Genomic DNA, 64,904 nt, shown 5'->3' with positions numbered 1-64,904 from the left:
AGAAATGCTTTCTCTGTGTTGTTTTACTATGCTTAAATTTTAATCCAGAACATGTCCCGGAGTTGAATATGATTTTTTCAACTGGATTGAGTCGTTTAACTTGTTTCTGCCGCTTATTTATACAGCGTGAAATCATTTTGAAGTGTACATGCTATTTAATTCTTGCGTTTATCAAAAGAATTTTTAGGGGATGTTGCAGGAAAAAATTTGAGAAAAATTGTGAATACTTTTTCCCGTTATAATCTAAGCGACCAAATGGAAAATTTCTCTTCCAGTTTTCCAGTATTTCTAATTTGTGGAAAAAATTTTTACGGCTAGGCGTAGCTTTGAATAAAAAGGGATCAAGGAAAACACTTGACATGGAGCTGCTATTTCAGTAATGTTTTTTGTGTTCGTTTTCGATATTTAGATAAAACATAAGAACATCACTTTTCAATAAAATTGTATCATTTGCAACCCAAATTGGCAATGTTTTGGACCAAAAAATTGTTCCTGAGAAACGTAGAGAGTTTGAAAAGAGCTGAAATTGAATCAGAAGCCGCCAATTTGACTTTGGAATTGCAAAAAAATCTTTTACTTCTCAAAAAGTTATGGATAAAAACTGATGACGCTCTGTCAAAGTCGTGTATAATGGAATAGAATTCAAACTTGAACTGGTCTTGTTTGTTTAAAACACGTTTTAGGAAATACTCCTTGTTAGTATTTATCATAATATAACTTTAACTTAGTTTTTCGTAAATAATTCCTCTGATACTGAAATTTTTTTCCGTGTTTTTTTGTTTTTCAATCTTCAGCTAACTACATTTAGAAAAACAATTTCTGGTGCTAGAAAAAAGGGTTTCTGAAATATCATTTGACATAATGATTTGATATATGTTGCGCTTTCAAATTCGAATGTGGGAGCATTCTGTGCCATGCAGAGAACAATCGAGCCATCCAGTTCACTTTATCGAGCCAACCCCCTCAAAAAAAGAAACATTTTGTTTGATGAAGTTGAACGAAATTCCCCCCTGAAACCCCGGTGCGAAGATTTGCTCACTCAGTTTTGATATTTACCATAACCCTGGTCTAAAGTCCTTACTGCGTTGAAAATTTGCAATTACTTTTGAATGGGGAAATCACCGGGCGTATCTGTACAAAGATTGAAGAAGAGAAAACTTTTTATTGTGCTGGCTACGAAAAAAAATTTTCATGATTTTATCGATCATTCACTTAACTGCGCAGACAAAAAACATTATAAAATGCTTTAGAAATGAGATAAGGCACATTTCATTCAGTATGATTAAGCACCTCAACGAATCTAAGTCCGAATTGCCCTGTATGAAATTTTTTAACTATATTCCTACACGCTTTATTTCTGACGTTGGGACACTGACTACCGAGGTCAGCATCCCATAGTCCCTGTTTTTTTCCAACAATTTAAAAGCTTTATAGATTGGTGTACAATCGACAACTCCATTATTTGCTGCAATTTTTGTTCAAATAGATCCAATGTAGAACTTCTAGTGTTTATCTTGACAGCCTTAGAAAAAGCACGTATGTTGTCTGTTGCATATTGTAGTAATTGCATCATGAATAGCTCATTGACAGTGAAAATGTTAGCCTTCTCAAACAAGGAAGTGGTGCGGAAGAATTTTTTAATTTTCGAAAATTATTCGAATTATACGTTTTTGTATGATGAAAATTGTTTGCAAGTTATTTTTGTTTGTAGGTTGGTAAACAAGGAGACCATAAGAAAAGATCTGAATTTACTTCAAATTCCACACAATTTTGCCAATTTTTTACATATTCGAGATATATGAGATTTGAAATTCAGTTGTGAATCTATGTCGACTCCTAAAAATTTGAGCACATCAGTATGTCTGACTGCACACTTACCAAACCATATGATTCGATTCCTACCATTTTTTCGTTTACCAAATTGAAGCAATAAAGTTTTTTTATATTTAGACTCTGCCTGTTGTAACGAAACCATTCAATCAATATTGCAACACTATGATTAGTATTGCTCCTAGCATCAATTTTGTTAGGGAAAACTAGTGTTTTCTCATCTGCATAAATCGTAATTGAACAGTTTTGTTCCAACCCAAAGTGGTAAATCATTTATGTATATGATGAAAAGTAATGGGCCTAATATTGAACCCCGAGTTGCAACCGTTTGAGTCTCCGTAGACATGGATCTCATAGTTCCCACTTGCACATATTGTTTTTGCGTTTTTGAGGATAACTCTCTCGTAATAACAATGCTATACATCGGATGCCCTAACTTTTCAATTTCTTTAACAATATTCCATGATCCACATTGTCGAAAGATTTGCTCACATCCAGGAACAGTCCCAAAAAACATTCATGTTCGAATCAAGTAGTCCTCTGATTCTTTACATTTTAAATATTTTAAACATTTTGAGTAGTCCTAAACATTTTCTTACTAATGCCTGGATTGTTGAATTTTTGGGTTGGAAACCAAACTCTTGCTCGGTTATTTGATTAGTTGTAATTAAAAAATCCATAATACGTTTCTGGAAAATTTTGTAGCCATGATAAAGTTGAATTTTCCAGAAATCATGTTTTCCCTGTAAACGATTAGCGTAAAATAAAGCACTACAGGATATGTCAGAATCATTCAAGTGTTGCAATGGTCTTCTTTGTACTACTTCATTAAAAACCTGATTGTTTTCCTACCATTGATCACTTATATCACATTTTTCAACAGATGCATCAGTAAACTTAAATTGGATGAAACTAAAGCATGGTCAATACAAGTGTTTCTTGTTTCTGTTACTCTTGTTGGACTATATCAAGTTGTTTCAAATCCAAAGTCTCAAACATATTTCTGAAATTTTCACATGCTTTATTCGAAACCAAAGTATCAATATTAAAATCACCCATGATCAAATGTTTCGCTCCTGTTCTTAATGAGTGCCTGAGTGTTTCAAAGTCTTCAAGAAATACATGTTTATTTTGCGCTGAAAACCATTTTTCTGATTTTCAATATTAACGTTATATTATGAAAGCACAAAGTCTGAATAATTTGTTCCCTGATAACAAGGATATCTTTTTAAACAAAAACAACTACTCCACTACATTTATTTTCCACTTTTTTGGAAAAACCCTTTATACCCTTCAATATCGTAAAAGAACGTATCATTATCCTGACACGTCTCCATAAGAACAATTTTTGAATAACAGGTATCATTGGATTCTAAGTAACATATTCAGTCATCGAAATTAGATCTGATGGATCGTATATTGAGGAGAAAAATCTGCATGAGTGGCGTTAGCTTAATTGAAGCTTTCCCACCGCCAAAAGTAAAAACGGCAAATTAGTTTTTGTATTGACCATCTTTCAGTTGATTGTGTTAGGCCAAGGAGTTTTATTTTCAGGCGTTACACCCGATTTGTCATCATTACGACGCTTGACTGTTTTTGAGCTCCTTCCAAAGGTCGACACTACTTTTGGGACATGTTTCACAGCTGTAGGATATCCAGATCGTCAAGAGTATGAATAGGGCGGAATAATGCTTTACCACTCTGACCCTCACAAATAACTTGCACTTCTGAATTATTAGTGACTACTTTCATACCTATATCCTTTGCAGCATTAAAGAGTTCCCTACACATTGGAGGCAGTCGTTCAGAAACATAGTAGTGCTTGTTATTTGAAGGGTTTTTCAGTCCTTCAAAATCTTTTTTGATCTCCAGATAAATTGCTTCTGTCCAAAACAAAGGAACTTGACTATTATCGCTGATTCTCCTTGTTTCCAAAAATATGTACGGCTTTGAGGTACTCTGGCTGCACACGTGCATAAAAAATTTTTTTGAAGACATCAATTGCAGTGTCCATGAGATTGCTCTCGTCACATACAGGTGGACTATTGATTATTATAGTATCCATTGAAATGTATATCTCCGTATACAGAATACGTTCCTTTAGATCAGTGATTTCATTTCTAACGTTTTGGAGATCTTCCTTAAATCCTTTTGATATATCGTTTAATTTTTTCCTCCAGGATTTCAATTTTCTTGTCTTTTTCTTTTAATTCAGAACGAAGAGGAGTTGGCTCACTTTGTATAGCCTGCAATAGGCTAACCGTTACATCGGGGTTGCTGGCTGTAGAGGATAATTCCATGTCCACGTTGTCCATTTGATTAGGTAATGAAAAAAATTTAAGTCAATATTAAACTTATTTGCACGTATAATAAAGTCAACGTTTTCAATGTTTTATTTTCTTAACGGTGCAAAAGAATCAAATTCACACACGACCGTTTTCGAACAATGACCTTTGTCTCTCTTGGGATCTTTTCCGTTTGTGCGCTTATTACGTTTTTTCGTAATAATTCAATATGTATTGACTCGTGCTCTCCCGGGTCGAATGTTTTCGCCCAAAAAGATGTAAGAGTGAGGCTGCAATGGAGTGGGAGGAGTTTTAGGAAAATGCAGCTCGAAACTCTTACATTTTGTTTGGCAGCCAAGTGGGGTAAAATGATGTAAGTGTGAGGGGGTAATGGAGAAAACAACTCCTACGTCATTTTACCCCGTTGACAGACCAAAAAGATGTAAGAGTGGGGGTTTAATTTAGTTAATTTATCTGTTACCCCCCTCCCCGCCCACTCTTACAACAAAAATGAGAGGACTTTAGGAAGGACATCCGACCCGAGCGGGGGGGGGGATGGACGAATTGAAAAGATCGGGTGGTTGAAAACTGTTGTCCAAACATGAAAAATGGAAAAGTTCGGCCATTGAGTAGAGCTCTGGTTTAAGAGTCGGGTAAAAATCAAATTCATTGTGGAACCATCAAAAACTATCTTGATAATTTTACGATTTGTGCTGACAGTTGCAACACTGAAACGAAACATGTGATACTGTCTTCTGTGAAATAAGCGACATCCCAGCTGTAGTTGTGGTTTTTTATTACGTAATATTAATATAAGTATAAAGCAATGTACTTTAAAATTTTCTATAGCTAAGCTTTCGTTATTTGTTTGCATGGCTAGTGATTTTTTTCACGTGCGCATTTAGTATTAAACCGAGTATATTTTTCATATCTGCAACAGAGTATTGTTTGTTGTTTTTATCTTGTTCACCTGTGATTAATGCTACAAAGCGACACAAGTGAAACGAAATTTCCATTATCTATCAACTTGTATCACTCTCACTCAGTCATTCTTTGAATTTCACAGTTATTTTTCAAGCTTTGGGACGTTTTTGTTAAACCACAGCCGGCGAAAGGAAGGTATAACCGAACTGTATCACCCCCGAAATAACAATTAATTACGGCTAAAGTGAATAAGTTTCACGGTTGTTTTCTATTCTGAAGTAAGTGTGAAGAATGTCCCATGCGTGTTACAACAAACAATGGCTGTTGGCCCAACAGGAGATCTCTGACCTGTTAGTGGAAGAGTGTCCCAGTGAGCCTCCTAAGCCAGAACAGGACAAACAGGTCGCCCTGCAGAATGTTGCCACTCTCTATGTTAGTTTAGTCCTTTTTACATCATAAAGGTTTAAAAACTTTAGTTAGGATAGAGCCGACCCACCCCCCCCCCCCCACCACCACCACCACACACCATTCGTATGTTCTATTTTAGTGCATAGTGACGTCCTATATAAAAGCACTAAGGGAATTGATCTGAAAAAATATGATGCTTAGGTTAAGGGTTCGACTTCGACTTATCCAAAGAACATGCTCAACTTAAATAGAGAACGAGGAGTGACTTCCGTGACAACCTGAACCTTAGCTATACAAAAGTGGGATTTATACCCCCCCCCCCCCCCCCCCCAAGCTAAGTGGCCATATAACTTTTACACCCCCAGGCGCCCGTGCTACTTTTTCACAGCAGTAGCGTGCTATACAACTTCATAAATTGTAACGGGGCATGAAAACACTGGGAGGAGGGAACGCGATAGATCATAAAAGTCTTACCTCGGACCCAAAATGTCACGCCATGTGACTGTTTTCATATTGCACTTAATTACCCTAGTCAAAATGAAAACTAATTTTGCCTAAATGTAGAAATGTTTTATTCAAAAGTGACTATAGCTTCCACTCTGTCTAAGCGTGGCATGCATTTCCAAACGATGGAAAATTTAAAAATGAAAATGTGGTTTTTATTTTCACTATTTCAAAGTTAATATTTACAATCAGCAGTGCAAAGTAACTTTCACAATTTGATGGTCACACCCACAATGGAAAACTATCAAACTTCCATACAGGGCACCACCAATTTCGGTTCTTTCCCATTATACCCCCCCCCACCGCTTAGTGGTCAGACAACCTATAGCCCCCCACCCCAATCATGGTAAATATACCATAATGGGGGACTATATTTTCATGGGGAGGGGGCTATAATGGGAAAGACCACCAATTTCTGCTGGTGATTAGTATGTTGGGGCTGTTTTTTTATGTATTCAAAAAATACAGCTAATAACTTGCAATAAAAGTGAAGTGTTGGTACCGGCAGATAATTGTAACGATGCTACATGTGCTTGGAGCAATTCTGGCATGCCGATAATTCCTTTTTTCTAAAATTTTGCAGGGGAGGATAATGTAGTTACCTGATTTTATTCTTAACATCAAATTTTATTTTCTTAACATCAACGTACGCCGCAATAAAATCGTGGCAGTGAAATTACACAAGCAAAAACTAAATCAGTTCCACTCAACAACGTAGCGCATCTACTACCACTAATTTAATCATAAAAATTCAAATTTCAAACATACATTTGCCAACAATCCGAATGTAGTTTGAATTGGGTTGACATATGTAAACCATTTTAGGCATTATTTGCTGATTTTCTGACATCCGCAGAAATAAACAAAAAAAGAACAACTGCCAAGATGTGATTTTGTTCCTTAAAAAGAAATACTCATGCAGAACAAAAGGCGTGAACAGCATGGAGAGATAAATGACCTGAAGTAACCATGCCACACTCATCAAAAACCCTTTGATTATCTTTAACGGTGACGCTGAGCGGTGTATTTATAACCAACATTTATCGCGCCCAGTTCGACTTTTAACGTCATCTCAGTATTTTTAGCTTTTTGCTTGTTTATCCAACCAAATTTGGGTATTTTTTGCAAGATTGTTTTGTGAAAAAATATTACAGCCGGCTCAAATCCCTTTTTCTTCGAGTTTTCTGCGTTACGACAAAAATTTGTATATTTACACACATTGACTAATTAATTAACATTCCTAAAATTTTAACACCATGGGAGATAAATGACCTGAAGTAAAATGAAGTGTAATAAGAGACTCCGGACGAGTCGTGCATATTTGTTTGCAACTTTTAAAGCTTGTTTTATTACAGCATCTTTCTCCATGCAATCCAAGTTGTTGAATTGGCACCCATTTTAACAATTTGCATGTCTAAGGAAAAATAATTAGTCATTTAGGTATTAAATACCATAGAGTCAAAAAATATAGGCATGCTTTCCTCTTTGCTCATGTGGTTCAACTGTCTCATGATTCTTTATTCTTAACCCGGGTTGAAATTGAATGGCTAACTTGTAAGAACTTGCAAGTTTCTTACAAGTTCTTACAAGCCGATGCATAGCCTTGGACATTTTTCTTCCAAAAACGTGCAATTTCCTACAAGTTAACCATTCAACTTACAATTTCCTACAAGTTAACAAATCAAACAAGTTACACGATATCACTTCGTCTGTGCCAATAATATATCTTTCTGATTCAGATGATGATTCTGATTCTTAATACAGTTGTTTAAAAAAAAGTAGACTCCGAAAAAGTGTGAAGTAAAATAAAGTAAACAAAAAGTGGTATAAAAGGATTGAAAGATAATTTAATTAATTAATGAAAGATGCTTATATATGAAAGTAAAAGTGGAAAAAGATAACTTGAGTTGAAACAGATTAGAAACAACCAATTTGTCAATTTAGATCACAATATGTATTACATACAAATTGAGCAACTAATTTCCCCGCGTCTTCTACAGTAAACGACAAAAAATTGAATTTAAACAACCAATTAGAGTTGAGCTTGACCCGAACAAACTTGCAAGAAACTTACAAGTTAACCTTCGACTTGCAAGTGCTTACATGTTAACCATCTTTTAATGGAAACTTGCATGTTCTTACAAGCTTTTCATCCGATCTCGACCCGGAAAACTACATGTGACAATCTTCCACTGGTGTGCATTTGTCTATTCTACATTTTGAAAAAATTTTAGATTATTTTAAAAAACTTGCGAGGGAACTTTGAGTTTTCGTTGAATAGCTTTGACTTTTTTCTTCTATTTTTTTTATTTAGTGAGCTGATAGTCTAGTTGAATTAACAAAAACCCGCCATTAATTAATATCAAATTGTTCAAAATCAAAAATTCAAAAATGAGCACAGTTTAGATAATTGTAATTCCTTTATTGAAATGGCAAAAAATGCGTATCTAGATGCTGACAGGCGCAATTTTTCTTTCAAATGTCGGCATTTTTCAAGTTGGCTAAATTTTTCAAACATTGGCATCTCAACTAAAAAAAACAAAAAGTTAGAAGTTCCTCGAAACATTGCTGTTTAAAACACCGCAATTCTTTTTGCCTAATGTTTCGACCCACTTGTGGAGCAGGAACTATATACTCCACTGGGTTTTTTGTTCAGTATATTCTGGTCGATTGATGTATTCATCGTAGAGAGTTGTAACTGTTATCATTAGAAAACCCGTCCAGCGTAGGTCGTGGAATTAAAAAAACTTTTTAGATTTTCCATTTTCTTCAGTGAAATTTTGAGTAACAAAATTTTGTTAATACCAGACGGTGTTCCGTTGTCTTTATTCACATTTTCGAATAATTTGTCAATTTGCTAAAATTATTTAAAATTTTTCACAACAATGTTATTAGTTTTAAGGATAGAGTGCTGCTGATCAGTGTCATCCGAGTCTTTAGGTTAACAATTTTGCTTTTCGAATTCCAGAATTTTTTCATCAAAAATTGCTCCAAATACGCTTTGTTGTCGAGTTCTAATTAAAGAAGCAGGAAGTAGATACCCAACTTCTGGGCTTTTGAACTTTCGCGTCCTATAGGAGTCTTCTGGTAATGATTTTTGCCGGCTTTTCGAAGAATTATCTCAATTATAAAAATTGCATCGTTTTTTTCTGGATTATAGAAGTATTTCATTCGTCAATTTTCCCATTTTGCAATTATTTGGAATATGTAGGTGCTTTTTAGACGCGCAGAAGAATCAGGGCTAGGTTTGGGCTCATCTTGAATTCTTAAAATCTATAGTTGTACGGATTATATTGGGGCGCTGTCTTTTTCAAAATAATTTTGCATTCTTGTTTTTTTTTGTTGATTACTGATGAGAATTTCAAAACAAGGACCAATTAATGATAGATCCCATATACAACAGAAAAGGCCCCATAATTATATTTTATGTCTTCAGAGGAAAGCTCAAAAATTTTGTGGCTTTTGCATTGTGCTCAGAAAACTTCAATTGATTTTTTTTGTGTTAACTTCATTTGTTATTCTTTCTGCAACCTGATGATTTCGACTTTTTATTCAAAGCTCTAATTGGGTTCTCTAGTAATTGTAAGTGAACATATGAACCTATAAACCTGTGAGTGCTTTTAGTTTTTATCTAATGCTTGTTATGAATTTGAATATATTTGTTTTAAGAAAATGTCAGTGATGTCTTGCAGTTTGCTTCATTTTACCTCATTTCTGTCTCCGAGTTTCAAAGTATACACGTCAAAATTGATTCGAAACAAAATTAAAGATCAGTCTTCATAGTTCTTTTATATTTAATTAATGATTTTTTGGCTTTCTTGCTACGAAATTTCATAAAATTTTATGCTTTTTGCAAATCTGCCTGTGTTTGAGCTGATTGTTTGTTACCTTTTCAAATAGTCCCATGGATGATAGGTCCAATTGGCATTAAAAGAATTCGAAAAAATTTAAAAAAATTTTTTTTTGTGAATAAATATTTTAACAGCTGCAAAACCGTTCTCTCAGAAAAATTAATTGAATTTTTCTGTTGTTGACATTAATTGACGTTCTTTTCTTTGACGTAAAGCATGTACCTGACAACCAAAGGACTTCGTTTCTTCCAATGGATGTTTAGATTTTTAGTCTCAGATTTGAGTTAACAGTTAACAGTTTTGAATTACCTAAAACATTCTTTTTCAAAAGAAAGTAAGCTTTGAACTTCCCAATGCTTGTTCTCATTGTCGCCCACAAAACACTTGTATTCATTACTGAAACGTTTGCCAACTTTCTGTTAATCTCAACAAAATTTTTGAAGTTGGTTATGTTTTGAATGAGGTCTTCGGGGCTTAGCGTATTCATAAGCATTTCGTGAGTATTCGATACTAGTCAATATTTGTCGTTCTTTTTGATGTCTTTTTCACAAACGCATGTTACGAAGAAGAGCCATTTAAATCAAAGCACACGTAAGCTATGATATCAAGTTTTTTGTCAATTAAAACACTCACAATTGCCTTTCTGAGCAGTTGCACGCTTTTCTGTTTTGTTAGGTTGAAACTTAATGGATTTTTTTAAAATATTTGTTTTAACGAAATTAATGGATTTGTCCTTTTTAGAGTATTTTTGCCAGCTTTTTCTCTGTAACGACAGATCGCATCTTTTTCCAGCAAACAAAATCTAACCTTTTTAACTATTTTAATTTCAGCTAACGGTTTCTTGGTTTTGATACTACGCATTTTCATAAGAGAGATATGATTTTTAAATATTTTCCCATTTTTTATTTTGTTTCCTTGACATAATATCACACTAATGGGGTAGCCTGTTTAGTGTAGAAATTGCGCTGTTGACGCTATTAAGAGACTTAGTGTTCTTCTTCAAAAGTCTACGGTTTTAGGACAACGGTTGCGAAATCGCTTTATTTTTAAATTTAATTGATGTTTTTCTTTCGCTTCGCCGTTCTCTTTATAATCGTGTTGAAGTATTATGGATAACAACAAATTTTAATTGTTTCCTATGAGGTATAAATTAGCCTTCCTAATGGGTTGAGTTTTTACGTTTTGGTTTTAATCAATTCGAAATTGGTTGTTTTCAATAATAAACGTATTTTTGGGCGTTGCCCTTCTTGCTCTTCTTTGTCGACCTGTTACCGTGTTTCATTATTTACAGGTCTCATATATTATTCAATGAATTAAAGGCAAAGTTTTTTTAGTTCGGATTTTATCTGATTCCAAAGTTTTTTTTATATATAGACATCGGGTTTCGGTCGCAATTAATGTTTGCTATTTTCTGATTTTTATGTTTGTCTCGTTCAGTACTCTCAGTAATGGCAGGTCTGATCGGCCCTCTATTTCAGCATTATTTTTTCATTTAGTTGTTTTTTGCACTATGTGAGGTTTTTTGAAAAGTTTCTACATCTTCATTTGGTAGACAATTAAATTGAATCTTGGATGAACGAGGTGGGAACTTTATGTGTGAGCGCACATTAACGATTCTTCTTGCTTTTGACAAAAATTGTAAAGGGTAATGGAGCTGAGTTTTCGTATTAGTTTGGTCATCATTAAGCAAAATTTGGCCAAAAACATAAAAGTGAATCCTCGAAACCTTGATCAATTTCGAAACCTTTCCAATTCAATAGATCTCTTTTTGATGGGTTTTGGAATACTGCCAATCGTGAGTAGTAGTAGGTGAGCAGAGCTGGGGGGGGGGGGGGTAAAAGGATGTACCTATGTATTAACATTAAGTATAGCCTATTTTCGTCCAATTTCCAAAGATGTACCTAAAAAGAGAGTGAGAACAATAGACCTGCCATCTTATCGTAATTACCCAGGGGTAATTATCTTAATTACCCCAGGGAAATGCATCCGCTCTAATGCACTTCAGCTAATCTTATCTACTTAATAAAATTCATCTGCGGAACTTTTACTTTCAAACTTTTCATTTACGCATAACTTTTTCGATTATCAATTTTTTTTAATTTTCGATTATTAATGAAGTTTTGTTTTCAATAATTTCAAATTATCGGAAGTTTTTCGCAAAAGCTTCTTAAAAGTTTTTTTGAAAATTTACATTTTTTTTTCAATTTTTTTTACTCATGATGTGAAAGCATGCAAGAAACCGATTTTTTTGGCATTTTCTTTTGGTAGTTTCTGTTTTTTTTCTCGGTAGTTTCAGTTTCAAAAACCCGAAACCGTTAAAAAAAATGTATATAAAGTTGTTCTAATAATCGGTTGAAATTTTTTCACACAGATTTCAATGAAAATTACTAAAACACAGAAAACCATCACTGAAAATTTTTTTGTTTTTTTTTCGTAGTTTCAGATTCTGAAACGTCAAACTAAAATTTTTTTTTTGGTCGAAAATGAGTACTACAGTACAACTTTAGAGGGTATTTTTTGAAGTGAAGTTCAATGGTTATAATTTCACGGTCAATTATAGATTATGGGTTTGGTTTTTTGTAGTTTTAGTTTCTCAAACCTCAAACTACAAAATAGTTTTATTGAGAATGGTATGCTATATCAACTCTCTATATGTTGTTTTTAAACAAAGCATTTGATAGTGACTTCTTTAACTCCTAGAAGTTACATTTTTTGGTTTTTTCTGAAGTTTCAGCTTCTGAAACCTGAAACCTCAAATTATTTTTTTTGGAACTGTTTGTTACAGTACATCTTTATAGCGTAATTTTTAACGCAGAATCCAATGGGCATAATTTAAAAGTCGTGAAAAGAGGACAAATTTGTTTTTTTCGAAGTTTTAGATTCTGAAACTTGAAACCAAAAAAAGTTTTTGGTAAAAAATACTCAATTCTTGTAAAAAATACCCTATTCTTGAAAAAATGAAAAAACCCATTTCATACCAAAAAATACCAAATTCTTGGCAAAAAATACCCAATTCTTGCCAAAAACACCCAATTTTTGTCCAAAAATAGCCAATCGTTGTCAAAAAATACCCAATTATTGCCACAAATTACCCAATTATTGCCGAAAAACGAAATTGGCAAAATTCCAAAATCTTGAAAAACAAACACTCCATTATTGTGAAAAATGCCCAACTATTGCCAACAGATCCCAGGTCTTGGTGAAAAACACCCAATTCATGGCTCAAAATATCCAATATTTGTCAAAAACACCCAAATGTTACCCAAAAAATATCAAATTGTTGCCAAAAAAAAACAATTCTAGCCCAGGAATATCTGTTTCTAGTCATGAGTTATACAATTCATAGCAAAAATACCCATTTATTACCAAAATCTACAAAATTTTTGCCAAAAATACCTAATTCTTGCGAAAAGGAATCCAGTTCTAGTAAAAATATCCCAATACTTGCCACACAGACACAAGTCTTGCCAAAAATACCCATTTTTACCACAAAATAGCGAAATCTTGTCAAAAAATACTCAAATTGTAACCAAAATATCAAAATTTTATCAAATATTTATCTAAAATATATCAAAAATTAGACAATCTTGCAATCATCCGTTTTTCTCTAATTTCTTATCAACAATCCAATTATTTAGTGACCTTAAAACATCAACTTTTGAGATCATTTTTTGTAAAGACGAATCTTCTCAGGTGATCGATATAGGTTTAATGAGAACAAATATGTCACGAATTTTTTTGCTATTGTACAGAATTAATCGTTAAAAGTTCTATGTCCTACTGACTTTTACGTCATACTATCTTCTCAATTAAGAACAATTACGTGATCATTTTTTGTAAGAGGGCCACTGACCTCTTTGGAACAAAATTTACTCCAGCTACGTCATATGATTGCTGCAATTAGGGATACCTATGTATTGTATGGGGTCACTGAACTCATGTGAACAAGAAATAATCCTTACTACTTACGATATTATTCCTATTTTATCAAAGCATGCACAGCTCACGTGCTTGAGGTCTTACTCATAGTATTGTAATAACTACGTCACTATTGCGTCATAATGATGTCATTTTTTATTGTAGTGCACAAAACAAAAATTCAACTCATTGCGCTTATTTTGGTTCTCTTCAACAACTTAGCTTTAGTTAGACTTTTTCATTTTTTTTCGGAGACAATTTTAATCTCCTTTTCCTAAAAACCTAAGTTTTCAGTTATAAACCTTTCAGTGGAGATTCATCTCTAGGGCATCTTCCTATTTCCCATTCCAGGTAAGTCACCTCTGTTATAGAATATGAAAACAGACCAAAAAAAAAGAATAATGGGCTATTATAATCATCGTACTCATTCGCAAATAGCATTTTATTTCTTCAGAGAGAAAGTTTTTTTCAATATCTGTATTTTCAATTTATTTAGGAGTTCAACCGTCGCCACCTAAAAAAGGCTGGAATAATGAATATCAAATCTGTGAAATTGAACAAAAATCTTAAGGCCCACTTGTTCTTCCCCGATTTCAGTGATGATGTAGCAATTATAAAGCAGAGGAAGACGTGCTTCGGCTGGGTAGCTGAACCTCCATTCTCCATTCCGAGGCAGCTTCTAGTCTTCATTATTGCAATCGAGATTTTGCCAGAAGTCTCTGTTCCATACAAACAGACAACTGTAGACTTCTACGAGAACCACATCGAAAACAAAACTTTACAAGTCTCAGACAACATGGAACTGAGCAGATCAGTCCGTGCACAATTTTGTGATTATGAGTTGTCCTATAGACCAATGTATGAAAATCAATTAGGACTTTTTGAGGAGGAGAGAGAACTTAAATTTCTCTGGTGTGTGTTTGACGAGTATGACAATTTGCAGGAGCAGAAACCTGATCGGGATTGTGACGAGTGGGAAAATGGGTCATTGACAGGGAGTATGATTGCAATTATAGAAGAAGAGAACGCACTTGATCCCAAGCTAGACATCAAAAAATCTGACCAGGCAGTCCCTTTTGCGTGTTTTTCTACAGACACTGGACAAGATGCATTGCAAGAAGTACAGGGAGCATCGAGTGTTGAAAATACTTCAATCAAGTCTGCCAGAACCATCCTTAGTACTGTACTCAATGATTATACAGATTACCAAGATCATATTTTATCTAATGAAGCAAGTGAAAAAACATCTGAAAAAACTTCCCTCAAATCTGAGCAACCAGCGTCTTGTACACAAAAGACTGTCAAGAGAAGGGCTCCTGCTGTCAATAACCCTGGAAGAGTGGGAAGTAAAAATTCAGATGATGATGAAAACGAAGACAGCATGTCCTCCATCGTGCAAATTGAGACGAGCTGTTGAGTTGTATAGTAACTAAAATAACAGGCTCAGAAGTTATTTCTTTGACTGATTATCTGTTTGTATTTCCGGTATAATTTCAGATCCAAAAACTATTATTTTCTGAGGTGACTAATTGACTGTTTAATTTGTAATATTCTCTTTTACACTCGGATTTTACACGCTGAATTTGATGTATGCTTTTGAATTGATACTTTGATAATATAATTTTTTTGAGTTTTACAAATGCATTTTCGAAATTAACTTTTATTTAAAGTTCAATTTTGAATTAAAATTTATGTCAAAAAATGCCTGTTTTTGTAATATCTGTTTTTTTTCTCAAAAATGGCGGTTAAAGACGAAAAAGGCTGGTTTTCATAATGTTTTTTCAAAAACGAGGGTTTTTTGGCTTCTGCAGATACTGGATGATGCAAAGCGATTACAGTGATAATTTCGAAGCAAACTCCAGCAGCAATTCTTCCCATCAGAATATTGCAATAAGCGTGCTGCCTTTGATAATAGATTACCAGGTCATTTAAAAGAAGAATTTTTGTCAGGAAATTTTAGAAATACTTACTCATACAAATCTTTAAGTATAGTATTTACAGTTTTTTTAAAAAAAAAAAGTTGAAAACCTTTTGCATAATTTTTACTGTTTTGAAAAAAATGTTCTTTTACTATCCCATTTTTATCAAAAAAGTTTTGAATTGAATCATTTTTTTAAATGAAAATCTTTTTTACTAAAATGATTTTTTTAAAAAAATTGTTGTGTTTTACACACTGTTTTTAAACAAAAATGTAAATCTTGATGTTTTTTTATCTTTTATTTTCCTTTTTTTCTGTTTTTTAATTTTTTTATGTAAAATTTTAAAATTTTTTTTTCGAAAAATTTTGTTTTATTAAAAAAAATTTCTTTCAAAGATGCCGTTTTTTACATAAGGTTTTTAACAAAAAATGCAACTTGTGTTGTTTTTTACTTTTTATTTTTCCTTTTTTTCTGTTTTTGAATTTTTTTATGTAAAATTTTAAAATTTTTTTTTCGAAAAATTTTGTTTTATTAAAAAAAATTTCTTTCAAAAATGCCGTTTTTTACATAAGGTTTTTAACAAAAAATGCAACTTGTGTTGTTTTTTGCTTTTTATTTTTCCTTTTTTCTGTTTTTCAACTTTTTTATGTAAAAATTTAAATTTAATTAATTTTTTTTTGAAAAAACAAAGTTTTACTAGAATAATTTTCCTTTCAAAAATGCCGTTTTTTACATAAGGTTTTAAACAAAAAATGCAACTTGTGTTGTTTTTTATTTTTTTATTTTTCGTTTTTTTCTGTTTTTGAATTTTTTTATGTAATATTTAAAAATTTTTTTTTCGAAAAATTTTGTTTTACTAAAAAAATTTCTTTCAAAAATACCGTTTTTTACATAAGGTTTTTAACAAAAAATGCAACTTGTGTTTTTTTTTAATTTTTCTATTTTTCCTTTTTTCTGTTTTTCAATTTTCTAATGTAAAATATGAAATTTAATTAATTTACTTTTTGAAAAAACAAGTTTTACTAGAATATTTTTTTTCTCAAAAAAGCCGTTTTTTACATAAGGTTTTTAACAAAAAATGCAACTTGTGTTGTTTTTTTATTTTTCTATTTTTCCTTTTTTTTCTGCTTTCGAATTTTTTTATGTAAAATTTAATTTTTTTTAAACAAACAAGTTTTACTAGAATAATTTTTCTTTCAAAAATGCCGTTTTTTACAGAAGGTTTTTGACAAAAAAAGCAATTTGTAATGTTTTTTGTTTTTCTATTTTTCCTTTTTTCTGTTTTTGAAGTTTTTTATGTAAAAAGTTTAATTTAAATAATTTATTTTTGCAAAAACAAGTTTTACTAGAATAATTTATCTTTCAAAAATGTCGTTTTTTACATAAAGTTTTTACCAAAAAATGCTATTTTTGATTTTTTCTTTTCTATTTTTTCAGTTTTTGAATTTTTTTAAAAATTTTTTATTGAATTATTTCTTTTTCTTAAAAAATGTTGTTTTCTAAAACATTATTTTTCAAAAATGACGTTTTTTACATTTTGTATTTAACAAAAAATGTGAATTTTGTTGTTTTTTACTTTTCTGTTTCTCCTTTTTTCAGTTTTAGAAGTTTTTTTTGTAAAATGTTTAATTTAAATTTTTTTTTTGAAAAAATATTGTTTTAGTAAAACAATTTTTTTCCAAATGTCGTTTTTCGCATAATATTTTCAACAAAAAATGTAAGTTTGATGTTTTTTCTTATTCTATTTTTCAATTTTTCACCTCTTGATGTTTTTTGCAATTTCTTTATCAAAGCAGAAAATTGTAAAAATCAATGTATTACAATTTTTACAAAAATCAATTATTTTTTACAATTATTTATTACAAAATAATACACTTATTAATAAAATTTGCACAAGTCTATAACAAATCAAGCTTTTGATGACAAGCATATTTGTTTTAATTTTTCATTTTAAACAATTACATTTATATTGATATCATGTTCTTCTTGAGAAATTCCGATTTGTTCATCGTCTCATGATAAACATACTTCAGAGTAAACCCCGGGGTACCGGTGTCGCGTGGTGACAATTACTGGCTTCAAGCATTCCTAGCGTGCATCTCTGGATGTTGTTCGGAAATAAAAGATCGTTGATCGCGGTTCTGCCGCGAGGCGCGCTCTGCGCGCCCAACGATCTTTTTTTTCCAAACAACATCCAGAGATGCACGCTAGGGATGCTTGAAGCCAGTAATTGTCACCACGCGACACTGGTACCCCGGGGTTTACTCTGAAGTATGTTTATCATGAGACGATGAATAAATCGGAATTTCTCAAAAAGAACATGATATCAATAAAAATGTAATTGTTTAAAATGAAAAATTAAAACAAATATGCTTGTCATCAAAAGCTTGATTTGTTATAGACTTCTGCAAATTTTATTAATAAGTGTATTAATTTGTAATAAATAATTGTAATAAATAATTGATTTTTGTAAAAATTGTAATACATTGATTTTTACAATTTTCTGCTTTGATAAAGAAATTGCAAAAAACATCAAGAGCTGAAAAATTGAAAAATAGAATAAGAAAAAACGTCAAACTTACATTTTTTGTTGAAAATATAATGCGAAAAACGACATTTTGAAAATAATTGTTTTACTAAAACAATATTTTTTCAAAAAAAAAATTTAAATTAAAAATTTTACAAAAAAAACTTCCAAAACTGAAAAAAGGAAAAACAGAAAAGTAAAAAACAACAAAATTCACATTTTTTGTTAAATACAAAATGTAAAAAACGTCATTTTTGAAAAAATAGTGTTTTAGAAAACAACTTTTTTTAAGAAAAAGAAATAATTCAATAAAAAATTTTTAAAAAAATTCAAAAGCTGAAAAAGTAGAAAAATAAAAAACAAAAATAGCATTTTTTGGTTAAAACTTTATGTAAAAAAAGACATTTTTGAAAGATAAATTATTCTAGTAATACTTGTTCTAGTAAAAATTCGAAAGCAGAAAAAAAAGGAAAGATAGAAAAATAAAAAAACAACACAAGTTGCATTTTTTGTTAAAAACCTTATGTAAAAGACGGCTTTTTTGAGAGAAAAATTATTCTAGTAAAACTTGTTTTTTTGCAAAAAGGAAATTAATTAAATTTCATTTTTTACATTAAAAAATTGAAAAACAGAAAAAAGTAAAAATAGAAAAATAAAAAAACAACACAAGTTGCATTTTTCTTAAAAACCTTATGTAAAAAACGGTATTTTTGAAAGAAATTTTTTTAGTAAAATAAAATTTTTCGAAAAAAAATTTTTTAAATATTACATAAAAAAATTCAAAAACAAAAAAAAAGGAAAAATAAAAAAAATAAAAAACAACACAAGTTGCATTTTTTGTTTAAAACCTTATGTAAAAAACGGCATTTTTGAAAGAAAAATTATTCTAGTAAAACTTTGCTTTTTCAAAAAAAAGTTACTTAAATTTAAATTTTTACAAAAAAAAATTCAAAAACAGAAAAAAAGTTAAAATAAAAAATAAAGAAACATCAAGATTTACATTTTTGTTTAAAAACTGTGTAAAACACAACAATTTTTAAAAAAATCATTATAGTAAAAAAGATTTTCATTTAAAAAAATGATTCAATTCAAAACTTCACATTAAAAAATTTAAAGAACTGACAAATGGAAAAATGGAAAGAGAAACCTTTTGTAAAAAAAAACGAATTTTTTCAAAACAGTAAAAATTATGCAAAAGGTTTTCAACTTTTTTTTAAAAAAAAACTGTAAATACTATACTTAAAGGTTTGTATGAGTAACTATTTCTAAAAATTCCTGACAAAACCTCTTCTTTTTAATGACCAGGTAATCTATTATCAAAGGCAGCACGCTTATTGCTATATTCTGATGGGAAGAATTGCTGCTGGAGTTTGCTTCGAAATTATCACTGTAATCGCTTTGCATCATCCAGTATCAGCTGCCGGGAGTTCATTGCAGAAGCCAAAAAAACCCGCGTTTTTGAGAAAACATTATGAAAACCAGCCCTTTTCGTCTTTAACCGCCATTTTTGAGAAAAAAAACAGATATTACAAAAACAGGCATTTTTTGACATAAATTTTAATTCAAAATTGAACTTTAAATAAAAGTTAATTTCGAAAATGCATTTGTAAAACTCAAATAAATTATATTATCAAAGTATCAATTCAAAAGCATACATCAAATTCAGCGTGTAAAATCCGAGTGTAAAAGAGAATATTACAAATTAAACAGTCAATTAGTCACCTCAGAAAATAATAGTTTTTGGATCTGAAATTATACCGGAATTACAAACAGATAATCAGTCAAAGAAATAACTTCTGAGCCTGTTATTTTAGTTACTATACAACTCAACAGCTCGTCTCAATTTGCACGATGGAGGACATGCTGTCTTCGTTTTCATCATCATCTGAATTTTTACTTCCCACTCTTCCAGGGTTATTGACAGCAGGAGCCCTTCTCTTGACAGTCTTTTGTGTACAAGACGCTGGTTGCTCAGATTTGAGGGAAGTTTTTTCAGATATTTTTTCACTTGCATCATTAGATAAAATATGATCTTGGTAATCTGTATAATCATTGAGTACAGTACTAAGGATGGTTCTGGCAGACTTGAGTGAAGTATTTTCAACACTCGATGCTCCCTGTACTTCTTTCAATGCATCTTGTCCAGTGTCTGTAGAAAAACACGCAAAAGGGACTGCCTGGTCAGATTTTTTGATGTCTAGCTTGGGATCAAGTGCGTTCTCTTCTTCTATAATTGCAATCATACTCCCTGTCAATGACCCATTTTCCCACTCGTCACAATCCCGATCAGGTTTCTGCTCCTGCAAATTGTCATACTCGTCAGACACACACCAGAGAAATTTAAGTTCTCTCTCCTCCTCAAAAAATCCTAATTGATTTTCATACATTGGTCTATAGGACAACTCATAATCACAAAATTGTGCACGGACTGATCTGCTCAGTTCCATGTTGTCTGAGACTTGTAAAGTTTTGTTTTCGATGTGGTTCTCGTAGAAGTCTACAGTTGTCTGTTTGTATGGAACAGAGACTTCTGGCAAAATCTCGATTGCAATAATGAAGACTAGAAGCTGCCTCGGAATGGAGAATGGAGGTTCAGCTACCCAGCCGAAGCACGTCTTCCTCTGCTTTATAATTGCTACATCATCATTGAAATCGGGGAAGAACAAGTGGGCCTTAAGATTTTTGTTCAATTTCACAGATTTGATATTCATTATTCCAGCCTTTTTTAGGTGGCGACGGTTGAACTCCTAAATAAATTGAAAATACAGATATTGAAAAAAACTTTCTCTCTGAAGAAATAAAATGCTATTTGCGAATGAGTACGATGATTATAATAGCCCATTATTCTTTTTTTTGGTCTGTTTTCATATTCTATAACAGAGGTGACTTACCTGGAATGGGAAATAGGAAGATGCCCTAGAGATGAATCTCCACTGAAAGGTTTATAACTGAAAACTTAGGTTTTTAGGAAAAGGAGATTAAAATTGTCTCCGAAAAAAAATGAAAAAGTCTAACTAAAGCTAAGTTGTTGAAGAGAACCAAAATAAGCGCAATGAGTTGAATTTTTGTTTTGTGCACTACAATAAAAAATGACATCATTATGACGCAATAGTGAGGTAATTATTACAATACTATGAGTAAGACCTCAAGCATGTGAGCTGTGCATGCTTTGACAAAATAGGAATAATATCGTAAGTAGTAAGGGTTATTTTTTGTTCACATGAGTTCAGTGACCCCATACAATACATAGGTATCCCTAATTGCAGCAATCATATGACGTAACTGGAGTAAATTTTGTTTCAAAGATGTCAGTGGCCCTCTTACAAAAAATGATCACGTAATTGTTCTTAATTGAGAAGATAGTATGACGTAAAACTCAGTAGGAAGTAGTACTTTTAACGATTAATTCTGTACAATAGCAAAAAAATTCGTGACAAATTTGTACTCATTAAACCTATATCGATCACCTGAGAAGATTCGTCTGTACAAAAGATGATCTCAAAAGTTGATGTTTTAAGGTCACTAAATAATTGGATTGTTGATAAGAAATTAGAGAAAAACGGATGATTGCAAGATTGTCTAATTTTTGATATATTTTAGATAAATATTTGATAAAATTTTGTTATTTTGGTTACAATTTGAGTATTTTTTGACAAGATTTTGCTAATTTGTGGTAAAAATGGGTATTTTTGGCAAGACTTGTGTCTGTGTGGCAAGTATTGGTTTATTTTTACTAGAACTGGGTTCCTTTTCGCAGGAATTAAGTATTTTTGGCAAAAATTTTGTAGATTTTGGTAATAAATGGGTATTTTTGCTATGAATTGTATAACTCATGACTAGAAACAGATATTCCTGGGCTAGAATTGTTTTTTTTTGGCAACAGTTTGATATTTTTTGGGTAACATTTGGGTGTTTTTGACAAATATTGGATATTTTGAGCCATGAATTGGGTGTTTTTCACCAAGACCTGGGATCTGTTGGCAATAGTTGGGCATTTTTCACAATAATGGAGTGTTTGTTTTTCAAGATTTTAGAATTTTGCCAATTTGGTTTTTCGGCAATAATTCGGTAATTTGTGGCAACAATTGGGTATTTTTTGACAACGATTGGCTATTTTTGGACAAGAATTGGGTGTTTTTGGCAAGAATTGTGTATTTTTTGCCAAGAATTTGGTATTTTTTGGTATGAAATTGGTTTTTTCATTTTTTCAAGAATAGGGTATTTTTTACAAGAATTGAATATTTTTTACCAAAAACTTTTTTTGGTTTCAAGTTTCAGAATCCAAAACTTCAAAAAAAAAACAAATTTGTCCTCTTTTCACGACTTTTAAATTAAGCCCATTGGATTCTGCGTTAAAAATTACGCTATAAAGATGTACTGTAACAAACAGTTCCAAAAAAAATAATTTGAGGTTTCAGGTTTCAGAAGCTGAAACTTCAGAAAAAACCAAAAAATGTAACTTCTAGGAGTTAAAGAAGTCACTATCAAATGCTTTGTTTAAAAACAACATATAGAGAGTTGATATAGCATACCATTCTCAATAAAACTATTTTGTAGTTTGAGGTTTGAGAAACTAAAACTACAAAAAACCCAAACCCATAATCTATAATTGACTGTGAAATTACCACCATTGAACTTCACTTCGAAAAATACCCTCTAAAGTTTTACTGTAGTATACATTTTCGACCAAAAAAAAATTTTTAGTTTGACGTTTCAGAATCTGAAACTACGAAAAAAAAACAAAAAAATTTTCAGTGATGGTTTTCTCTGTTTTAGTATTTTTCTTTGAAATCTGTGTGAAAAAATTTCAACCGATTATTAGAACAACTTTATATACAATTTTTTTTAACGGTTTCGGGTTTTTGAAACTGAAACTACCGAGGAAAAAAAACAGAAACTACCAAAAGAAAATGCCAAAAAATCGGTTTCTTGCATGCTTTCACATCATGAGTAAAAAAAAATTGAAAAAAAAATTTAAATTTTCAAAAAAGCTTTTAAGAAGCTTTTGCGAAAAACTTCCAATAATTTGAAATTATTGAAAACAAAACTTCATTAATAATCGAAAATTAAAAAAAAATTGATAATCGAAAAAGTTATGCGTAAATGAAAAGTTTGAAAGTAAAAGTTCCGCAGATGAATTTTATTAAGTAGATAAGATTAGCTGAAGTGCATTAGAGCGGATGCATTTCCCTGGGGTAATTAAGATAATTACCCCTGGGTAATTACGATAAGATGACAGGTCTATTGTTCTCACTCTCTTTTTAGGTACATCTTTGGAAATTGGACGAAAATAGGCTATACCTAATGTTAATACATAGGTACATCCTTTTACCCCCCCAGCTCTGCTCACCTACTACTACTATCGTGCTTTTTTTATGGGAAATGCATCGGTGCGCAAAAATGAGTTAACAAAAAGAAACCTTTGAGCATGTGTTTCCGTACCTCGAAATGTGGGTCGGAGCGTTGAAGTACGTGTCTATGTCAGCCGATGCGCGTCAATGTAAATGCGAATTTATGTGGTGTGATTCCAATTTCGGCAAAATTTTAGTGCAGATGAATTACATGCTAGTTGTGTTGGTTTCGTTCCTTTTTTTTATAACGAACCAACTTTCATAAATTTCATTACTGAAGTCAATAATTTTGTATTATAGCAACTGAAATGCCACACAAAAGTCGGTTAAGATTCAACTAAAGTGATAATTATTTCAGTTTTGTAATTACAGCAGACTAATTTATGAAGCAAGTTTCTGATGCCTAAAAATGCATGCTGTTTGATAAAGAGCTGTTATTTTTGGTTATTGCTACCTAAATGCCTAAATTCCCATGAATCTCATAGGCTGGGATCTGTAATAGTGATGTTATGTTTCAGGTGAAGTATATCCAAATATTCCGCAAACTGGAGCAGTGCTATGACCAGGTAGTGCACCCCCAGAAGCGAATTCTGCTGAGACACTTGCTGGATGGAGTGACTGGACGAGTGCTGGAATTGAAAAACGAACTAGTTGGGTTGGAGTTCCACGAAGTGACGTACCTGGACGATATCCTACAGGACATGAAGTTAACCCCTGCTGACTTGGAGATGCCTATCCCCAAATACTACACCCTGGAAAGAACTAAGGTCTCTACATCGCTGTTAGAAGGTTGAGCGAGAACACCCTAGTGTAAATTGTGAATAAGATAAGCTTGACAAGAAGCTCTACTTGTTTAACGTATACTTGGATAGAGAAATGAAGCCTTGAGGAACAAGAGAGAACGTGAGAATGGGTTAAAAGAGATGCCCAAGTTCGAGAGCTTAAGATCAGTTGGTGTAAATGGGCAGCCCACCAGGCTTGCAAGTAAGAGATGCTGGTTCGAATCCAGTACTGGTCTTTTTTCACAGTAGTTTGCACCTGCTTGGACCCCCTAACAATCGCCCTTGTCCTAACTGTACGCTTCGATAGACTTACAGATTATAAAAGGATGCCAATCTTAAAAAGTTATTATTGTTAGTATTGCTCGCTCTTTCGAAATTTTTGAAGATGAATTTAAAGGCCATACGAAAAATGAAAATATGGATAATCTTTGAGCAGTAAACCCAAACGAAGAGAATGAACCCTTTGGTAATTTGACATCATATAGAATAAAATGTTGTTGGATAAATTTATGCTCGCTAATTGTATCGATTGTTTTCTTTGTTGGTACTCAACACTTGTTGTTTACTTAAGTGATAAAACATTTTGGCTTAACTCCCATCATAATCTTTCTGATGAAATTTCAGATTCGAAACAAGTGAAGCTCAATTTGAAATTGTCTCAACTTGTAGGTCTGTGTTGTAATTGTAGGTGCTGCGTGAGCGTGAGAAGATGCTGAGTAGTATTCTGGCTAGGATTGGGGCGGGGGAGGCTAAGGAGGGGGACGAGTACAAGATGTCTATCTCGGATGCCATCCAGGTCCTACAGGTGCACGAGAGGGCCAGACAGGGCAGACTCAGGGCTAAATTCATGCGAGAGATCAGGTACACGTCACAAGTGTCATTAGATTTTTTTAAAAAAAAACTTAAATGAGCGCATCATTCATTCGTTTTACTATTAATTCCTCCTTACAAATTAAATTTCTTTGGAAGTAATATTTAAGTTAATTGTTCCATTTAGTCTTATTTCCCGTCATTCTTTTCAATGTCTTGTTTTGAATATTTTGTAGATTCAAGGCCTGCACCTGGGATCATTTATTTGGCAACGTTCAATATTTATGGATTTTTTTCTATGAACATTTTGAAATAGTTTAGTCCAGCTAGTAATTCAGCGACGGTTCATGCTGGTTACACTGGCTTTCGGACAACATAATTTTTAGACAACAAGAAGAGAAAGAGAACGAGGCAGCAGCGAGAGGAGTGCCCACTCTGGACCCAGAGGTGGCTGCCATCCGGGTGCAGAAGGTGTGGAAGGGATTCGCAGCTAGGAAGAGGGTGAGGAGGGAGAGGGAGGAGGAGATGATGTTCATCCACATGATACCTGCCCCTGAGCCACCATACAAGAACACAGCACAGTACTCTGCATTGAGGAATGAGGACAAACGAAGGACTACACAGGAGACCAATGAACAGGAGTATCAGGTGGGAAAACTTCACTTTTATTCAATAGTTCATTTGATAAAAATTTCTTTTTCGTCTTTAGAGTGTCTTAAGTGATTTGCTGGGTCTGCACAAAAACATGATTAGTCTTTTACGTTAAATCTTTTTGATTGATTATTATATTTCAATTTGATTGAAATAGAAAGTATGAATAATACGCAACTGAATTGTATATTATTGATGTATAAAATATTTACAATCGGAGTTCAAGTGTTTGCAGTGTGTAATGAGTTAAGAAATCTAAGAAAATTTCCCGCGTTGTTGTCCTCTCAGGTTGAGGTTGCGGGTCAAAATAACCTCTGATCATATTTCTTGCATCTCAATTTCCAGACTTCTTTTCCAGACTTCTTTTGCTCTTCGTACCTCGAAGTTGATCTGATCTGAAGTAATTTTGTTTCTATACCTTAACTTCCTTCTGTTCCAGGGTGAAGTTAGCGATCCCAGACCCCTTTGACGTTATGGCGCTACCTTGGTTATACTGAGAAATTGGATGGTTTTAAATGCAAAGAAGCTCATGCTTTCTGCAGTGAACAGTTAAGAGAGTCAAAGTTTGCTTGAAGGGAAAAAATTCAGCTTCTGTTTTAATTCGAAAAACAGGTTTTGCGAGAAAAAAGAAATATGAAACATAAATAGCCAACATCTAGTTTAGCTCTACATTAGACACTAATATCGAATTGTGCGAAGTAAGTGCAGTAAATGGTTTATAGACTTAGGTTATCTTGTAATATGTTAAAATATAGCCGCCGAACTATGGCTATATGTGGTATGTAGTTTGTGTATGATTGCTGTTTGCGTAGAATGCGAGAATCTCTATCAAGCAGAAGATTCGGGAGGTGGAAGGACCAGACATGAAAGAAACACTCCAAGAGAGCATCCGGGAGTGGTTTATTGAGACCAGAGACGCCACTGGAAAATTCCCAGACTTCCCAGAGGAAGACGAGGGTGGATCCCTCAAAATATTCCAGGAAAAGGATCCTGCTGAGCTGGCCAAGGAACTGGAGGAGAAAGAGGAGGGCGGGGACAAGAAGAAAGGGAAAAAGGGGAAGAAAAGTGGGAAGAAAGACAAGAAGGAGAAGAAAGGAAAGAAGGGTAAAAAGGGGAAGAAGGGGAAAGGGGGAGATGATGATGAGGAAGAGGCGGGATTCAAGATGGCGGAGAGTAAGTTTCTGCCGAATGTGAAGGAGGCATCGAATGACTATGATGCAGTTTGGAAGACTAGAGATGAGAGTCTCAACTTCAGTCAGAAGCACGACATTGAACTGATCAAAGAGGATAAGCGGAAGGAGGTCGAAGAGGAGATCCGAATTCAGGTGAAGCTAAACTCTTTCTATTGATTGACTTAATATGACTGTTTTACTAGTTTTTAGGCTTAAGCTGAAGCATAATTTTTCGCCTCAAACGTTATTGTTACTTCTCTAAATTGAACAGTCGACAATTAAGCTGTTTGACAGTCATGCCAGATTAGATAAAGTTTTTGACCTCACATGTTTTATTTGGATACAAGTGTAATAAAGCGCCTTTAAGTTTGAATAATTGCTTAAGTAGAGTTTTAAGTAACCACAATTATACCGAATGCGAAATAGAACAGATATTTTCTCCAGTGTCGGGACAAAATACCCAATGTAAATACAGAGTGCTAATTTGTAATCGGATTAATGAACGAAAACATCAAAGGGAAAACGGCATTGGGTATTTTGGCATTGGGTATTTTTTCATGCTGTAGAATTTTATATTTTTGTCGTTAGAACGCTTCTAGCTGGGGACTGGCTAGCGCCCAAAACTCTATCAAAATTCCGAAAGATTTGTTTGGTGGTTCCTCTTGTTGTAGGGAGTGTACGGTGTTGTCCCCAAAAAATGTTGCTCTCTCGGCTGCTTGAAAACTTCAACTCTGGATAATTGAATTAATAATCAAAATATGTAAAACCAGCAACAAGTAATGTTATAGCCAGAAACAGTTAATTGAGTAAATTCGACAATCAAAATGAATTTTTCTATCAAAACTAATTAATGGTTCACAGTGAATCAAACCAACTCAATCACTCTCTCCGCAAGTATCCACCAATCCGTACTTTACTTCCTATCCCTGATAACTAAAATAAATTCTGCCTCCCAGTAGCTATGTTACTGGCCAGAAACTTATAATCTTCACAGCCAACAATTTTGAATAACTTTGCAGTATCACACACTGCAACTGCGAAACTATGTTATTTCGCAAAGAACTCACTAAACAACTACAATTTTCTCACTCTGAGAAACAACTGCTCCACTTGAGCTTTCTCTTAATTTCGACTAACAAACCGCTGTTTCTCAGCCTCATCATTCTTTCTCTCAGGCTCGCTCTCTCGCGTCTAATGGTTTTTCTCGTGCTTGAGGGTACTCAACCTTATCAGTTTTTTATCAGCAAAACGTAACGTGTCGTTTCTTTTGGAACATTTTGACCTAACATATAAGCGTAATAGTGGGCGTAGAATATTGGCCATGCGCTGTAGTTTATCTAAAGTAAATGTTTGCTTAAGATGACCGGAGTTCCATGGTTTACGTGTTTTACTAATTTCAGGATTCACAAGAAATCATGTGATATGTCACTTAATATTCATAAATGCAAGCTAGTTTTTATGTTTTTACAGCTATGGATATGTTTGATTAGTCCTAAGGATGCTTTGCTTCCCTGTGTGATGTTTCAACGTCTGTTTTCAACCATTTTTGAACAAATCTCCTTATGATCACAATAGTGGAAAAATCAAGGAAACTTTAGATCTTTTTGCATTTTTCTTTGTAGAATAGTCGTCAGCGTTAATACCTTTGAACTGAGCAATAACTGAGTTGCTTTCTGAACTTTTAAATGTGGTTTTGGGTAGAAGTTTTGACTCTGGTAAAAGCATTCCTTTTTTCGCGAGAGTACATAAAACAATTCAATTATCGCCTCTTTTTTTGTTTTAAAAGTGAAATAAAACAGCTTTGGATTGGCGGAAAAAGCTCGCTCTTTTTCGCAATGTATATGCAATTGTCCAAAGAGTCACCAATTAAAATTTGAGGTCAATCGGGCCTGAGGAAGTAGGGTTTTCAGGACTTGCGGGGTGGTCGCAAAAATGTGGACGCTTGGTTTTGTAACTCTTGAGTTTCTTTCTATCAGAAATTCTTCCAAACCGCCCCTGTGCTCCTTTGGACTGATTATTCTATTCTCTAGAACAATTCAGGGCAATAATTAATCCCATCTCAAACATCGAACTCACTTCATAGCTCTATATTTCCACTAAAAATTCTCTTTTGCAATCTTTTTGTTCTTTTAAACCTCCAATACTTCAGTTACCGCTCTTTCCTGACAACAATGATTTCCTCCACTGTGTACTTACCAAAACTATTGTAGTGAAACTTTTTTCGAGCTCTGATTTTAACTAGACACTTTGATTTAACCGTAAATCCCCTGATGAATTCAACCTGACTGACAAAATTTGAATATAAGAACTCAAACCAAAAAATGCGTTAATTCCCAAAGTATCTGCCAATTTTATCTTACAAATACAAATACACTACTGAATAATACTCTCACTAGTTCACCTCCAATGGGATTCAAAACACTATTGCAATAAAAAGCTAACACTTTTTCAAATCGTTTTCTTTTCCTTTTCATTTCTACATGCATGTCCCTTCAACCATCCTTTTCTTTTACTTAATTTAATATGGTTTCAAGCTTGTTTGATTGTTGTGCACAAAATCCGAACACTTGCTGAACTACTCTATAAAAGTATCAGTTTTTAACGATTAAAAGTCTCTAACTTAAATTGCTCATGTCTTCTTCCTTTGTTTACTCATCAAATATGCTCAAGATCGGACTCGAAACTTTGCAAATTAATTAGTATTTCAAAAGCCAAGAGTCTCTCTTAACTGGGGGTTAAGGACCCCTGATTTATCAATTCCACACCTCTCCCTGCTAGACTATTATTCTCCCGAATAATAAAAAATCCATTGTTCATTTAGGACTAGCACACCCTCTCCTTTGCACAGAGCGTTTTTCAGTAAAATAGTGAACCTAAGTTAGTGTGAACCATTTAAATAGAGCTCCAAGTAAATGAAAGTTAGGAAATGCCCAGAGCACCGATTAGTGGTTAGATAATAACTAGAAGATATAAGCATGATCATATATATGAGTCCCTCAGTCAACCAATCGTTTTGAACACAAAAACTGGCCAAAAACAAGCTCACAATCACAATAATCCTGTACAAAGAACCCAAACTCTGTCTAATCCTAACCCAATTCCGAACATTGCAATCAAACAGGCCATATTTTTCCAATAGTTTTTTTTTCTTTAGAGCATATGCACTTCAGTATTAACAGCAGATTTGTTGATTCCATTATGAGCTTCTAATTTAATGTACGGCATACGAACTCACATTCGTAAGAGCAGCATCGTCAGATCACAATTACTTGCTCTCACATCAGACAGTTCAACTTTACCGACTTTGTCAACGCTTCTTTCTTCCTCCGATGCTTGAAGGGATGACCGCCTCCATTCTCATTCTTTGACTTTTTCTTTCGCTTGCGCCAAACTTCTCTGGACGACTGATACTTCAATTTCAGTTTGTTCAACTTCTCTTTCCTACCGATTATTTGTTTTCCAAACAACAGGATGCACAACTCAGGGTTCTCCAATTCCAGACTTCTCTGATCGTCACTCCCCCTCAACAAGCTCGGAGAAGAACTACACGACACCTCCCCCTTATATTTAACTGTCTTTTCTTGGCCGGATAAGCCTATCGACAACTGATTCCAATCAGTTTCAATTGCTTTCTTGACTTCGAAATCCGAGGACTGTTTCTGTTCATTATCTCGCTTCGAAAAAGAACTCTTGAAGTTTACTGGCACTACATTCTCTTCGAAATCAAATGCACAAGCGTTTCCTCCAACAATGGCGGCAACGTTTGAGTCATAATTTTTTTTTGTCTGTTTCCACAATTGCGCATTCTTCCTAGATCCTGGTGAAAAAATTTTTGCCAAATTTTGCTGGTGTAGTCAATTTTTCTTCTTTGCTGAATTCTGGAAATCCATCCGGTTGCTTCACAATACGCATCGTCTGTTGGAAAGGTTACAAAATTTGCGTGTAATTTTTCACATTTATCTTCAGATGAAGTTCGTGTCAAACTAAGGTGTTCAGTGTGCTGCGACCCAATACTGGCTTTACCCTGTCGTGAACTCTTGTCAATCAAATTAAATTGTCACGAAATATAACTTCTGTTGCTGTGTCCGGACTACCTTTTTGAGCAAAATTAAAATGTGGCATAGCTGTTTCTCCAACATCTATCCATTTACCAAAGTATGGCATGCAAGGACCGGACGTGATGTATTCAGAGGCTATCAACCCTTTAGAGCACTGTTTTCCAACTGTTTTTGGTAGTCAACTCAAACGATATAGAGTTAATATGCCGCTCATAAATGTTTTGAAAGACCACATCGTCGTCCATGTATTAAAATTTGTTTTCATCGTCGCTATCGAAGAAGCTGTCGTCATCGCTAAAATCGTCTTCACTTAAATTTGCATCGTCCTCCACCTCACTGTCATTAATTTCCTCGAGTGCTTCACTTCTCATTTCTACAGATTTCAAGTTTTTACCAATGTCCCACCGTGCAATACATCGATCTATCATTTCCTTGAACCGTTCATCTTCAGATTTAGTCTTTGTCGTAATCTGCTCCTCCGTTTCTCCGTCAGATCGAAAGTTTCGACTGCCACCAATGACGCTTGAATCAGCAACAGTCTCCACACCGGACGAACTGTCAGTCAACTCTATAGTCCTGCCTTGATTTCCGACTCTGACAATCGGCTTCTCGTCAAGCACTGCTTTTACTCCGAAACCTACAGCTTTTATGGCAGACCAACGTTTAGTCGAAGAAATCTTTGCTGTTTTTTGTACATCACTGATTCGACAATAATATCGGTTTTCACTTGAACGTCTTTCATTTTGTCTGATTTTGGTGTCCGCTCTTGGAGCGGTAACTCCTCTCTGTCAACAACGTCACTTAGAAAAACTGGTCTGTCAATTTCATACTTTAAAGCTGCTTTCTCGTTTTCCTCTTTCTCTATCAAGTATCTCTCAAACGCGTCCTCATAAAATTGTGGATTATTGGACAGTCTGGACAGGAAAGAAGTACAAAGTCCAGGCACGATTTCTTCGATCGGTTTTCCAAAATCCACGCGGCAAATAATTTAAAGCATCACGAGCCCAACCACACAACTTTTCTGGTAGAAACCTCTTCACCTCTTCTTCTGACCACATGAAAGCTTCACAAACATCTAAGTAATACTCACGCCAGTCGTACCAAACTTCATATCCAGACGAAGGAAACTGTTTTATTAATCCGAAACCTGACATTGTTCTCCGAATTGCTTCACTTTACTCTGAATGCTCCTCTGAGGTTTCAATTTCTGTTGCTATACTTCTCGGTTCTTCTTCTCGTCTCTGTTTGAGTAAGCTCTTCAATCTATCTGCTCGGGTGCTTCCACCACTACGCTGAGTTAGGATCCTCGTCCCGAGAAAAATCACTGACCGTCTTCCAAAATTACCCTCTCCTGGAAATATCTGTCTCTGTTGCTCAAATTCTCTCGATCTCCTCCGTTCCACAAATCTTGTAATCTCGTTCTGACTATCGTCAAGGTGTTCCTCGACTTGATCTGCGTCGGAAGTCGCCAGCTTTGAGCACTTGTTGCAAGTCTATCAGAACTCTCTCTTCACACTCGTATTCAAATCTTCTGAATAACTCGCTTTTTAACAAGAGAGCCCACCCAGGAGCGCCACTGTAGAATTTTGGATAAGCGGAAGGAGGTCGAAGAGGAGATCCGAATTCAGGTGAAGCTAAACTCTTTCTATTGATTGACTTAATATGACTGTTTTACTAGTTTTTAGGCTTAAGCTGAAGCATAATTTTTCGCCTCAAACGTTATTGTTACTTCTCTAAATTGAACAGTCGACAATTAAGCTGTTTGACAGTCATGCCAGATTAGATAAAGTTTTTGACCTCACATGTTTTATTTGGATACAAGTGTAATAAAGCGCCTTTAAGTTTGAATAATTGCTTAAGTAGAGTTTTAAGTAACCACAATTATACCGAATGCGAAACAGAACAGATATTTTCTCCAGTGTCGGGACAAAATACCCAATGTAAATAAATACAGAGTGCTAATTTGTAATCGGAATAATGAACGAAAACATCAAAGGGAAAAGGGCATTGGGTATTTTGGCATTGGGTATTTTTTCATGCTGTAGAATTTTATATTTTTGTCGTTAGAACGCTTCTAGCTGGGGACTGGCTAGCGCCCAAAACTCTATCAAAATTCCGAAAGATTTGTTTGGTGGTTCCTCTTGTTGTAGGGAGTGTACGGTGTTGTCCCCAAAAAATGTTGCTCTCTCGGCTGCTTGAAAACTTCAACTCTGGATAATTGAATTAATAATCAAAATATGTAATACCAGCAACAAGTAATGTTATAGCCAGAAACAGTTAATTGAGTAAATTCAACAATCAAAATGAATTTTTCTATCAAAACTAATTAATGGTTCACAGTGAATCAAACCAACTCAATCACTCTCTCCGCAAGTATCCACCAATCCGTACTTTACTTCCTATCCCTGATAACTAAAATAAATTTTGCCTCCCAGTAGCTATGTTAGCGGCCAGCAACTTATAATCTTCACAGCCAACAATTTTGAATAACTTTGCAGTATCACACACTGCAACTGCGAAACTATGTTCTTTCGCAAAGAGCCCACTAAACAACTACAATTTTCTCTCTGAGAAACAACTGCTCCACTTGATTTTTCTCTTAATTTCGACTAACAAACCGTTGTTTTTCAGCCTCATCAGTCTTTTTCTCAGGCTCGCTCCCTCGCGTCTAATGGTTTTTCTTGTGCTTGAGGGTACTCAACCTTATCAGTTTTTTATCAGCAAAATGTAACGTGTCGTTTCATTTCGAACGTTTTGACCTAACATAAAAACGTGTTAGTGGGCGTAGAATATTGGCCATCTAAAGTAAAGGTTTGCTTAAGATGACCGGAGTTCCATGGTTTACTTGTTTTACTAATTTCAGGATTCACAAGAAATCATGTGCTATGTCACTTAATATTTATAAATGCAAGCTAGCTTTTTATGTTTTCACAGCTATGGATATGTTTGATTGGTCCTAAGGATGCTTTCTTTCCCTTTGTGATGTTACAATGTCTGTTTTCAACCATTTTTGAACAGTTCTCCTTATGATCACAATAGTGGAAAAATCAAGGAATTTTTAGATCTTTTTGCATTTTTCTTAGTAGAATAGTCGTCAGCGTTAATACCTTTGAACTGAGCAATAACTGAGTTGCTTTCTGAACTTTTAAATGTGGTGTTGGGTAGAAGTTTTGACTCTGGTAAAAGCATTCCTTTTTTCGTCGGAGTACATAAAACAATTCAGTTATCGCTTCTTTTTTTGTTTTAGAAGCGAAATAAAACAGCTTTGGATTGGCGGAAAAAGCTCGCTCTTTTTCGCAATGCATATGCAATTGTCCAAAGAGTCACCAGTTAAAATTTGAGGTCAATCGGGCTTGAGGAAGTAGGGTTTTCAGGACTTGCGGGGTGGTCGCAAAAATGTGGACGCTTGGTTTTGTAACTCTTGAGTTTCTTTCTATCAGAAATTCTTCCAAACCGCCCCTGTGCTCCTTTGGACTGATTATTCTATTCTCTAGAACAATTCAGGGCAATAATTAGTCCCATCTCAAACATCGAACTCACTTCATAGCTCTATATTTCCACTAAAAAATCTCTTTTGCAATCTTTTTGTTCTTTTAAACCTCCAATACTTCAGTTACCGCTCTTTCCTGACAACAATGATTTCCTCCACTGTGTACTTACCAAAACTATTGTAGTGAAACTTTTTTCGAGCTCTGATTTTAACTAGACACTTTGATTTAACCGTAAATCCCCTGATGAATTCAACCTGACTGACAAAATTTGAATATAAGAACTCAAACCAAAAAATGCGTTAATTCCCAAAGTATCTGCCAATTTTATCTTACAAATACAAAAACACTTCTGAATAATACTCTCACTAGTTCACCTCCAATGGGATTCAAAACACTATTGCAATAAAAAGCTAACGCTTTTTCAAATCGTTTTCTTTTCCTTTTCATTTCTACATGCATGTCCCTTCAACCATCCTTTTCTTTTACTTAATTTAATATGGTTTCAAGCTTGTTTGATTGTTGTGCACAAAATCCGAACACTTGCTGAACTATTCTATAAAAGTATCAGTTTTTAACGATTAAAAGTATCTTTTCTGCCATTCGAAAAACTAATTATTGGTAATTCCTTTTTCTTTCACATATAATTAGATTTGCTTATTCACACAGTATGGTTTGTGACAACAACTTTATTTCCTTGTCTTTAATTTGTATTCCCCATGCTTTGGGTGATCGTTGGAGGCAAACAAACATCCTTTGTCTTGGAAAGATGCAATAAATTTGGCCGACAAATCCTTCATAGCAAATCTTTTGTTTTTCTCCCTTCTTTAGCAGTAATTTTTCCTAGTTAACATACCTATTATAAACTTTCTGAAAACACTAAGCAGTAAGCCCAAACTTGTAGCTACTTATAGGGAATAAATACTCGCGCTTTTATTATACAAAAAAGGCTTTCAGGGGTGCATTTTGGGACTCGGGGGAATTCATTCATTAAAAAAGCATTGCTTTTCCCAAGCTGTTCCATTTTTTTCCTGGCGTTTTGATACTTGGTTTCTTCCGTTTAATGACCTCTGAGTTTGATTCCGACTATTTCTGACAACTTGATCACTTTGCAAAGCTAATTGTGTTTTGTTTACATAAGATTTCACACCAACTTAAATTGCTCATGTGTTCTTCCTTTGTTTACTTATCAAATATGCTCAAGATCGGCCTCGAAACTTTGCAAATTAATTAGTATTTCAACAGCCAAGTTTCTCTCTTAACTAGGGGTTAAGGACCCATGATTTATCAATTCCACACATGCAACCATTTCCCCCCAATGCTTGAGAATTGTGAAAGTTAATCAATCTTGTTTATAGGTGGATGAGTTGATGAGACAGGAGCTGAAGAACTTGAAGATGGCAGTTGACAAGGACAAGGGGAAGAAAGGGAAGAAGAAGAGTGGGAAGAAAAAGGGCAAGAAGGGCAAGAAAGGAAAGAAAAGTGGGAAAAAGAAGGGAAAGAAGGAAAAAGATCTCACTCCAGACAGGTACTCTACCCAATCATCTTTGCTACATATCACGTGATGCTTAAAATCATAAACTAATAAGGTTTCGAGGTTTTTCTGAAAAAAAAAAATAAAAAAAACAGCAATATTCATGGAACTAATTGAATCGGATTACTTGCAACTGTTATCAGTTGGCCCCCTCTTTCAAAAAAGTGTATGCAACTATTATTTGAGCGGCTAAACTTGCCAGCTTTTTGAATTCTCTGCCGTGTGAGCAAAATAATATTTGGTCCTCGGGTATTCAGTTTCGAGGTCATTGAACAATTTGGTAGGAAAAAAGCGCGAACTGTTGTTTTGATTCTCTTTCATTGACCACAAAAATAATCCTTTTAAATTTGGAAATGAGCAAAATGGCAACGTATTTTTCAGAAGCAAAAACGCATAATTATATTGCTGATGAGGGATTTGCTCCATTTCGTTTGACGGCCTTAAAAATATCATTTTTAATCTCCGCAATTTATGGCGTTTCAGATCAATTGAGTCTCTGTACGAGGAGCTGGTTGAGCAGGGCATAATTGTGAGGCCCCCCAAAGTACACATTGGGGACTTCCTGGGGGAGTTCAACTACGTGGGAACAGTGTTGAGACAGAGACAAGTGGAACCACAGGTGTCTCTTCATGACGTCAGAAGAGTAGTGACTGAGTACTGCATACTACCCATGGGCTCACAGAAGGTATCTATCTCTATCTCCAAACACTCACTTGCATTATTTAAAATACCGGATCTCTGCACAGTGCCACATTTTCATATATACAATATCATATTTTAACATTGAAAACTGCAGCTTTGAAACAAGGTTACGTGCCACACTGCAAAAGTGACCTCGAAATTCTCACATCTCGAACATGGTTTTTGACAAATGCCAGATTTTCTCAGTGATTTCATCAGAGTCACCTAAACTATACTTCTCTACATAATATACTACAGGAAAAACACACCCCTTCTATCTTCGCGATCTGATAAAAGGGGTGTTTTTGAGTATATTTTCTTATTAGTTTTGTGAGTTGTAATGCGCAGAGTTTGTTTCAGACGTTTGATGACTCAATTTGGTTATCATGATTTCACGATCTAGTTTTTTTGAGAGTCATTATTATTGGTAACCCACATGTGTAGATCATGTGCCCAAAACTAACTTTGTATTGCATCATCGTTGATTAGAATTGAGTCGAATGTTCAGCATTACTAATATTTATCCATCTTATGGCATCATATCATAATGTGAATACATTCTCATAGGCAACTTTTGTAGTGTGGATTCAAGCCGAACAATTTGACGCAATTACATTCTGAACAGAAAAATTGGACAGGGAGTTAGGTCATAACTTGATTAATAAACTTTGTTTCTTCCTCAGTCTCTTTGGCTTTTTTCATAACGATAGGGTGAGGTACTACTTCTCGCAACTAGGCATTGATTTTGTTACATAGGTACATGAACTGGTGCCTCACGTGAAATCAGTCCTCCTAACTGGTCCAGAGGGAGTTGGAAAACGACACCTGGTCAACGCCATCTGTACAGAGACAGGGGCTAACTTGTTCGACCTCAGTGCTAACACTATAGCTGGAAAATACCCTGGCAAATCTGGTCTAACTATGCTAATTCACATGGTCATGAAAGTGGGAAAAGCACTACAGCCATCTGTCATTTTTATCAACGATGCCGAGAAAACCTTCCTGAAGAAAGTGCCTAAAACTGATACCTCAGATCCAAAACGCCTGAAAAAAGACTTGCCAAAAACGCTAAAGGGCTGGAAACCTGAAGATAGATTACTTCTTGTTGGAACTTCCAGCAAACCTTTAGATTGTGACCTGAAAGGTCTTTGTGGTCTGTACCAGAAGATCATTTTGATACCGAGGCCAGACTACGGATCCAGACAGATAATGTTGAGGTATATGATCACAAAATACGGTGGAACTATCACCCAGGTACTGGACATGAGCACACTTGCCAGGGTTGCCAACGGGTTCACTGGAGGGCAAATTGAAGGAGTTGTCAAGGCAGTTTTAACAGATCGACGATTGAGTCAAATGGCGAAAAAACCAATTACAGCTTCTGAATTTTTAGCGCCTTTCTCAACACGTGACCCAGTTATGAAAGGGGATGAGGATGTGTTTGCAGAATTCTTCAAGAAAACTCCACTGGGTAAAAAGAGGGCAAAAGCTATGAAAGGAGACGATGATGACGAAGGAGGAAAAGGTGGAAAGGGCAAAAAGGGGAAAAAGAGCGGCAAAAAGGGCAAGAAAGGAAAAAAGAAGTAAAAGATTTGTCGTTTGTCTGCGAAAACTGAAAACTTTCATCACACAAAATGCTCATTAAAAATTGCATGGATTTTTCAAAATATTTTATTCCCATCGCTATTGATAATTTTTTATCTGAAATATTGTTTTGATTTACCTTAGTGCCATCTTAACGACAACAACCTGTAGTTTACAGGCTCATAACGAAATAATCTGCTGCCTTGAACACTCTGTTGTTAAAATGCAACTTTTTTCGCACTCCCATACAAGTTTGGGCAATCGCAATTTTGTGCAACTCAAAATTAAGAGCATTTCTAAATTTGCAAGTCTCTTAATTTTGAACAGTCAATAGCGTTAATTAGGGACAAGAAGAAGTTGGCTATTTGAAACTTCGAATCCCGTTGTGTTGAAAGGCTATTTTGCACAATTGCTATTTTACCATTTCATTGATTCGCCTATAGCTGATTAATTGCTCTCAAAAAATTTGTAGCAGTTACAATGGTCGTGCGGTCTTTTTCATGCAATATTTCACTTGACCGGTTTTTCGAGTGACGTTATGACATTTCCTCCTCTACAAATCTAGGTAACAAATTGTAGTCCAGGAATTTCAATTCATAAACAATGTAAAACTTAATGAGACACATTACATAGGTTTAATCGATAAATAGTAACGTATAAGCATAAACGTACAGAGTAACAAGAACAACTTAGCCCACAGGTTTTGACTATTCCGATATTATTGACGTCAAATTTGTTTTCTATTCGGTGAGCTGATGTTTAGAAAGCCTAAAAATTTTAAGCCGACAGCCACCTAACGGTACAAATCATGGTTATTTTTCCTGAAATAAGGTTATAATTTTTATGATATTTCTACGTAAATTGGAACGATTTTTGTATGTATTTAAATACTCGAATATGATTGACTAATATTGGTTTAATTATTCGCTGACAGCCACCAGCCCGATGATGGATGATGATGCTGAAAAGCAATGCCGCGGAGCGTGCAGCGCTATCCGAGCGGTAACGGTGTTTTGCAATCCGAGCGGTAGAGTAGTGAACCCTAGGGTTGGTTTCTTCAACAACCAAGAAAAAGTCGAGGGTCTGAAGATTTTTCCAGGCAGGTGTTAGCCACGTGGAAAGCAGCTTCAGCGCCGGTACGTACTCCCTGGTTCAATGGTACCAAATAGCGTTAGCACACGACTGTGCACGGATGTAGCGTTTGTGATGGTCAGACATATTATTTGCGGCAAGGGATGGAATTCCCACCAAATGTTCTAAAAAAAATCGTTAGGTATTAATTCCTTCAAATACCATGAATCGGAGCTTACGGGTGGTAACGGTCCAGAATTCAAGGCATGCTGCACGAGACAAAAAGCAGTATGACAAAAAACAGCTCATCCATGAGGTGACGAGTGCAAAGAATAGTACTCAACACGCGCTTGCAACTGCGTACCAACATCTCCCAGACATCACCCTGATATGGTGCGCTGTGAGGATTGAACCTACAATTTACATTTTTGATGACAAGCTCAGATGAAATGCTGACACTAATCCACTTTTCCATACCTACCATATCTTCTTTTTGCGCTCCAATAAAGTTGGTGCAATTGTCAGACCAAATCATGGCAAGCGTACCCCTACATGACACAAACCGCTAATCTAACATCACACAAAAACTCCTCTTTATAGATGTAGCTATCTCAACAAGGACAGCGCAGGTTGTAAGGCAAGTGAAAATGAACCCACTTTTTTCGCTAGCACAGTGAACTTTTTTACTTGAATATGATTGATTAATATTTGCATACTTAGTCGGTAATATCCTCAAAAAAGGTTTAACAGGTGAACCCTGGAGGCCTTATATTATCCTAGATCCTTACGCCTCACTGTTAAACATTTAAGCCTGCGATTCACCGACGAAGTTTAAGTGGCATTCAGTAATTTGTTGAGGGACAAAAAAATTAAATTTTCGTCTGAGATCATAAGTTAAACAATTCTAAGATTTATCTGAAAAAATTGGAATCAAAATTTACTTTATACCAAATTTTTTAGCCTAATTACTACTTCATATTTAAGTCTGTTATCATTTTCTTCAGAAAACATTCGTATTCCTGATTTTTCTATTTTGGCCATGTTATGTATTCGTAGGGTATTTCAGCTTTTTGCCCTTACCCTAAGCAACCCTTTTCTAGGGCTTTTTTGCAATTTTCGTTTTGTCATGCACCAAATTCTTTTCGCCCTATAGTTCAGTCGCGTGTGTTTTGCCCCCGCTTCAACGTGCTGATGTATATAGCTATAGTAGCCGCCCGTGCGCATTGTTCTATGGCTATTTGAGCGTGGTACTTAAAATGCAAAATTAGAAGTTAAATTATTAAGTAGGTCAATGTGATGAAAATTTGCTTAAATAAATTAAGATTTAAAAGAGTGGTTAGCTCTGATGTTAGGTTTGGTGTTCAATGAATGAATTTAATCCTCGCGTTGGTCGGTACCCAATATCAGTTCTATCATCGTGGTAAATAACCAAGTCAACAAAGATATGTCAGTTTCGTTGAGTTGGCTCGAAGCTCGAGATTTGTCTAATCAAAGGTCTATTTTATTTTCTGAAACCTATCAAGCTTTTGGCAGCCATAAATCAGGTAATACATCAAACTTTAAAGTAAAATTTTAACCTTGAAACCCAATTTTTTTCTATACGTGTGACACTCACACTGCCAGCACTGCACGTGCGTTTAACAATAGTAGAGTGCACCACTCACTCAAAAACATACAATATTATCACTCACAGATCTTGTTATAAGAACGTCTTACTATACAAAAAGTTTGTAGTTTCATATGGAAAGTTAATTATCAGTTTTCGTTGTTCATAACAATTTTTGCCTCGTCAAGTCCAAATATGTGGTGCGCTTCTTGCGCCACATCATTTATCAGAATTTGATATGCCCGGTTGATGTTCTTGTCTCCACCAGCATCAGGTTGCGTCAACAGGCTCATTTTGTGCTTGTGTTTCTTGATCTGATCTTTCGAAGCAGAACTTTTTACCAACAAAATCTCATATAGTTTTTGTTTCGAGTCTCGATTAAACTTTTTCCGTGGCTTTTGTTTTGTGCTTTTCGTTTCTAAGAGAAATCTTTTGTTGACCAATGACAGAATCTTTTTTCGGCATTTGTTGGCCAAATACTGACTGTAGTGTTCAAGCTGCTCAAGCTCTGACAGCAATTGGTTATCCATTCTCTCCATTTTTTCGATGGCTTCGCCCTTTTTAGCAGCATTGACTTTCAAAACGGCTAACTCTTGCTTCAATACCTCGATGGATTGCTCCTGATCAGCATTTTTGGCTGCTGCTGCCTTTAAATTATTTCGCAATGCCTCACACTCGGCAATCCATTTGCCCAATACATCTTTTGTTGCCTCTTTGGTCTTGTTGCAATGGTTATCGAGTTCTTGTCGAAGCTCGACGATGTCTTTTCGAAGTGAAGAAATAGTACTCTTCATTTCTCTAACTGCGAGCACTGGTTTTGCAGTTTGCAGCCTGCAGAGCACTCGAACGAATATTGGCAAATGCCAGAATTTCTAGCGTAGACACTTTCCGAGTCCGCGACAGAGAAGATTCCACTCTGTACACTCCAAGGTAAATCTGGGAAATAACTTTCCACAATTCTGGCAAGTAGTATACATATTCGCCAATCTGTGGAATCTCGTTTCCCGCTATCTTTGCTAAATTGACCAAAAAAACCTTTTTTGGTTTTAAAGTTTCTCGGTATTTTGAATCTTGAACTCAAGATTATTCCTTTTTTGGTCTTGAACTCAAGACAACTTTTTTGGGTCTTTTTTTTCTCATCCCTTTCTTTTTTTGATATCGCACTCGAGACTCTCCCGTTGTTTGGTCTTGAGCTCAAGACAAATTTTTTTGATCTCGAACTCGAGACGCTTCTTTCTTTTTTTTTGGTCTTGAACTCGAGACGTTCCCTCTTTTTCGTTCTTGAACTCAAGACAACTTTTTTTCTCTTTCGTTTTTTTTTAAACAACTGACTCTTTTAAGGATTCTTTTTCGTCAATCATTTTCTTTCGTTCTTGGTGTTCATTAATTAACTTGAGTAATTGATTATACATACATATTCGGTTAGGGGGTCAAGATTCCGCAATGGTTGTTGCCAATACGCTGCATTTCTAACTAATCCTAAATAGATCAAAATTTTTCGACATTTTTTTAGAATTTGAAAAATGAGGTAGACTGTTATGACTGAAACCGCAATGTCTTTCGCTTTTAACCAAATGTATAAGCTTTCGGTTTTTAAATTCCGAAAAATTGTTATTTCATTTGCTAAAAAATTTTCCTGTTGAAAAGTGGTCGTCCCAGTGAATAAAATTTTTATGACTGTATTTTCCATCCGAATCTGGGAATGCTTCCTGACTGATGATTCCTGTCCTGTTATGGCGAATTGTTCCAACAATTTGACTCTGTCTGATGTGGAGAAAAGTTTGCGATGGAGGTTTTCATCACTCACATATAAATTACTATTCATCAACCACTGATATCTCTTGATTGAATTTCTTCAGCTTTTCTCCATATTGTTGAAAACTGCCGTCTTCTAATTTGACAATTTTGGGTACAGCGGGTTGCATGGAGCGATTTTATAATTATGATACAAAATTTTTGTAATAGGCTTCATATATCTAATAGAAGAAAAGTTCTTACCCTCTACTAACACAGAAACTTCTTCCGTGCAAAAAAATATTTAGTTATTGTTGCTACCATTGGCAAATTTTTGAACATATAAAACAGATACTGCGCTTTCAACGTGTGTTCCTTTCTGGAAGAGCGTTGCTGATGGACCAACAATTTTTTTTTTGATAATTCAATCATTCTTTGAAATTTCAGTCGTTGAATTTCGCATTGGAGCGTTCTAGTTTTCAATAAAAAAATTCTCTCTTTGGGAAACGATTACCGGTTTTCAGTTCTGAACCTTCCTCGGAGTAAAAAACACCTGGGACTCCAGTTTTTTTCACCTGCTGTCCACTCAAACGAATTGCTTTTTCACCTAAGATTTCGAATGCAAAATCTTTATATTTGTTTTTGTAAACAATTTTTCCGATGATAAACGTGGTATTGTTGTTACCAAAAATTTTCTCAGGGTCCTCCTTATTAAAGAGCTTGATCGTCTGACATGTTTGGTCACCTTGGGCTTCAAAAAAAGTTTACTATGTCGTCTTCACATTATGTGGTTTTGTTGAAAACATTTTTCGAGAAACCTAAGGGATCCTTAAATTTTAATAGATTTCCTTGTAGCAGCTTTCCCCAAATAGTTCTGATGTAAATTTTGGCATTAATTACTACATTTCCAATAAGTTTTGTCTATTGTAGGTGAAACCCACACTACAGGCTCCGCATACATAGCGCCTTCGCGCCCACTTTGCCACGAAGCTTTGACTATGCTCTTCGACATAAGTGGTTTCGCTGACCTGTCATAAAATTTTTTCAGTTACCGACCTTTTGACTAAAAAGGTCCTGTCTCAATGTTGAAGAATTTTCAGACGTTGAAATTTGCATTGGAGAGTTCTAGTTTTCATCAAAAAAATTCCCTCTCTTTGGGAAATGATTACAAGTTTTCACTACTAAACCTTCTTCGGAGTAAAAAACACCTGGAACTCCGGTTATGTTCACCTGCTGTCCACACAAACGTCAGGTCACCTGCTGTCCACACACCACTCTACAGGCTCCGCATACATAGCGCCTTCGCGTCCTGTTTTTGCACGACTTTTGACTTTGCTCTTCGATATAAGTGGTTCCGCTGGCCTGTCGTAAAATTTTATCACTTACCGACCTGTTGACTTTAAAGGTCCTATTTCAAAACTTATCATAGCAAAATTGTTGCTCTGCGAAATGTTATTACAAGTTCCGTCATTTAAGTGGTATATTTATTTTAGTAGTTTTGAGTTTTCTGTGAGAAAAAAGACATCGTCATATACGTTGCTTTTTTTTAAATGCAGACACTGTATATGCCGCCTCATAGATGAAAAATTTTAGTTTTATCTCAGGCTAAACCTCAGAATATATCAAACTACCAATTTCTATTGTTTTCGAGACCCGAATTTTGTTATCAAAGTTTGTACTACACTAGAGAATAGGTCAATGTTGTTGCGATTTTGTCAAAATCATAACCGTATAACTTGATACAAGGTGATGGAGAAGCAAGAATGGCTAGCAATGCCAGGTATAAACATAGTGCTACTCCATCGCACGATGTCCAGACAAACTCGCTTTTCTTTTCGATTCCATTAATTCTTTCTGAACTTCCTTGAAACAAAACATCATCAGTTTCCTGACTGCTAGAGTACTCTTCATCTTGCTCAGTACTCTTCATCGTACTCTTCATTTTCATCGGCTGCTAGACCTTGAGCCGTTTTTGGTGCCTTGGGGTCACTTTTAATCTTTTCTTCAGTAGTTTTTTACAACTATCTTCATGTGGCTTTTTTTCTGGTTTTGAAATATTTGTTTCTGCTGCTTTCTTTCCCGTGTACCCTATAGGTTTTAAAGAAGTTGCAGCTCCTCCCTCGGCAGCTTTGTTTAGCCCTTGAAAGGTTTCTTTCTCTGATACTTTAGCTTCATTCTAAGACGTGTCATTTGTAACATTTAGTGAATTGTTAGCATCATCAGCTTCAGATTGAATTTCTGTGTTGAGATTACTTTCCCTGTCTGTGGATGATTCTGTTTCAATTATACCATCATCGTCTGAGCTGTTCAAATCGAGTTTCTTCTGCACCTTAAACTGTTGTTTTTCGTTTTGCCTGAGGCTCAGTCGTGAATGGTTTTCCCGTGTTTTATGTTTCTTCGGTCGGTCATAACGGACCTTAATAGTCTTCGTCGTCTTTTTATTTCCTACCTTGAAATTCGAATCGTTTATAAATTCAACTATTGTGTATGGTCCTCTATAGAAAGAAGTAAATTTTCTTGTTTCTCTTTTTTTTAACGTTGGGTTGAAAACTAACACTTCTTCTCAGACTTTATGGCTCGGTCCATACCTACTGCGATCATAGTAGGCTTCTTGGCATTGTTGTTCGACAACCATAATGTCTCGCATCAACTGATACTTTTCGTATAGTTTCTGTTTCATTGTGAAAACATAGTCACTTTGTGATGCATATATTGCGGTTCAATGTGTGCTGTAGATGCAGTCTATAGGTAGCGACAGTTGAAAACCCAGAAGCACATACGCTGGCTGTGTTTTGTTAAACTCTGGATTGATGGTCGATAGGCCATCATCGCTGAGGGTAGAAATTTGGTCCACTCATGTTGATATTGGCCTATGAATATGGAAATACATTCTTCTATTGTTCGACTTGTTCATTCAATCATCGCATTCCCTTGTGGGTGGTAGGATGTTGTTGATTTCCTCTGAATTCCTAGTTCACTGCAAAGGCTACGAAATAATTTTGACATAAAGTTCGACCCTTGGTCACTGTGCAGGTTGACTGGACACCCGAATCTCACTATCCAGTGTTCAACAAACGCTCTTGACACGGTTTTTGCCTCTTGATTGAGTAAAGCTACGGCTTCGTACCACTTACTGAATTGATCACCGATAAGCAAAATGTATTTGTTTCCCTGAGACTTGGGAAGTGGACCCATGATATCAAGAGGTACTTGCCAAAATGAATGACTAGGTTACCATTTTGTGAGTTAATGCCGATGTTTCTGCTTAGTGCCCTTCGTTTTTAGGCACACGTCACAGCTTTCTGTCCAGTTTCTCACGTCCCTTCTCATGCACTGTCGATAAAATCTTTCACAAGTCCTTTGGTATGTTTCTCAATCCCAAAGTGATCTGAGCTTGGAGAGTCATGCAACAGCTCAAGCACGTTGGACACTCTCTCCCATGGTACAAGCTTTCGGTAAACACTCTGAAAGTTGGATTCTGTTTGGTGTTTACGATACAAAATATCCTCTGTGAGGCAAAGATTTGTATACTGAACCCAGTACTTCCATAACTCTTTTGATGCTCCATTTTTCATTTGCCGTGTTCTGGTCGTTATTTGTATAGTACCCAAGAGTAAATTTTTTTGAGTAAATTGTCAATTTGCTGCCAATCTCTAAGTTTTACTCTCAGCAGTTTGTCTAACTGCCATCCTCGACTACCATAATTGGTATTGTCTTGCTCTGCGTCCATCAAAATAGCGTTAACAAAAGTTGTTTATTCATCATCTTCTGTGTTTATGCGCGACAAGCAGTCAGCGTGTGGGAGTTTTTGCCTGCTCTATGCTTGATGTGTTCCATTATAAATGAAAAGTGCTGACCAAGTAAAGAGTTTCTAAAATGTTGCGTAAAATGAACAATTGCAAACAATTACCGCTAAGTTTCTGAAAATTTTTGCTATCATATGCAATAACTTTATCTTCCGTTCCCTGTTTTTGGGTAAGAATTGCTCCAATGCCTGTCAACGAATTATCCGTAGTTAATTTATACGGATCTCTATCGTTTGGATATCCTAAAGTTGGGGCTTCCAAAAGCTTGTTCTTTAACTCGGTTACCGCACTTTGTACTCCATTCAAATTTATTTCACTTCAACTAAGTAGACTTCATTTCAGTAAACTGTAAAGAGGTTCTGCTGTTTTTCTAAGCACGGAATAATTTTTAGATAATAGCCCACAAGGCAAAGAAAGACCCTGACATCTTGCAGGGAGGATGGTTCTTTCATTCTTTCTACCGCTCTTACTTTTTCTGGGTTGACCTCGACTCCCCTCTCGGATATAATGTGCCCCAAGAAGCTGATACATTTTTAAAAAAAGATACTTTTTGATACCTTTATCTTCAATCTGTTCTCCGCTACACGTTGGAAAACCAGTTCTAATCGTTTCAGATGTTCGTCGAAACGTCTTCCGAAAACGATAACGTCATCTAGATACAATAGAGCTACATCGTAAAAGAGGCCAGCAAAAATTAATTCCATTAGGTTTTGAAAAGCTCCTGGTGCAAACGCTAGTTTCATAGGAGGTCTTTTTCAGTTATACAGGCCCAGAGGCATTATTTAAGCTGTTAAACTCTGACTCTTTTCCTCGAGCGCCATCTGAAAGTATCCCGACATGAGATCTATGTTCGAGAAATACATGTTTCCCTCCAGTGAATCTATGATCTCATTAATTCATGGTAAAAGCCAGCATGTTTTCTCCTTTTGTCTGTTCAGACCATGAAAGTCTACAACCAATCAATAGGTTCTATCCTTCTATGGTGCAAGTAATGATGGTGCTGCCCAATTGGAATGTGTTGGTTCGACAAAGTCCTCTCGTTCCAAGTCTTCAACAATTTTTTATGACTTTTTCCTCTCAACGCTCATGCTGCCGTATGTACGTCTGAATGGCACAGCATCTTCCTATAGTTATATTTTATGATAAATTTGATCGCAAAACCCATATCATTTGAATTTCGCGAAAATATTACTTCTTATTTTGTGCAAAATTATCTCACTTTTGTCATTTCCTCATAAGACAAACTCATTGAACTTGCGTTCGCATGCTTCCAAAAAGTTTTATATCTGCATTTTGTATCATTTTAAGGGTTTTTTATTGTTTTCTTGAAAATTATTCAATGTTTTCTGCATATGCGATTCTCGCATTTTTTGTAAATTTTATTTGGTTCTAATGTAGGGCTGAGAACTCGAAGCCATACGAAATCATCAACCATGTCAATCAGCAATCTCGCTATTAATAAATGTGATTTGTCTTCAAACTCTTTCATGGGCTCTACTGGAATTTCCGTTTGCTGTGTTATGTTACCTTCTTCATCGAAAATTTTGCATTTAGTGAAACCTTCGCAGCGACGAGGTAAATCGTGATCCTCTGCAGCAATTAAAAACCGATTCTTATTAGTTTGTTGTGATGGGGACGACCGTAATGTTTTCCCAATTTTCCAGCACAAGGGTTCGTTTTTTCTGGTTATTAAAATACAGTCAAAATTATGTAAAAATTCCATGCCCAATAAACAAGGTGTTATCTCAATTTTGGTCACTAGAAAATCAACTGATATCTCAGACGTAAATTTTTGAAATTGGACTTGAATACCTGTTAACCCCTTTACAGGCATTTTTCCATTGTTGGCAGCTAATAAATTTTTATTGCACCCTCTGATCTGGCTCGGTTTTCCCAGTTGCTGGTAGAGTGTGTTGTTTAAAAGATTAACACTGCTTCCGCTATCAATATACGCCATTAGCAGTTTGTCTTTTATCATTATTTTGGCAAACAGGGCCTCCACTGGTCTGTTTCCGCCATGCAAAGTCTACGTAGCTAGCTGAAAATGAAGCCCTGCCATTCTCGTTTAAATATGGGAAAATTTGTTTAAAATGATTTGGACTACCACTTTTGATACATTTCTTGCATTCCTCAGATGCATGATTACGCTGACCGCAACGGCGACATTTTTCTCTCTCAAAACTCACCGCTGTCTTTGACTACTCGGCACGACTCTCGTGCGACCAATCTCGGTTTCTATCCTCGCCTCCTGGTGTTGGCGATCGCGCTCTACTGTCGTAATTGGTTCATCTATTATCAGCGATGCTTTTGTTATAGCTATTAAAGTTTCTATTTATATCTCTTGAACTTCGCTCACTTCCGCGCAGAAACTTTTGGCCTCGCTCCTTGCGATGAAAATTTTTGATTATCTTGCCTGTTGGCTTGGTTAGTCTGCAATGTTTGCACTAAATCATTAATCGAATTAAGTATTTGGGTATTTTCATTCGACTGGTTGGCAGAAACCCACGGCTCATTATCCTCCACCTCAATTCTCGTGACTGCTTCAATATGTAGTTCTCTTTCTAAAGCTTTGTCTAAAGTCATATATTTGTCAACCAAGTTCTTTTTCAGGTCGAGTCGCACCTGACCATTTTCTATGACTTCCAGGAACGCCCTTAAAACGAGATGTTCTCTTATCTCATTACATTCTTGAGGGTACGCTTTCACGGCAAAAGTTTGTATATCACCTAGAAAATCTGTTTTATTTTTCTCCTGGCTGCTGGACTCCTAGCAAGCATCCCCGGAAAACTACAGGTTTCTCATTATAATGTTGTCTGAAAACTTCTACGGCCTCATCATGGCTCCTCCTAGTGCCCTCCGAATGTGCACGATAGAAATTAATAGCCGACTTTTGTGGCCTTAACGCAAAAGAATGCGGCCGTTCATCAAATTCGGTTTCGGCGCCGTTTACTCTGTCTTTTCTTTGCCACTTCTGAAGTTGTGACAAAAGCTCAAAGTGTGTAACATGACTTTCAAAACCATTCGAACCCGTAAAAGTCTCCGCTAACAGTGTTTTTGAGGAGTGCCGCCCCATCCGTATTTTATTTAAAAGTTACTCTTCTTCAAACTTTTCCAATAATTATGTTCGAAACGCGAACTAGTTTTTGACACTCTAACTCATCAGCTTTTAAACCTTATTTCTTAAAAAAATGCAGAAAAAACAAGGTTCAAGTGTATATTTTATGTCAAATTATGTTGAATTCAAATACGCTTGATTTTGAACGCTATTTTGTTATCGAAAAGAACATGTAAAAACGGATTTACGGAGTACTCACAAAATTTTAGGGAGTACTCACTTGAAAGTTGAAAGATGGCAGTGTTCCTTATCAAATCCCGACATCAGTTCAAATTCCCTCTTTCGTGTCGTGATGCTAAATCGTCAGAGTCGTGACCAAGGTCTTTTAGAAATCAGTACAACGCTCAATAATATTGGGTGGTGGTTTTCTATTTGATTCTAATCTCTGTCGCCACTATAGCATCCGCCCGTGCGCAATAATCTACGTCTTTGGCTAATAGAGCGTGGTACTTGTTTAAAATGCAAAGTTAGAAGTTAAATTATTAAGTAGATCAATGTGAAGAATAGTCGGTATAAATAAGTTAAGATTTAATAGAGTGGTTAGCTTTGATTGTCGGTTTGGCGTTCAGTAAATGAATTTAATCCTCGCTTTGGTCGGTACCCAATATCAGTTCTATCATCGTGGTAACTTAACCAGGCTAACAAAGATATGTCAGATTCCTTGATTTGGCTCGAAGCCCTAGCTTTGTCTAATCAAAGGTCTATTTCCTTTTCTGACATCTAACAACCTTATATCGGCCATAAATCAGGTAATAAATTTTTAACTAAATTTTTAACGTAATGTTAAGGAAACCAATTTGTCAAATTAATATTACTTCCATTATTTAAAACAAACGTTTTCGAACTTTACGTTCATCGTCAGGTTAAAACTGTTTTCCAAATTGTTAACAGATAAAATGAATATGTATTTACATTTGTCTGAGACGACAATTAAAACAATTCTACGAATTATTCTACAAAATCAATCTAAATTTTTTTTCCTATATACAATATTTAGCCTATTTACAACTCACATTTATATCTCTTATCAATTTATTTAAAAACATTCCTATTCCGGATTTTTCGATTTTGGCCATGTTCTTGTATTTTTAGGGTTATTCCGAATTTGCCCTAACCATAAGTATCCCTCTTGTGGAGGTTTTGCAAATTTCGTTTTGTCATGCACAAAAATGTTTTTTGCCCTATGTATTCTCCTTTAGTCAAAATTATGATTTGAGATAATATTTTAGCGTGAGTTCCCTCCCCCTATATTCATCGCATGTGCTTAGTGCCGGCTTCAGCTTGCGGATGTATATAGCTTCGATAATCATTAGTTTTTCTACTGTCCGACAGGCTTCCAGAATTTTCCATTCAATTCATTCGTGGCGCCAAGATATTCAACCAGATGTTGACCCACCTGTGAATCCTTCTTTTGATGTTCTGTTATCCTTGTGGTAACATGCCGGCTTGTTTGCCCAACATAGATGGATCCGCATCCATTACAATTAATCTCATATACCACGTGGGATTTCAGGTCTCTATCGAAAGATGATTTCAGAGGGGGGGGGAGGCACGATCTTAATTTCCGCGTTGTAAAAACTACTTGCAATTCGCATAGTTTCTTCAGTTTGCTTGCAAAGTTTTGAGTAAGGTTGCCTCTGTATTGTTGAAAAATAGTTGGCTTATCAATAGATTTTGTCTTGCTTTTTTGATGTTCTTTTGGTGTTGTTCTTAATTGGTCTTTACCGCAACTTATTATCTTTTCTTGAGTCTGATTCACTATTTTTGAAGACCATTCCTCTGGATATTGATTTTTGGTCCAACAAGTCTTGTTCTTTTCAAGAGCCTGATCGAAGGCCAACCAATTAGAGGTTGCATTAAAAACGCTGTGAACCGCCCCCTGAATTACATTTTTCTTATGCTGAAGCGGTGCACAGCTGCGAAAATTCAGTATTATTCCAGTGTCAGTTGGTTTTTGATACCAATGACAGGTGATATTATTTTTGCTGCTCACATTTACGTTAATGTCAGGAAAAGTCAAATCCCCATCCATGTTCACTTTTTCTAATGTAAATTGCAGGTTGATGTGTAATGAGTTTGCAAATTTTAAATACTCATCCGGGTCACCACGAACCGTGCAGATAATATCATCCACATACCTTTTAAACAATTTCATCTCCTTATCATGCCCCACTGTCTGTTGATTGCTGCAATAAGTACAAATCCAAACAACATTCTGCATGTTGGCGTATTCCTCATTCGATATTTTGTGGCATCTTGCATCAAACCAGGTTTTGCATGACTCACATTCTACTCCTTTTCCTCGGTAAGTAACTCTCCGGTTACAGTCTCTGCACTTCCCGTTTTGGTCGGATCTGGAAAAGTTTTCACTGAGCTCCGGTCTTTGCAGTGATGCCTCAAACGATTTCATCCACACGTTTGCTAGTATTACAGCCAGTGATGCACCCATAGCCAGACCATCTGATTGCACATAACAGATCCCATTACATTCGAAATGAACATTCGTCACCGCAAGCTTTAGCAAACTTTTCATGGCGGACCTTGGGATATCTGGAGCTAGATTGCTTGAATAGAGTTCTCTTAGAGCTATTTCTATAGCTTCTCTAACTGGAACGTTGGTGTACAAACTTTTTTACGTCAAGAGATACTATCTGCTCGTCATCTTCAAGAGTGAGAGACTCTAAGGCTTTTCTAGCATCTTGCGTGTTGGTTTCAGTGTTTGCGCCCGGTAGTTTCTGGAAAAATGGTGTCAGAAATCTGTTTAAAATTTCGTAGCTGCTACCAGGTATTGAAGGAACAAGTCGGAGAGGTGTATCTTTTTTATGTACATTTGCCAGGCCATAAAGTCTCGCTGGTTGCGAACCTGTTGACCTGAGTCTTTGATAAATTTTGTCACTAATTTTCCCTTGCTTCATTAATTGTTGCAGGCTGTTATTGATCTGTTTTTCATTTTTGATCACAAGCCCATTTTTGATCACAAGCTCATTTTTTGATCATCTGTTTTTCATTTTTGATCTGTTTTTCATCTTTTGCTCCATCTATTCTTCACACAGAAACCACAGCCTTTGTCAAATGGTACCGCCAGCAAATCATTGGCTTATAGGTAATCATGCACTTTTTTGACCCCTCTATCCAATGGGGTTTCGCGTACATTTTTTGCATACCATTTTGAGGACGCCTCAATTTCACAAAGCTTCTCAGTGTTATTCTCGCGTAACTCACGTACAAGTTTGTCTACGTCTGCGAGGAACTGCACCTCATTAAACTTGTCTCTCACAGGGTGTTTAGGTCCCAACGATAGGATGTCGAGTACAAAATTTGGAAGTTCACGGCCATCCATTATCACAACATTACTATGGGAGCCATTCCGCAGTGGTCTATCTTGTCTCTCTGACAATTTGTCAGATTTAAATTTTTAACCTTTAAACCCAAGTTTTTTAGTACATCTTTTTGATACACGTTTGACACTCACATAGCTTTGGTGGTCATGAGTTTCTCTGCGAAAGGCATCGAGACTTTTCCATTCAATGCTACTCGTGGAGCTACAACATTCAGCAAGGTGTTGATCCACCTGTGAAGCCTTTTGATGTTCTGAATTTTGTCGTTTTTTATGATATCAACGGTAGCATTTTGAGGCTCTGATTTTGTTTTCAGTGATCTTATCTGCCAGTTCTTATCTAAAGTCTGGTTCACTATTTTTGAAGCTCATTCATCTGGTTACTGATTTTTGGTCCAGCATGTCTTGTTTTCTTCAAGGGCATGATCGGAAGCCAACCAACTAGTTGTTGCGTTAAAAAACCTGCGAACCGTCACTTGAACTACGTTTTTCTTATTCTGAAGCGGTGCACAGCTGCAAAAATTCAGTAATATGCTTGTTTGAATTGGTTTTTGATACCAATGGCAGGTAAATACACTTTTAAATGCTCTTTAAATAATACGGGGCAGTTTTTCTGCAGCGCCAATGGGTCTAACGCCAGGATGTTTGTTGAGTGGTATCGGAATTTGGTTGTTGATAATAATTTAGCAATGTTCTTTTTCATGCGCTCCATCAAGTTTAAAAGATAAGATGAGGATGTTGTATGAAGATTATCACAAGTTGCGCGCATCTCGCTGTGCCTTTGTGTCAATTTTGTATAATTGGTCCTTGACAACTCTAATGAAACATTTTGCTATTATGCTACCCTCTTTGTTTACATTTGTTGTTTCAAACGCTCTTAACAGCATTTCATTTTTAATCCATTATTTATAAATTGCCATTGATTCAGCTTTCATTTAACATTTTAGTTTTTAAATGGGTTGGTGAGATAATGCTGTCAAGTTTTGTAGCTGACGAGGCCTATCAACATGATCAATCTTCGCTTAAGCAGCAAAGAAACTGATGAAAGTTTCCGACTTGCAGATGAGGTACGTCACTATTTATTAAAGTTTTACTGCGGCTTCCCGTTTTAAAGCACAAACTAGGGTATTAATCGAAACTATGTTTTTCAGGTGCAGAAAACTTGCTTTTAGTTGGTTAAATTTTATAGGAGAGGTTCAACAATTGAACGAGCTAAACTGACATCGCCTTAAATGCTATTTCAATAATGTAGATAAGAAATGCCTGAATTGATTTCTTGGATCTATAAGAAATCCCTCCCCCCCCCCCCCCCAGCTTAGTGGGAATATTTTTTTGATAGGCGCGCGTGCATTATTCTTACATAGTAAAGTGCTATATAACAACACATAATTTGTAACTGGGGGTCGTAAAAACACTGGGTGGGGGGGGGGACAGAATAGATCCGATTTCCGTTACCGCGTGTAATGCCTACTACTATAGAAACAAATGTTATTACGTTCTTAACTGAAAAACAAAATCCGAAAATTTGGTTCATTTGAGTTACGGAGCTGAGTATACTTTGAGTAAATTTGCTATCCATGGGATCCCAGTTAAATTGCCTCATTCAAGTTGTCCGTACATAAGCATGACATCGGTTGCTAATAAATTAATCTTTTTTGATGTCATAGAGGCGACTTTCTACCTTTCTCTATAATATATGAGTGCTTAAACTTTCTGTGCTCTTTGGGTGAAATTTTCTTTAACGCTGTTAAATGCTCACAATTATTGGATGATATTGAAGTCAATTTCAAAACAAATCTATAAGAAGTTTGTCGAACAATTTATCACAAAACTTGGTCCTGGTTGAGAATGTACAGCATGCAATCGGTTGCGGTTGGATCTTTACGTTTCCTTACCCACAGTTAAGTGTGAATTTCGTGTCATGTGCGATACCCTTTACCTGTGAACTATTTTTAATTGATCTCAAACGAAGTTTGTAGCAATTATATTTGTCATGTGTTCTTTTTATGCAATTTTTTGCTTGACCAATTTTTTTTTGTCAGACCCAATTGACTTTTTGTCCTCAAAAACGGGATAAACAGGTAGCGCCCAGCGGGCATTAAGTGCTCTTAGAGCCTTTCAGCTCACTATTCTCCAAGTATGCGATTCACAGAAACTGTTTTGGAGACTTACATTATTTATGGTGTGATGGTCTTACAGGTTGACCCCCCCCCCCCCCCCCCACATTGCCCCTCCCCCTCACTTCCACCAATCCCCACCCTTGCGAACATACATCATCGTTGAGGCCGTACGGCACCGTTCAGCCAAAGACCCCTCCCCCCTCAGCCCCCACCGGTGCGCTCACGTTACGCCCCTTCAATTAAGCGAAAGCTAGACTCACTAAAACGTAGCTAGCTACTGACAAAGCCAACCGCTCGCCGGTCGTTTGAGAGCAAGTTAGTCGGTTATGTTCTTTCGTTTTAGCCCGAGATAGTGCAAGCGTGTTTCTTGGGTGATGCGGATAAAGTGCGGTCCATACTGTACAAACAGAAAGATGACATCAACATTCTAGATAGCAAGAAGAGATCACCTCTACATGCAGCCGCCTTCAATGCAGAGTCGGAGATTGTAAACCTCCTGCTTTTATCAGGCATGAGATTAATTATAGAAAAAGTTGCGTTGACGTGTTCAAGATTTCATATGCTGCAATAATGAGCACTTGCTTTGTTCTTAAGATTTTAGTTTTAACGTTAGTGATGATTGACGGATCTTTAAGTTAAATGTAGTAAACGCTCCTTCATTAATTTCCCGTGTCACCATCCGCTTGTACAAAGTTTTTGTGTGGTAATTTGTTAACCATTTGATGATCGGCTGATCATTTCAAGATTCTTTGCCTGTCTTTAGGTGCCAAACCAAATTTAAAGGACAGCCGATGGCTGACTCCTTTGCACAGGGCATGTCGGTCCAGATCAAGCGAAACAGTGAAAGCGCTTCTAGAACACTCTGGTGACGTTGTAGCCCGTGACAAAAACTGGCAGACGCCACTGCATATTGCAGCTGCCAACAATTCCATTGGTGAGTCACTGTTTTCAGAATCAAATTTAACTTTTTGTCATTAGAGAAATTTCATCGGCAAGAAGTCTTAATCCATTCTGAGAACCTTGCGTAGAGGTTATAAGTGGCATGATTTTTGCTTTCATGCTAAATCATTGTTTAATAGCCGCACAGCGATAGCGTGAATGAGTTTCTGGTCACACTTGACTTACCTCACTCTCAAAAAAGACTTCCTCACTTTGAAATTGTTTTTTACAATTCAAAGAATTTGAATTGTATTGGGGCGCTGTCGTTTTTACGACTCGAAGAGGAGTATTGGAGAAGTCCTTTTTTTAAATCAATTTAATTGGAGTAATTTTTGAAGCGGGAAATCAAACGCGTGAAAAAATTTGGAGTGATTTTGGTGCTGAACAAAATTGAAGAGCGTAGCGAAAAGAGATTTGTTTTTTTTTCATACCGCCGTTTTTGAGAAAGTGAGAAATTGATGTGTGAAAAAATTTTCTCTAAGCGAGCGAAATTTTTTTGTTCACTTGCGGCTTTTACAAGCAGTTTTTTTTTGCAAATTTTGTTGGTTATGAGGTTGATTATGATATTGTATTAGTTTTAGGTTTTTTGATAGGAATTGAAGGTTTCAAGTAGTTAATTTGAGTTTAATGCTAATTTGGAGGTTTTTAATCAGTTTTGCTGATTTTAGACGAAATTTAATGATTTTTTGCCCGTTTTTTTTTATTCAATGCTTTAAGTGGGATTTAAATAGAAGCTTGTTACTTAAGGATTATTCAGATACCAATTGACTAAAGTTTTCTTTGTATAAATTTTTTTTTCTTAGGAAAATTGACAGAAAAATTGAGGAATTTTAAACCGTTTTTCTTATTTTTTGCAGTTTTTCTTTTATCTTATACAAGTTACTTAGCCTATTATGACTTGCCCATTGTTTTGCTTTTTATGGCGTTTGTGGAGGCTCAAGGTTCACAATAGTTGTTCTGGTTGTTTAGTCATAATTATGGGCAATTTTCTTCTTCGAGTCGTTTCCTGATGTTTTTAATCAATTTTATTGGAGTGAATTTTGAAGCGGGAAATGAAACACGTCAAAAAATTTGGAGTGATTCTCTTGCTAAACAGAATGAAGACTGGAGCTAAAAGAGAGTGGTTTTTTGTTCATATCGCTGTTTTCTAGAGCTAGAAATTGAGGTGTGAAAAAAAATCTGTAGGCCAGTGAAATTTTTTGTTAAGGTGCGGCATTTTAAAGTGGTCTTTTTCAATTTTTTTGTTTAAGAGGTTTGGTTATGATTTTTTTTTTCATTTTAGGCTGGTGTTGCTAGTGTTTTGAAGGTTTCTGGAAAGTTATGAATTTTATGCTAATTCGGAGGTTTTTCATGTATTTTACTGATTTTTGGGCTAATTTTTGCGATTTTTTGAATTTTGTTTTGTTTTGTTTTACTGCCTCAAGTGGGTATTGAAATGACCCATCTTACTTGAGAAATTTTTAGTTAACAAATAGTTTCAGTTTTGTAGATATGAAGCAATTTTTTGTTGAGAAATATAACGAAAATTGGAAATATTTTTCTTTCTTTTTTTTTGCAAATTTTTGTTTTTTTTTTCCGTTCCTTAGATAAATTTCGTAGCCTATTATGATTTGCCTATTGTTTCGCGATCATCTGGATACCATTTTGGCTGAAAAGAATATTTCTTTGGATTTATGTGCTTTTGTAATATAAAAAAAATTGTTAACTTTTTCGAGTTTTTTAGTCAAAGTTGTTTGTAAGAGCTTATTTTTTCATGATTTGGCATCAAGTATTTTAAAAACTTCTCATAAGTGGTTTTAGTAGGTACTAGTTGTGTTGATTAAATAATTTTGATAGAGATAGTTATTTTGGGGTCTCGATTGATGACAAATGATTATCATATTTTAATAGGTTTGATTTTACTTTTTTGTTTTATGGTTTTATGGTTTCAATATAATCCTAAATTGGTGGAGGCACGTTTTATCTGATGAGTAGTTGAATTGCATTTAAGTGGATTTCCACTTCGAGTCGTTTCCGGAATTCTTCCGGCTTTGTTTTTTTAAGATCTGTTCACACATTTTCATGATTTTTGAAGTCAAATTGGAGTAGTGATTTTGGTCACGCCGAAACAGGAAATGGAGCGAAACAGCGAGTGGTTTTGCGGCGTGGCATTTTTCCGCTCTAATTTTAAAGTAGAGTGAGAAAACGGTGTTTGAACTAAAATTCGCTTTCTCGCTAGTGGTTTTTTGTTCACATGCGGCAATTTCACTTTGGTTTTTACTGTTTTTTCAATTTTTTGGATTGGATTTTTCAAGTAGTTTTCCCAATCCATTCGTAGTTCATTATAGGCCTAGTTTTTGTTAGAATCGAATTTGCATTTCTCGCTAGTGGTTTTTTGTTCCCGCTAGAGGCATTTTGACACTGGTTTTCTGTTTTTTTTTTTGTTTTTTATCTGTTTTTTTTAAGAAATGGTTTTTCCAATTCACGCATAGTCCGTTCTAGGTCTAATTCTTTGTTCAGTCAATGAAAATTCTTCGAATTGTACGTCAGGACTTGTCCTGCTATGTTTTTTTTAAATTCAAAGAGATAAGGTCAAGTGAATGTGTGTCACTCTAATTGAAGGTTATTTGAGAGCAGCTAATAGAAACAGCAATAAGTTATATAGATTCTTGATCAAAATTTAACACCTCAGCCTTTAATGGAACCAGGAGTTTTTTTGGTATGTCTTTACTGTTTTTCTTAGACTGCAGATCTACGAAGCTATTGCGGCTATTTTCTGGCAATCTGCCAGCTATGTTTTCACTTGTTCTTGTGAATAAAATTGAGAACGTGTTAGCGAATTGAGGATTGTTCGTGTACTGTTTTGCGAACTTTCAAATCTTCTTACAAATCTCTATGAGAATTGATTTTGGTTTAGGTTGTGCCGAACTGCTTATTCCTCACTTGCCCAATATCAACGTAGCTGACCGTCCGGGCAAAACACCATTGCATCATGCAGCTATCAATGGACACAGTGAGGTTAGTCCACTTCACATGTATAGAGGACGCTATTGTATCTATGGTCTACGGTGACCATTTAACGAATGAGTTAAACTTTAGTATGTCAAAGTCTTTATGAATCACTTTATTGCTGTTGTTAAGATGGTGTCTTTGCTACTGACCAAGAATGCTAACGTCAACTCTTCCGATAGAACAGATAGACGACCTCTTCATTGGGCAGCCTTGATGGGTACGTAGTGTTCCTCTAAATTGAATGAGTTGAACTTTGAATACTGAATGAAATGAAACAGGCTAATATTATTAAAAACGATCATGGCTATTGTCTAGGTTATCCCGAGGTTGTGAAAACATTGCTTTCAAATGGTGCCGAAACAACGTTCAAGGACAAAAAGGTAATTTCAGTCTGTCACTTTAATTCAAAATATTAAAATGGAACTGAAGCTGGAAATCACACGCATTGATCAGTTCGATAAAACATTCAATATTATAGAGCAATGATTCAACACTAAATTTTACAAGCATGAAATATACGTGGAATTGAAATTATAGAAGCAATTAATTACATGAAATTGCAAAATAATCTTCAAATGAAATCAGGAACCTTTTAGATGGTACCAGAGCCGAACTTCTTGTTACGGGAAATTCTAGTATCGATTCAGAGTAGCTGAGAAAGTTCGAACTTAAAAAGCCTGTATTAGAAATCTGAAACTGCATGGCTTATTAATGCGCGCGGTCCTTGCAGCTGTTTTTTGCAATATGTAAATAATACAGGAAATTTCGTGTGAAAAATTTGGTGCTATCAATGGCTCGCGAATGAAGTTTGATGGGAGTTTGACCCCTCCCACTTAATCCCCCACTCTACCTCATTCCACCCGTTGCCGCGCACACTCGACCCCTCCCCGGCCTTCCTCGCCAGTTGTTTCAGCAGTCAGTTGGCCTGACTGTCGCGTTTAACGTTATTGCCCGGCTACAACCCCTCTCCCTACGGACAGGGACTGAACTGAAGCAGGGCAGGTAACAATAGAAAAGAGACCTGTCAGTCGTTCGAGAGCAAATCGTCCGACATTAGTCGATTATGATTTGCTAGTTGATACGAATCTATAATTGATCTCAAATAAAGTTCGAAGCAATTATTATGATCGTGTCTTTTTGGAATGCAAATAAAAACGCTCGACCGTTCTTATTCTCGGACATTTATTATGCTTGCTTGAGTGATTTGATTTTCGATTTTTTTTCGAGCTCGCCTTTTCGATTTTTTAGGTGATCGAAATTGCTCTTGTAAGTCGGATTATTAATTGCTCTGGAACAAGTTTGAAGCAGTTATTGTAAACGTGTTGGTCTTTTTATGCAAACTTTTTGCTTGACCATTTGGACTTTTCTAGTGACTTTTGCGCCCTTGACGTTTTCGGTTTGTTTGATCTAAATTTCTCCCTCATTTATAACAATTGAACTCAAGCAGTTGAACTCAAATTTGCTCAATAAAAGTGCGCCGAAATTAGTGTCATTTTTAATTGCTCTCAAACGAAGTGTGTAGCAATCATATTGGTCCTGTTGGTCTTTTTTAATGCAATTTTTTGCTTGACCCGATTTTTCGTCTGACCCAGTTGACTTTTCGTCCTCAAAAACGGGATAAACACAGCGCTCAGCGGGCATTAAGTGCTCTCAGAGCCTTTCAGCTCACTAGTCCTCAAGTATGCGGTTCACAGAAACTGTTTTGGAGACATATACTTATGGTGTGAAGGGCGTTTAAAGTGGCGTTTCAAGAATTATCTGACGAGTAATTTTTCATTTAGGGCAATCAAGCTATACACTTTGCGGCTTCCTCTGGTCATTGTGGAGTTCTTCTTCTACTTATAGAAGCTGGGTGTGATGTGAGTATCATTCTTAATGCCTTAAATGTGGAATTGTCACAATATCAACTTTATGATGTGGCTTTGTCTTTTATAGATATAAATACTGCAAATATGCCACAATATGTTTTTTTTAATTGGTTACGTCAGACACTTTGAAAGACTCAAGTCCGGGTTGTTATATGCCAGATTCCAAAGTTCAGGATTATATAACTTCCAGTGTGTGTTTCAAGCAAGGTTACGCGACTCTGCTTTGAATTTCCGACTTACATCTCTTGAAATGCTTTGCGGTTCTCAAAAAAATCGAATTATTTTGACTTAGTAGGAGTGACGTAAAGTATACTAATACTTCAGGTGAATGTGTCGAATGTAATGGGTGATACACCTTTGCACCTAGCGTGTGTTAACCACCACACACAGGCAGTGAATGAACTACTAATGAATAATGCAGATCCACACTCCACTAATGCAAGAGGGTACACTTGTCTCCATTACATATCTCCTTTCGAGGGTTCCAGTGACATTATCACCAAGTTGATCCTAGAAGAATGTGAAGTGAACAAACCGGCTAGGAATGGCCAGACCGCCTTGCACTTGTCTGCACTAGCTGGACGCTTGGATCACTGCGAAATTCTTATCAGGAATGGTAAGCAAGGAAAATTGAAGTTACAAAACTGACATAGCAGTGACTGAAAATAAAATAAAAGCAATCAATGTTTCAGACCCCGTTTTGAATGCAGAAGTAGGATAGCTCTAGAGGATAAATAAGTGGTAGACCGTGATGTATATCTATCTCTATGAGGAATTTTGATCGCCGGGTTTGCCTTTTTCAAGAACCTTTGTTAAAAGCCGATAATTGTCTATTGGTTTAAGTTTGAAATTATTTTTGTTACAAGTATGATATCAATATCAATGTTATCAATATAAGCTACTAAGTCGTTATTGTATGGAGGCATGACTTTAAGTGATTTGATTGCAGTTCACACTACGCAATTGCAGAGTGTATGATGTAATCACTTCATTTAAAAATAACGTTTCCATTCTATGCCGACTGAGTAACTTGATAACATTCATCTTGTGGTATTGACATATTATGTTTGGAAATAGATCGTTCAGGTTTAATTCTAGGGTATATTTAGGTGCGTGGCTTGAGTGTGAAGACCAAGATGGAAATCGGGCACTGCACTTGGCTGCATATGCAGGTCACTCTGAAATTGTCAGTCTGCTGATTGAAAGTGGAGCCAAGTATAGGAGGTAAGTGGGATAAAAATTGCTACAGAGGATCAACAAGAAGGTTTCGTTATGTCTGTAGCCTTGTAACGCTCCATGCCCTATCATCGGAAATGTCTGCTCTACATTTTGCTACAAAGAATAAGGTGCAACTGAAAACAAAAACGAGAGTTTGAGTTTCCAATTTATTGACATCAATTATAACAAGAATAACCGTGAAATAGTTGCTTCCTTTCTAAGTGGAAAAAGATCAAGAAAGTAAAGGGTGGTGAAAAGCTGGCAGTATAAAATTTTGGAAGTACGTTGAAGAGAATAAGTTTTCGCAAGCTCAAAAATAAGAATTTGTTAAATACCCTCGTTTAGAGTTTTTCATCTTTACAACCGTAATTTCAAACAGTCAATAGTTTACAGATGCTTTGAGGACCCTTTAAAAAGTATTTTTAGCTGCGAAGCTGTACGCCGAGCGGAGCTATATTGCGGTGCTTTTGGTTTTTTTTTACTACTCGAAGAGGAGTATTGGTCTTCCTAAGGTTTTTTTTTAACCGGAAGTACTATTTGTTCAGGTGGCGTTTTGACCTAATAGTGAAAGTGAGTAAAATTGCTGTGTGAACTAACTTTTTGAGCGAGAGTATTTTTATGCGCTGCGTTATGTTAGTGACTTTTTGAATTTGAAATGAGTTTTTGAGAGATAGGCACATAGATGACAGTTCTTAGCCGTGTTTTCGTCCATTTGTCCCAATTTTTTTGTAGCTTGGTTTTTGCACAAGTAAATTTTGATCGATGCCGCATGAATATGCGGCCATCTGAAACCGATACCACAATGTTTTTGAGAGCCGAATAGTGCTTTTCACGTGCAAAATGGCGCATTTCTCAATTTTGTCAATTTTTGGCTTTATTCACGAATTTCTTCTTTTTTGGATCTTTGAGAGGACTTTCTCTTCACCAAATTAGTAAATATGGCAACTTCTTTTTATTGGTTCCTGAATTGGATGCCTCTTGTGACGTGAGGTATTTTTGTTTAATAGCCGCGAAGCGATAGCTGAGGCTATTATTTGCCTTCTCTTGGTTTTTTATTTATTTTGTCGTCACGATTTTTGTTACGACCATATGACGTCACAACCACTTCGTCTGCTTTTTGTTCATTCGTTCATACAATTTCAACTGAATTGCGTGACGTCATTTTTCACTCTTAGTGGAGCTAGTTTTTTGTTCATTCGCGTGATTAAATTTTTGGTCACACGTGACTTACCTCACTCTCAAAAATGACTTCCTCACTCTGAAATTGACTTTTCGTTGCTTTAATTCAAAGAGATAAGGTCAAATGAGTGCTTGTCACTCTAATTGAAGGTTATTTAAGAGCAACTAATAGAAACAGCACTAAGTTATGCAGCTTCTCAATCAAAATTTCAACATCTCAGCCCCTAATGAAAATAATTGTTTTTGGTCTGTCTTTTTACCTTCTTTTTGAGACTACAGATCTATGAAGCTATTGCGGCTATTTTCTGGCAATTTGCCAGCTATGTTTTATAAAATTGTGCTCATACTGATTCGATTTTGGGAATGTTGTCCAAGTTTTCTAAGTTTATTGTTTAATTGCCGCCGTCAGCTTTTCAACGGCTATTATTTAGGCGCTCTCCTTTTTTTAATTCGCTTTACCTTCAGGTTTTTCGTTTTACATAAGTCACAATTTTTACGCTTGTCTACTGGCTTACTTAACTCACTGTTTCAACTGAATGGATTTTAAATGCTTTCACTCACTGAATTACCCAATTAGGGTTTTTGGTTTCGTTTTGTTGCTAAATTGAATTGTTTTTGACAATAACTCTTTGAAATTAATTGAAAATGTTTACCATATTTTGAACATTTCAAATTGTTTTACTATTGCGCAGTTGAGCTCTTTGCACTTTCTACTGATGCAGGAGGATAGCCATCTAATTGTTTCATAACAAAAGAAATAAACCTCGATTGCTTAATAACAAAATAATCATATTTTACCTCATTTTTTTAAACGGTTTTTAGAGTTTCCAATTTAATTTTTTAGTTTTTCGAAGTTCGATTTTTTATCTTTTTCACAATGTCTGTATTTTCCATCTTCTAGCATGTTTCTTTCAACATTCCCTTAACACCTATAGTTTTATAGACACCGCCTTTATTAGATTGAAATTTATCGATTGGAAAAAATAATTCTCTTTTTCCTTTGAATTTTTTTTGTTTGCAATTGATTTTTTTAATAATATGGCACTGAAATTTTGCTAGCTTCTTTTTTCAAAACTTCGAACGACACTCTTTTTCTGCTATGGTTCTTAAGTCTTGGTTTTCGTGATAGTTTTTGCGTTTGATTTTTGTTCTGTTTCTTTAATTTTTTACATGATTAATTTCAGTTCGATTAATTTGTTGGCCATCTTTTAGTTTCATCGCGTTCTTTGTGATTTAAAGCGACAATTAATGTGCAAAGTTTATTTATTTACCAAATTTTTTGGCCATTTTAGCAGTATTCAAATTTTTCTTCAAAATTGGAAGGTTTCGTGAGCCCAGCACGGCTTGATTATTGCTGCTCGCGCATTTTGATGTTTTCAATGGCGAACAAAAATTTAGTTTGTTTTAGATAGAGGAGTAATGCAATTTTTTTGTTGTCTCGGCACGTGGACTCAATAATGACTGGTCAAATTGGGTTTTTAAAAAGGCCGAACTAGCATGCTTGTTTTTACGACTTTGAATAAGTTTTGTCTTTGTTTCTTGTTGATTTTTCTTTTAATCACAATATTAATGACTTTCATTGGCCTTCTATTGCAGCCAGATTTCATCCATTTAATATTTTTGGCAGCAAATAGTTTTCATGC

At 35.4% G+C, this 64,904-nt stretch overlaps 1 protein-coding gene and 1 pseudogene across 1 annotated transcript; both read left to right on the top strand.

Annotated features, from left to right (window-relative positions):
• Positions 1-5,020: 5,020 nt before the first annotated feature.
• LOC142355294 (dynein regulatory complex protein 11-like) lies at positions 5,021-38,400 on the top strand. Its single transcript, XM_075407504.1, has 8 exons — positions 5,021-5,471; positions 24,036-24,284; positions 24,988-25,160; positions 25,496-25,757; positions 26,573-27,085; positions 35,837-36,006; positions 36,496-36,697; positions 37,450-38,400. The coding sequence occupies exons 1-8, from the start codon at positions 5,331-5,333 to the stop codon at positions 38,278-38,280; spliced, it is 2,541 nt and encodes an 846-aa protein (XP_075263619.1). The 5' UTR covers positions 5,021-5,330; the 3' UTR covers positions 38,281-38,400.
• Positions 38,401-53,890: 15,490 nt separating this feature from the next.
• Positions 53,891-64,904, top strand: part of LOC142355295 (uncharacterized) — an 82,028-nt pseudogene continuing 71,014 nt past the window's right edge.

This window comes from Convolutriloba macropyga, unplaced genomic scaffold (assembly GCF_964194025.1).
Source record: "Convolutriloba macropyga unplaced genomic scaffold, txConMacr16.3 SCAFFOLD_428, whole genome shotgun sequence".
In the NCBI taxonomy this organism is placed as follows: Eukaryota; Metazoa; Xenacoelomorpha; order Acoela; family Convolutidae; genus Convolutriloba; species Convolutriloba macropyga.
Note: the sequence above shows the minus strand (reverse complement) of the source record. Positions and strands in the feature narration are given on the sequence as shown.

Excerpts from the sequence above, each read along its gene's own strand:
- LOC142355294 (XM_075407504.1), top strand. The coding sequence starts at position 5,331 with ATGTCCCATGCGTGTTACAACAAACAATGGCTGTTGGCCCAACAGGAG. Across the intron at positions 24,285-24,987 it reads ACACCCTGGAAAGAACTAAG|GTGCTGCGTGAGCGTGAGAA; the intron begins GTCTCTACATCG and ends TTGTAATTGTAG. Across the intron at positions 27,086-35,836 it reads AAGAGGAGATCCGAATTCAG|GTGGATGAGTTGATGAGACA; the intron begins GTGAAGCTAAAC and ends TCTTGTTTATAG.